Source organism: Arvicola amphibius, chromosome 17 (genome assembly GCF_903992535.2).
Source record: "Arvicola amphibius chromosome 17, mArvAmp1.2, whole genome shotgun sequence".
Taxonomy (NCBI): domain Eukaryota; kingdom Metazoa; phylum Chordata; class Mammalia; order Rodentia; family Cricetidae; genus Arvicola; species Arvicola amphibius.
In genome coordinates this window covers 32,159,677-32,229,484 of record NC_052063.2, presented here as the reverse complement: position 1 = coordinate 32,229,484, position 69,808 = coordinate 32,159,677, and the positions used below count along the sequence as shown (strand labels likewise).

General features: G+C 46.0%; 3 protein-coding genes across 5 annotated transcripts; all 3 read left to right on the top strand.

The window, feature by feature from the left end:
- Positions 1 to 18,204: 18,204 nt before the first annotated feature.
- Positions 18,205 to 26,526, top strand: LOC119803235 (retinol dehydrogenase 16). 2 transcript variants are annotated; one of them, XM_038314399.2, is made up of 5 exons: positions 18,205 to 18,263; positions 18,743 to 19,061; positions 21,106 to 21,364; positions 25,421 to 25,584; positions 26,201 to 26,526. In XM_038314399.2, exons 2-5 carry the CDS (start codon positions 18,749 to 18,751, stop codon positions 26,245 to 26,247), a joined length of 783 nt encoding a protein of 260 aa, XP_038170327.1. In that variant the 5' UTR covers positions 18,205 to 18,263; positions 18,743 to 18,748; the 3' UTR covers positions 26,248 to 26,526. The 2 variants fall into 2 exon arrangements, with proteins under 2 accessions (XP_038170327.1, XP_038170325.1); XM_038314397.2 differs by having other exon boundaries at positions 26,030 to 26,526.
- A 2,670-nt stretch (positions 26,527 to 29,196) lies between these two features.
- LOC119803378 (retinol dehydrogenase 7-like) lies at positions 29,197 to 37,970 on the top strand. The gene is made up of 4 exons (XM_038314651.2): positions 29,197 to 29,642; positions 32,098 to 32,353; positions 36,871 to 37,028; positions 37,554 to 37,970. Exons 1-4 carry the CDS (start codon positions 29,330 to 29,332, stop codon positions 37,769 to 37,771), a joined length of 945 nt encoding a protein of 314 aa, XP_038170579.1. The 5' UTR covers positions 29,197 to 29,329; the 3' UTR covers positions 37,772 to 37,970.
- A 13,814-nt stretch (positions 37,971 to 51,784) lies between these two features.
- Positions 51,785 to 68,771, top strand: Sdr9c7 (short chain dehydrogenase/reductase family 9C member 7). 2 transcript variants are annotated; one of them, XM_038314718.1, is made up of 10 exons: positions 51,785 to 51,924; positions 52,303 to 52,459; positions 52,583 to 52,654; positions 52,792 to 52,867; positions 55,151 to 55,217; positions 55,360 to 55,422; positions 55,532 to 55,937; positions 59,701 to 59,959; positions 60,679 to 60,842; positions 66,670 to 68,771. In XM_038314718.1, exons 7-10 carry the CDS (start codon positions 55,637 to 55,639, stop codon positions 66,885 to 66,887), a joined length of 942 nt encoding a protein of 313 aa, XP_038170646.1. In that variant the 5' UTR covers positions 51,785 to 51,924; positions 52,303 to 52,459; positions 52,583 to 52,654; positions 52,792 to 52,867; positions 55,151 to 55,217; positions 55,360 to 55,422; positions 55,532 to 55,636; the 3' UTR covers positions 66,888 to 68,771. The 2 variants fall into 2 exon arrangements, with proteins under 2 accessions (XP_038170646.1, XP_038170647.1); XM_038314719.1 differs by lacking the exons at positions 55,151 to 55,217; positions 55,360 to 55,422.
- The last annotated feature ends 1,037 nt before the right edge of the window (positions 68,772 to 69,808 follow it).

Sequence of the window (69,808 nt, the reverse complement as noted above, 5' to 3'; positions counted from 1 at the left end):
TGAGGAAGCTGATCAGGTATCTCTTCTAAAATTCCATCCATAGTAGAGAATCAATGTTTTTTTTTAATTTCTGAATAGTAATATTATTCACTATTGGCACAGAAGTTTACAAAATGTAAAAAGCAGATTATTCACCTCTCTCTCTATCTATCACCCATCTATCTCTCTATCTCTCTATCTCTCTATCTATCTATCTATCTATCTATCTATCTATCTATCTATCTATCTATTATATGGATGTCTTTACACTTTACATATATATAATATATATATATATATATATATGTCTTTACATTTTACATATATATAAAAAATATATATATGTAAAGTGTAAAGACATCCAATCATTTACTTCAGATGAATCTTTGGGAGATCGTCCTAGATGTTTTAGGCTCTTATTTAACCAGGCAAGTATGGACGGATGGTTTGAAGGGTGATTTTGTAATGTAATGACAGGGTTTGGCCAGCAGGTGCCTCAGGTGTAACGCCAAAGCAGGTCCTGGGCTGCCGGACCACTGCTCTGGCTTTGGGTTCCGAAGTCGAGCCACCTGTAAATTCTAAGCAGGATTGGAAGCAACTACACCGAACAGATTTTGGTTAGAGGGAAAAGAAAAGGAGCAGCCTGCAAGTGCAGCAGGTGCCGAGGGGCCGACAGTCGGTGGTAGGCAGGCAGAATGTAGCAGCCACTCTGCTCAGAGCAGCGGGGCAGCCATGGGCTGTGAGCACGCGGAATGGAACTCAAAGATGCAGTCCAATCTGTCGCAGGCAGCACTCCAAATTAGGAGCTCCGGCTACTGAAGGGCATTCAGCTGCATGCAGCTAGCTGCTGGCCTTTGTAGGCTCTGTTGCTTAAATGGAGCAGAGCAGAATGGCTGGCATCGTGCCAGACTGTAGAGCAGGCATGCTTGGCTGAGGAGCGGCTATCCATACTGGCCAGGAGTGCCAGGAGCCGGGGAATGGCCAAGATGGAAGCAGGAACTAAGCAGCTCGTGGGTGCCTACAGACTAAGGCTCTGGGTCCCCCTTGCGGAACACAGGAGGGGGCAGCTGAATTTCAAGGGGATCCTGCCTCTCGGGATTCTAGCAGGGGGTCGGCAAGGTGTGGGAAGCTGATACCATGCAGGTTAGCAGCAGGCCATGGGGTTCAGTTGGGCACTAAATGTAGGACAATCCACACGTGTTGACTGAGGTTTCTTTCCTGCCCTGTCCCCACAGCTGTTAAGTCCCAAACAAATCACGCGGAGTTCTACATTAGTTATAAACTGATTGGCCCGTTAGCTCCGGCTTCTTATTAACTCTTATAACTTATATTAGCCCATTATTCTTATCTGTGTTGGCCACATGGCTAGTACCTTTTTCAGTGAGGCAGTCACATCTTGCTTCTTCTGTGTCTGAACCAGGACTGCAGAAGAATGGGTTTTTCTCTTGCCAGAATTCTCCTGTTCTCATTGACCCGCCTCTATTTCCTGTCTGTTTGACCCACCTATATTTCCTGCATGGCTACTGGCCATTCAGCGTTTACTTAAAACATAATTGACAGAATACAGAGCATTGTCCCACACCACAGAAGAACCATTTAAAGGGATATCAAGGATTTATTAGAATACACTCACGGATATACAGCCAGGTAAATGGCTGCCATGGTCTTTCATTATGGGAATGAATGGAACCAGCAGTCTGAGCTCTGACCACCACTGAGGGAGGGAGAGAGGGAGAAAGGGAGCAGGAAAAAAAAAGAGAGTTCAGCCACCCCCTTCTTTCCTTTGAAGAGGTCACTTCGGTAGAAAAGATTCATCACCTCTAACCTCTATCGGGTCAAGTCACAGACATAGCAAACGCCCACTAGAGCACCCTGGTGTGGAACAGTCATTTTGTACACTGTAAATGTGTATTACTACCAGCGGCTAATGAAGAGCTGACTAGGATAGTCACAGTGGGCTGGACTATCTCATGCATTTCAAGGCAAGAAAAAGACCCACAGACATGCTCACAGGCAATCTGAGGAAGGCGACCCCTCAAGTGAGATTCCCAGTCTCCAGGTGACCTTGACTGTGTCATGTGGATAAAACCAAACCAGCACACAGGGGCAGGAGAGAAGCGGGAACAGAGCTGGAACCAAGGCAGTCACCCACTTGAAGGAAGGGTGGCCCAGCTCCAGGTCACAATTCACTCTCTGCTGAAAACCACGGCTTAGCCTTAGGGTAGAGCTGGAATGTACCCAGTGTTCTCCTCTTTATCATTGGCTTCTGTCCTTCCTTGAGCTTTGTATAAAGGCTTCCTACTCTTAGGGCATGACTGGTGCTTTAGAGAACGGATAAATGAAAGCCTTTGGAAGCTCTCAGAGCCATTGAAATGGCTTTTCTCCTCATCTCTATTCCTTTTGCCCTCTGTTATTATCCAGACCTTGTATGACATGAGACCCTCTACTTTACTGTACAGTCCTCTATGCTAAGTCTAAGAGATCCTGATTGGAACACTGACGTGGGACTCTTAGGGGAAATTGCTCAGTCAGTCATGTGATGTGAGACTCCCCTCTCTATGCTGTTGTAACATGAGGGCCTGCTCATTGGGATTTCTGTTCTGCCCAGTTCCCACAGCTGGTAAGCCCCAAAGAAATTATACAGAGGTCAATATTAATGATAAACTGATTGGCCCATTAGCTCAAGTTTCTTATTAACTCTTATAACTTATATTAACCCATTATTCTTATCTGTTAGCCACATGGCTCAGTACCTTCATCAGCGGGGCAGGTCACATCCTGCTTCTTTGGTGTCTGGACAGGACTGCAGAAAGAGCTTCCCTCTTCCCAGAATTCTCCTGTTCTCAATTTCCCACCTCTATTTCTGACTGGTTGTCCCACCTATCCTTCCTGCCTGGCTACTGGCCAATCAGTGTTTATTTAAAACATAATTAACAGAATACAGAATTGCCCCATACCATTTCCCCCTTTTTAAAAAAAAATTATTTTTTCCATTCAAAAATTTGCACTTCCTCCCCTCCTCCCATTCCCCTCTTGCTCCCCCACTCACCCTCCTCCCCCCTCCCTTCTTAAGAGAGGGCAGGGAACCCTGTCCTGTAGGAAGTCCAAGGCCCTCCCAGCTACATCCAGGCCTAGGAAGCTTTGCATTCAAATAGACTAGGGTCACAAAAAGCCAGTACGTGCAGTAGAAACAAGTCCCAGTGCCTTTATCAATGGCTTCTCAGTCAGCCCCCATTGTCAGCCACATTCAGAGAATCCAGTTAGATTGCATGCTCATTCAGTCCCGGTCCAGCTGGATTTGATGAGCTCTCATTTTTAGAACAGGCACACTGTCTCAGTGGGTGGACCAATCCCTTGCAGTCCAGACTTACTTGCTCATCTTCTCCCTCCTTTGTTCTTCAACTGGACCTTATGAGCTCAGTCAGTTGCTCTGATGAGGGTTTCTGTCTCTATCTCCATGCATGACCAGACGAAGATTCTATGGTGATATTCTAGATAATCATCAGTGTGATAATGGGGCAAGGCCAGTTCAGGCACCCTCCACTCTGCTGCCCAAGGACCTAGCCTGGGATATCCCCATGGACACCTGGGATCCCCTCTAGAGCCAAGTCTCTTGCCAACCCTAAAATGGCTCCCTTAATGTAGATATCTTCTTCCCTGCTCCTATATCCGCCCTTCCTCCATCTCCACATTCCCACTCCCCCAAGCTCTCTCCAGTCTTTCCTTTCTCCCTTCTCTCTCCCCCTCTCCCTTTCCCCCAACCCCACCCCTACCTCTACCCCACCCTCATGCTCCCAACTTTTGCCCAGCAATCTTCTTTGCTTCCAATTTCCAGGAAGATCTATATATGTTTTTCTTTGGGTTCACCTTGTTATTTGGCTTCTCTAGGCTTGTGAACTGTAGGCTTAATGTCCTTTGTTTATGGCTAGAGTCCACTAATGAGTGAGTACATACCATATCCATCTTTTTGGGTCTGGGTTATTTCACCCAGGATAGTATTTTCTATTTCCATCCATTTGCCTGCAAAATTCAAAATGTCATTATTTTTTACTGCTGAGTAGTACTCTAATATATATATATATATATATATATATGTATATATATATATATATATATTCCACACTTTCTTTATCCATTCTTCCATTGAGGGCCATAGCAGCATTATTTGTAATAGCCAGAACCTGGAAGCAACCTAGATGCTCCTCTTTTTTTAAAAAACAAAGATAAATATCCATAGTTCATTATTTGGGAATGTTGGCGTAGTATTCCAGGCTACTTCCTGCTGGTTGGGGGTGCTGATAATATTATGGGGACCTAGAAAATTTTGAATTATGATCAAATCCTGACTGGAGTATTCTATGAGTCTTGATCATCTCAGGCAGCAGTCTTGAATCTGTTCTGGATATAGAACTCAGACATCCAGGCCATGTGTTCCTACCAGAGACTTCTCAGTCGGTCTTGCTTGATCAAACCTGATTTTTCTTAACTCAGAATGAATCCACAGTCTCTCATTTCCTGTGGAAACAAAAGCAAAATATATTCTCCAAAGTATCATACCTTTTGACTTCAATTTTGAAGTCAAGGTATTTTCAAAATACCTATCTTGGATTAATTCAGCAGCATTTTAAAGCAAAATCTTTTAGCAGCTGTTGCTCCTTCCTCAGCATTCAAACAATTCAAAGAGAGCATAATAACATACAGTATCCAGATTCTCTGTGAATTTTTCATCTTTATGTGACTTTACTTTAACCTCTATTTCTTTTGTTTTTACTTTTACTTTTTGAGACAGGGTCTCTGTACATCTTTGGCTGTCCTGGAATTCCCTCTGTAGACAAGGCTGTCTTTGAACTCACAGAGATCCACTTGCCTCTGCCTCCTAAGTGCTGGGATTAAAGGTGTGAGCTACCACACCTTGAACTCACAGAGATCTGTCTGCCTCTGCCTCCCAGGCATTGGGATTAAAGGCATGTGCCACCACACCTTGAACTCACAGAGGTCTGCCTGCCTCTTTCTCCCAAGTGTTGGGATTAAAGGTATATGCCACCACACCTAACTACTCTCTTTTTTTCCTTTTTTATTTTAAGGACTTTAAACCTTTAGCCTGCATATATTTTTAACACACTATAAATCATTTAGAGGTTTTTTGTCTTTAAATCTCTCTTTACTGTATCTCTCTCTCTTTTTCTGACCACATGAGTCCTTAATTTGTTAAGCAATATGAAGGGTATTAAAACTGTGGCTTTGATGGCTGGATCCAGCCCATTTCTTAGCTTTCTGAAATTCAAGGTTCATGGTGGGGGTACTGGCGGGAGCCATTGCCACAACTCTATGGCATATCATAGTTCCTGCCGCCACCAGAAAGCATGCAGTCAGCTTTTTATCAACACCATTTAAGTATTTCGTGGCAGGACCTCTTAAAAAAGCTGCAAGGTTTTGTAGCTAAAGCTGATTCAGGAAGCCTCTCTTAAATGAGAAGCAATTGCCTCTAGCAAACAGAGCAGACCCAAGAAATTGCTGCTACCAATAAGCCATGCTTTATTCTTTTCTGTCTAGAATTACTTCGCAAGCTCACTCAGGCTTTATGTGGATGCAGTTATCCATGTGGGTGCCATTCTGTAACATGAGGGCCTGCTTCTTGGGGTTTCTGTTCTGCCAGTTCCCACAGCTGGTAAGCCCCAAAGAAATTAAACAGAGGTCTATATTAATGATAAATTGATTGGCCCATTAGCTCAGGCTTCATATTAACTCTTATATTACCCATTATTCTTATCTATGTTAGCCACATGGCTCAGTACCTTCATCAGCAGGGTAGGTCACATCCTGCTTCTTTGGTGTCTGGACAGAACTGTAGAAAGAGCTTCCCTCTTCCCAGAATTCTCCTGTTCTCTTTGCCCTGCCTCTACTTCCTGTCTGGTTATCTTGCCTATCCTTCCTGCCTGGCTACTGGCCAATCAGCATTTATTTAAAACACAATTAACAGAAAACAGAATTGTCCTTACCATGCTGTGATTATCATTAATGAATAAAGAAGATGCTTTGGATCTATAGCATGGCAGAACAGAGGTAGGCAGGGAAAACTATACTGAATGCTGGGAGAAAAGAGGCAAAGTCAAGGAGAAGCCATGTAGCCCTGCTGGAGACAGACGCTAGAAGTTTAGCCGGTAAGCCACAGTCACATGGTGATACACAGATAATAGAAAGGGGTTAAATTAGTATGTAAGAGCTAGTCAATAAGAAGCTGGAGCTAATGGGCCAAGCAGTGGTTTAATTAATAGTTTCTGTGTGATTATTTTGGGTCTGAGCTGCTGGGCGGCCACAAAAGAAACAAGTGTCCTTCCTCCAACAAATTACAGATATGCAAAAAAGACAAATCCAGATGGAAAAGACCTCTAAATGGGTCACAATGTTGGATTAGTGTACATAGGCTTGGGAGAGAGAAGAAAACAAATATAGACAGTTATAAAAAGAAGTAAATGTGGCCGGGTGGTGGTGGCGCACGCCTTTAATCCCAGCACTCGGGAGGCAGAGGCAGGCGGATCTCTGAGTTCGAGGCCAGCCTGGTCTACAAGAGCTAGTTCCAGGACAGGCTCTAGAAACTACAGGGAAACCCTGTCTCGAAAAACCAAAAAAAAAAAAAAAAGAAGTAATTTGTTTTTAAAAGTAATGTCTTTAAGAATACAGAGTATAGACAGTCATAGATTAAAGGAATAAAGATAATAAAATTACTATTAAAAGGTAATAGAGCAAAAACAAGCCACGTAAAGATGAAATATGCACAGAGAGTCTGGATTATGTATACTATTCTGGTTTCTTTGAATTTTTTTGAGTGCAGAGAGACATTTGATTTTGGGGATTGCTAAGCTAAACCAACATATACACTTTAAAGGTATCTTGATTTCAAAATATGGATCTAGGGATTCATTACTTTAGAAAAGAGGTTCTTCTTTTGTTTCCACAGAGAATGAAAACCTGTGGATTCATTCCAGGCTAATGTGATTTGATGGACTAAGGCCTCCCTAAAAGGTCACCTTGAATACCCCTCAAAAATTACTTTACCCAATAAACAGCAGAAAGCAGTTTGAAGAATAACTATGCCCAAATCCCCAAATATTATTTATAAATATTTTTTACATTTAAAGAGGGATATTATATAGAGATTTGCATTGGTATGGATCTTGCTTTATTGATACAAATTTAAGGCTAGTTTTGTTATATGTATATTTCTGATCTTGATTAAGGTATTGTGTTTGTCCAGCTCATTTAAAATGTAATGTATAATTAAAAAATAGGCTAATAGATAGTCATCTATAATAGTCAAGTTGTAGTCATGATAGTTAGGTTTTTCTAGATGTATAGAGATATATTTCAGATAGATAGGTATTCTTGAAACCTTTCAAAGACTATAGAATATGCCATTTAAAATGTTTTCTGAACTCAGAACTTTGCATGACAATGAGACACATCTTCTCCTGGCAGCACCAATTGCTTCAAGAAGAAAATGGGCATCAAAGAGACTCCTTATGGAGTTTGCTAGCCAATTGGGCAAGAAACTGCTCTTGCCTGTACTGCTTTTTGGTATGTTGTATGAACTGGATATGCAGGACCCAAAGAGAGATGCCTGCTGAACTTGCCTAAAAATGAAACCATCCTTCAGGGTTCTTGCTTCATGAAAGAGTCTCCTAGACATTCTACAGGACACAGAAGAAAGTGACTGACTCACTGCCAATATATATGGAACTGTCTCTGAAACTTTCTGCTTCATGGAAAAGTCTGCTGGATACTATGGGCCTAGAGGCTGAGTATGGATGCCCCAATGTTACAGGAGAACTTTGGGTGTCTGCCTAGGTAGTAAGATGTCTCTGTCAGTTCTAGAGTTTTGGAAGTTGCTTATGATGAACTTAATTGGTTACTTAGGTAATATTATACCCTTCTAGAGTCTTCGATGGACTTGAAGAATTTATAGTTATACTTATAGTTTTCCTTAGTTATGATAAAAGAAAAATTAGATATAAATATTGTGACTGTCATTCTTGCTTAATACCTGTTTTGTATATGTAATTTTACCATGTTAAAGTTAAAACCTTCCTTTTCATTTAAATAGAAAAAGGAACTCCCCTCTATATGCTGTAAATACCACTGGTTAATAAAGAAATTACTTTGGACCTATGTCAGGGCAGAACAGACGTAGGCAGGGAAAACTACACTGAATGCTGGGAGATAGGAGCTGGAGTCAGGGAGAAGCCATGTAGCCCTGCCGGAGATAGATGCTATAACTTTAGCCAGTAAGCCACAGCCAAATGGTGATACACAGATTACCAAAAATGGGTTAAATTAATATGTAAGAGTTAGCCAATAAGAAGCTGGAGCTAATGGGCCAAGCAGTGATTTAACTAATACAGTTTCTGTGTGGTTATTTTGGGTCTGAGCTGCTGGGTGGCTGGGAAACAAACAAATGGCCTTTCTTCAACACTCGTGTGATACTTACATAACTAACACTCCTATTGTCTGTAGCATTCAAGCCTTCTGTTCCTAGCTGGTCTCAGGAAAAGCTACTGACTTGGTGGTGTTTGTTCCCCTGAGGTTGCACTGTTTTTAGAAGCTCCACTGACTGAAGGGTCTGGACTATGTGCACACGACTGTGCTGGCTAATTATCTGTGCTTGATACAAGCCTGAGCCATTTGGGAAGAGGGAACCTCAGTTGAGATTGCTTCTACTAGATCAGCCTATGGGAAAGCCTGATTGGTGGGAATGTGGGAGTGCTCAGCTCAGGGTGGATTGGGCCGGGCTGGTGGTCCTGGGTATTTATAGAAACCAAGCTGAGAAAGCTTGGGGCACCAGCCAGTAAGCAGCATTCCTCTGTGGTCTCTGCATGAGCTCCTGGCCTGCCCTCCACAGTGATGAACTGTATCGTGGGGTGTATACCACAACAAATTCCTTCCTCCTCAAGGTTCTTTTTATGTTATTCCAAGAGTAGAAACTCTAACGAAGACGCTGACTAGACAGGGATGGTCCAGGTTTGGAGACTAGAGAGCAATGTGATGGCATCAGAGCTGATTACCAGGGATAGTGGAGACTAGTGTTTAAGGACCAGACATGAGGTGCTGTGGTCCTCACAGAGAAAGGCATACAGATGCAGTAGCTCACAGAAGACTCTGTGTTGGAGGACTTGAGACAGAAGCAGCTCCTTCAGAGCAAAAGGCCAGTTTGAGACCTTAAAGGTCAGGCCAGAAAGTAGTAGAAGAAACAGATACAGGAAACATGGCTTCACATCTGGAAGAAGGTGCCTGGTTTATTTTGAGCTGGAAGTTTGCTAGCCAATTGGGCAGGCAAGAAACTGCTCTTGCCTATACTGCTTTTTGGTATATTGTGTGAACTGGATATGCAGGACCCACAGACAGATGCCTGCTGAACTTGCCTAAAGGTGAGACCATCCTTTAGGGTTCCTGCTTCATGAAAGAGTCTGCTAGATATTCTTCAGAAGGTGCCTGGTTTATTTTGAGCTGGAAGTAGTCAGTCGGACATATCTCTAGAGCCAGGAACCAGATGCAAACTCACACACTACTCTAGAGACTCTGAGTATGGCTTGCTGGGAAATTAAGCAATAAATCCTGTCTCTGTGCAGTCATAGAGGTTACAACTCAAGATGGTTGTGCTTGAATCTGTGCAGTCAGGAGAGAGGCCTTTTGAGGAAAAGTCATTTCCTCCCCCAATCATGCTGGGTCTTAGGTATCTGGGGTTTTAGGCACCATCACCTTGTTTTCCTGTGAGGTCAGCCTTCCTGTTTGTAGTTGGCCCTGCTTTTTCCCTGTCAGGTGCTGTAAATGAAGACACCAGCTCAGCCTGTCCTCTCCTCAGCCTCCCCTGCACTTCTAGAGACAAGGAGAGCAACTTTGTTTTCTGAAGAGAGATTCTAGCTGAGAACCCCGAGGACACCTGAGCTCAGATCCCCATTTCCTTGTAAATGTGACCTAAGTCCGTGTGATGATCGGCAACAAAACCTAAGTGTGTTCACAAAGCCTGCATTTGTGGACGTGAACTGCATAATGCAGAGGCCCAAGCTGCACCAGAGACTTGACTGTAGAGGGCATTGGTAAGGAAGTGTGATGTGGGATTCTTCCCTGCATGCTATGAATATGTTTTATTACCATTGGTTAATAAATAAGCTGTTTTGGCCTAGGACAGGATATAAGTAGGTGGGAACACTGAACTGAATGCAGGGAGAAAGCAGGCAGTGTCATGCCTATGCCATGTTGCTGCTGAATAAGGAAGATGCCAGAACATTGCTAATAATCTACAGCCTCGTGGGGATACTTAGATTAATAGAAATGGGTTAATTTAAGATGTAAGAGCTAGCTAGGAATATGTCTGAACCATTGGTGAAACAGTGTGTTGCGGGAGCTCCTTCTGCTCCTTTAGCCAATAGCCGCTGAGATACCAGCCCATTGGGGCATGGTCTCTCTTTTTAAAAATGCGGCCACTTCCCTCCGCTCGCTCTCTGGCTTCCGGCTCCCCTTCGGACGACTAGGCTCCCTTCCTGATTGCGCAGAGGGCTGTTGTCTGGGACGGTGATCTGTAAGTTTTTTCCCCTTTAAATAAATAACCATTCTATTAATCATAATTCCAAACTGGTGTGGGATTGTTTGTGATTTACGCCATCATCTGGCGCCCAACGTTTGGTTTTAGGACCCCTCCTTTCCCCGCTCGGCTGCCTGCCACCAGCGCGGCTTGGCGCGAGCCCTCCCTCCCTCAGCGGCGGCCTGTGCCTTGTGAGTGGAGACAGTGTTTAATGTAAATTACACACAGTGGCTTTTCTTGCTGAAATTCTTTATATTTTCTCTTTACACGCCTCAGATTGACTCCAAGTCCCCACGCACCCTATCGTTTGCCTCCCCACGTGGATTTAAACTCCACAGTCCCGCACAGTCTCTGCCCGCCTGGCCTACTCTTTTCTGAGACGCTTTTAAATCTCCCTTGCAAGCGCAGCGCTTAGGTGGCGCAAACCAGCGTGCAGGCGGTTGCTGAAAAACTGCAACCCCTCAGGGCGACTCTGTCACGTGGAGGCCATACACAGCTGCGGCTTCCAGGTTACTCTTCTTTTCCCTTGGATTCTGGGTTTCTAGTTCTGTGTATGGAATTGATTTAATTACATTTTCTTTGTTGAGCAACTCGCATTTCCCAGTTTTTAACAAATACTAAGGCGGTCACTGAAACAGGACCCCGTTTTAATCAACTTTGCAGCGGTTCTAGTCGCGACTCTGCAACAGCACCACCGGCTGGATAATAGGTAATATGGCAGTTTTCGTTTCCAATGCAAATTTTACTGTTTTGTTTATTAATACATTGGACTATATCATGCAAGGTTTATATGATTATGGGGATACCTTAATTTGCTTGTTACTAGGTTGCAGTTTTATTTTCCATATTCTATCATTAAGGAAGAATAAGGCACTCGTAAGAACCATACAATCTCTACGGACTAATAATGAACAACTAGTAGAAAGGATTAAAATTATTGAAAATCAGAGGTTATCTGAACAAGTGGATACTATGATAGACAAAATTGACTCCATATCCAAGGGTACTAGGAAGTTACCTGAAAGGGTTCAGGCTGTTGAATTTGATGTTCAGACGTTATCACAAAGTTTTGATAAGGTAACAGACAGAATGTACCTCCAAGATGGGAATCTACATGATATACAAGAAAAGTTTAAAGAGGACATATTATCTTTGAAGGAAAAAATTAAAACTTTGGAAACACAAGTACAGAATAGAGACCAAAAATTTGATACCTTAGTGAAATCACTAGAAACACATACAGGTCAGGAGATTCAGGATTTAAGAGAGATGATGATAAAAAGATTTGAAAAGATTGAAGAACTTATTGGAGCTGGTGAACAGAGTAAGGAGGCACAAGGACAGGCTACAATGCCACCACCAGCTATTAGAACTGGCTTACCCAGGGTTTTAGCGACATACCCTGTAATTAATTCTGACAAAGCATCAACTTCCAAAGGCTCAAAGGGAGTCAAAGATGCTAGATGGAAGCCAATAGAACTGAATGATCTAAAAGAAATTAAGCAGGCTGTTGTTAATTATGGCTTGCACTCTGCATTTGTTAAGGAAATGATAAAGACTTGGGCCTCTAATGTCAGAGCTACCCCCCATGATTTCTCTCAGTTAGTGTCTGCAGTTTTAGATGATGGACCTTCCTTGATGTTTGGAATTTATTTCAGAGAAGAATCCAAACATATGGAACAGCAAGGAAGAGCAAAAGGTGTGGAGGTTTCCCAAGATCAAATTCTTGGTGTAGGAGCATATGCTGATCCACAGGTCCAAGCTCTTTACGACGAAGAAGTATTATGTCTATGTCACCAAGCAGCCTTAAATGCTTGGAATAGGATACAAGATCCAGGGAAAAGGGTTGAATCATATACCAGGATTAGGCAGGGACAGAGAGAACCCTTTATTGACTTTTTGCAAAGATTAATTAAGGCTCTGGACATAGGGGTAACAGACCCAGAAGCTAGACGAATACTTCTTGAATCTCTAGCTTTTGAAAATGCAAATGTAGATTGCAAAAAGATAATTGGGCCTTTAAAGTCTAGATCAGCACCTATGGATGAATGGATTCAGCATACGATGAATGTTGAGACATTTAGCTATAATGATGAATCTTGGGTAGGAGAAGCAATTTCCAAAGCAATGAGGAGACATCAAACTGCCAGGTGTTTTAATTGTGGTGAATTAGGGCATCTGCAAAGGGATTGCAGACAAAGAACTTCTAGGAATAATATCTCCTCTGGGAATGACAAAAATAGGAGACCTCGGCCTTCAGGTATATGTAGGAGATGCGGTAAAGGCCGACATTTGTCCAACGAATGCAGGTCAACAACAGACAGACAAGGAAACCCGATACCATCGGGAAACCCCTTGAGGGGCCTCTCGCAGGCCCCCAAGCCAACAGCGGCCCAGTCATTCCCAGTCACAGTGGAGAACGTGCCTCACCAAGAAAACTAAAAGCTCCAATTTCTGCTGTAAAAAGTAATACTGGTCTAAAGGATGAATTACATGTGGAGGACGAGTCAAAAAATCCAGTAGGACAGAGTAAACGTATATTTTGGCAGACTTCTATTAATGATCAAAGACCAAAGCTAAGAGTCTGTATAAATGGCATTTTTATTGAAGGCTTATTAGACACAGGTGCGGATGTAAGTATCATTACTCCAGAATCTTGGCATCCGAATTGGCCTCTTCAAGAGGTAGATGTTCAGTTCCTGGGAATTGGAACCCTGTCTCGTGTAAAACAAAGCACAAGATGGGTCGAATGCATAGGGCCTGAAGGGCAAATAGGAAGACTAAGGCCATATATAGCCAATATTGCAATAAATTTATGGGGCCGTGACCTGCTACAACAATGGAATACCCAGATTAACATTCCTGCAGTCTCAGGAACTCATAATTCTGGGAAGGATGTAATAAAGTACCATGCACAAAGGTCACCAGCCATTCAGGCTGTACAAGAACATAAAACAACTAACAAACCTTTAGAGGTACCAACAGCCCTACCTTTAAAATGGTTAACTGAGAAGCCAATATGGGTTAAACAATGGCCTTTAGCTGAAGATAAATTACAGGCATTGGAACAGCTGGTACAAGAGCAACTAGATGCTCACCATATTGAGGAATCAACCAGCCCTTGGAATTCTCCTGTGTTTGTTGTAAAAAAGAAATCTGGTAAATGGAGAATGGTGACAGATCTAAGAGCTGTCAACAAGGTAATTCAACCTATGGGCCCACTACAATCTGGAATTCCTTTGCCTTCTCTATTACCAAAAGGATGGCCTCTTATAGTTATTGATTTGAAAGATTGTTTTTTCACTATACCTTTACAAGAAAAGGATAGAGAAAAATTTGCCTTCACAGTGCCTACTTATAATAATTCTCAGCCTACTAAGAGATATCAATGGACTGTCCTCCCACAGGGGATGCTCAATAGTCCCACATTGTGCCAATATTTTGTAAGTAAGCCATTGGAAATAATTCGTAAACAATTTCCCAAGTCAATAATTTATCATTATATGGATGACATTTTGTTATCTGATTCAAATAAAGATACTTTAGAAAGGATGTTTGAAGAAGTAAAGAAAGTCTTGCCTAAATGGGGATTACAAATTGCCCCTGAAAAAATTCAAAGAGGAAATTCTATTAATTACCTAGGTTATAGAATAGGGTTAGAGAAAATTAAAACGCAAAAGGCACAAATTAGGAGAGACAGGTTACAGACTCTTAATGACTTCCAAAGATTGTTAGGAGACATTTCCAGTCTATGACCAGCTGTTGGGATAACACCTGATCTAATAGTTCATTTAAACAAAACCTTAGATGGTGATAAAGATTTGAATAGTCCCAGAAAACTGACAGCTGAAGCAGAAAAGGAACTGACAATGATTGAGGAAAAATTACAGGAGGCACATGTGGATAGGGTGAACCCAAATCTTAGCTGCATCCTAGTCATATTGCCTTCCAGAATTTCTCCTACAGGGATTTTAATGCAGAGGGAAGATACTATTTTAGAGTGGGTATATATGCCTAATAAACCAAGTAAAAAATTAAAAACTTATGTGGAAAAAGTCTCTGAATTAATTATAAAAGGTAAGCTGAGACTTCGTCAACTAGCAGGTATAGACCCAGCAGAAATTATAGTGCCTTTTACTACTGAGGAAATAAAAAAGTTATGGGAAGACAATGAACCATGGCAAAGAGCTTGTGCTAATTTTTTGGGAGAAATTAACAGCAACTATCCCAAAAGTGATAGACTTAACCTCATAAAGAGAACTTCTTGGATTCTTCCTAGAATTGTACGTGATGCTCCAATAACTGGAGCCCGTACGTTTTATACTGATGCAAATAAATCAGGAAAAGCTGGTTACAAGTCAGATGAATTGAGTAAGGTGGAACAAAGCCCTTATAATTCTGTCCAAAAGGCAGAATTATATGCCATTCTTATGGTGCTAAGGGACTTTAAAGAACCTCTTAATATAGTTACAGATTCACAATATGCAGAAAGAGTTATCTTGCATATTGAAACTGCTGAATTTATTCCAGATGACACAGAGTTGACTTCATTGTTTATCCGGGTACAAGATATAATTAGGAATAGGCTTTGTCCAATGTACATAACACACATCCGGTCCCACACGGGTCTGCCTGGTCCTCTAGCACAAGGTAATGCAGAGATTGATCAATTATTGATTGGAAGTGTGTTGAAGGCCTCAGAATTTCATAAAAAGCATCATGTCAATAGTAAAGGCCTAAAGAAAGAATTTTCCATTACATGGCAACAAGCTAAGGACATTATAAAGAGATGTCCTACTTGTTCTTTCTATAATCAAACACCGTTGCCTGCAGGGAGTAACCCAAAGGGTACTCAAAGGAATGAAATCTGGCAGATGGATGTGTTTCACTTTATGGAATTTGGTAAATTAAAATATGTACACCACACCATAGATACATATTCAGGTTTTCAATGGGCTACTGCCCTGAGCTCAGAAAAGGCCGATTCAGTAATCACACATTTATTAGAAGTTATGGCCATCATGGGTATACCTGCACAAATAAAGACAGACAATGGTCCAGCATATGTATCTAAGAAAATGAAACGCTTTTTTGATTATTATAATATAAAACACATTACAGGTATACCAAATAATCCTACAGGTCAGGCAGTTATAGAAAGATCAAATCATACTATAAAGGATATGCTGAACAAACAAAAAGGGATGGAAAATACCCCCAGAAATAGATTGCATAATGCTTTATTAACCTTGAATTTTCTTAACACTAATGAGAAAGGAACAACAGCGGCAGAAAGACATTGGATAATGGAAAAGTCTGCTGAACTAAATCAACCAATTTATTTCAAAGATGTGCTGACCTCTCAATGGAAGCCAGGAGATGTGCTGTGTTGGGGAAGGCGTTTTGCTCTTGTCTCCACAGGAGAGGAAAAATTGTGGATACCATCAAAATTAATAAAGGTTCGGTTTGAAGAGGAGAAGCCCCTTGGAAAAGAAAAATAATTCATTCACAAGGATGATGATCATACTGATGGTAAGAAAAGCATATATGTTGGGGGCAGGGTTCTTTTCTTATCTCCACAGGAAACCACTCATCTTCAAAGAACTTAAGGGACCCTGGATATTTAAATACTGATGGATGGACACTAGTTACAACCTAATATGGATCAACACAGAACCTGAATAGGTTTAGTAAGTATAAAACATTTTTTAAATATATATATATACATTACTGTGCTTTTATTTATATGTATATAGAGCTGGTTTTGGAGTTGGACTATGGCTCAGTCCCTCTTCAATTCCAAGCCTGTTGATAAGAGATATCTCAGAGATTCAGTCTCAGGTCAGGAGCCATGAAATGGGACAGAATAATAATAGTAATAATGATGATGATGATGATGATGATACTTGATAAACTTTCTTTGCCTTTCCTCATATCTGTGTCTGTCTTTATTATACCTTCCATCGAATATATATGTCTGTATATGTCTTTGTAGATAATGTTTACCTTTCCTGTAACAAACAACAAATTTTCCTTCAGTAATCTTTGAAGTTTCCAGGATGAAGATGGGGCCCCACAACATCAATTTCACCTGGTTACTATGACGTCATGTTTTTAATAGCGCTAAAATTAGACCTTTTTTTTTTTTTTTGGTTTTTTTTGGTACCAACTACACAAGACAGTTTCAAATGGTGTACAATTTTGACAACACTCTGGCCGGACCTCCTCAAAACACTCAGAGGCTAGTTACAATTTCCTTGACCAAATGTTATTCTGGGAATTTTACCATCATTTGCTTTCATGGGACCCCCTGAGAAGAACGTCGCCCCCATGTCAGCTAGAAGCAATCTTAGAGGACGACACCCCCTCTCCCAACAGAGTTTGCCCTCTGGTTTAGGGACATCATTTAGTAGTTGGTATCGGGTTGAGGGGATGGGGGAGGTATTATATGGACTCAGGGGTGTTTATGAAAAAAAAGGGGGGGAATTACCTGGTTTGATGGGATGATTGGTATTTGTGAATTATTGTTATTAGAAAATTGCATTGGTGTTGATTCTTGTATATTGAACATTGTATGTGAGTATGCTTCTACCTCTATTGTATGAGAGTATGCTTCTAACTCTGTTTAAAACAATTGTCATATTGAGATATTTATCATATTGCAATGTACATTTCTACCTCTGATATTATTTGTATAATGACATTGTTTACGTTTGGGGATATTGTCCTCATTTATTGCACAGTTGTTTATTGTCTTAGTCTTTAAGTTAGATAGGTATTGAGAATTATATAGATCAGTAGTCATCTATGTTTGTCATTTATAATTAGACTAATCAGGTTCGTTAGATAAATAGAGATTATACTCAGAATAGATAGATAATCTTCAACCTCTTCAAAGAGCTGTAGAAAATGGCCTTTAATTTAACTCAGAGTTCCATGGTAGACAAATAATTTGGTAGTGAGACACAATTGCTCCTGGCAACACCAATCTATTCCCGAGAGAATGTTGAGCACCAAAGACACTCCACGTGGAGCCTTTCTTCTTGGCAGAACTGGCCTTTGGGCAAAGAAATGCCCATACCTCAACCACTGACAGATACAGAGCATCCATAAATGGATAAAACAGGACTGTCATATCCTGCCAAGACAGGGTAAGATAGTTCTGAAAAGTTTCTTGCCTTTGAAAATGGTATGTCAGTTACGTTAGGCCTTAGCCAAAGTTGGTTGCTTCAACGCTGCAAACGTGACTTTGGGTGATTGTCCAGGTAGCTAGTTGTCTCTGTGATTTGTTACATGTTTTAGAAGTTGTTTGAATGCACTTCCTAATTACTCAGGTAACTTTATTTTCCTTCTCAGATCTTCGATGGGGTTGAAGACTATATAAATGTAGTTACTTTCCTCTCATGACTTGGCCAAGTTATTTATTATACAAGACTTAAGCTAGTTGGAATAGGATATCTGTGCTTATTGTATATAATTTCATAGTAGGTTTAGAACTCTCTTACTTAAACAAAAGGGGGAGGTGTTGCGGGAGCTCCTTCTGCTCCTTTAGCCAATAGCCGCTGAGATACCAGCCCATTGGGGCGTGGTCTCTCTTTTTAAAAATGCGGCCACTTCCCTCCGCTCGCTCTCTGGCTTCCGGCTCCCCTTCGGACGACTAGGCTCCCTTCCTGATTGCGCAGAGGGCTGTTGTCTGGGACGGTGATCTGTAAGTTTTTTCCCCTTTAAATAAATAACCATTCTATTAATCATAATTCCAAACTGGTGTGGGATTGTTTGTGATTTACGCCATCAACAGTGTTGTAATTAATACAGTTCTGGTGTGATTATTCAGGTCAGGGTGGCTGGCAATGAAAGGGCAGTCTCCATTTACAGAAATGTGCACATATTCCCATATGAGTAAAAGGTGCAAAATTCGTAAGTGAGAGGAGGTGGGTTACTGAGTCGACAGTGGTGGTTTCCTTGGCAGCAAGTTAGGGAATGTCAAAGGTCGTTATATTTCACATGAATAAACAGGTGAAAGAGCAGAGAAGTGGGGCGTGAATAAATATCAACAAAGAACGAAGTGAGGACTTCCTGTTAGAAGCCTCCCTCCCTCTGTGTTCCCTGAGTCCTGTGTGCCTACTTTGTCCTTTGTGAATAGAAGCCAGGTTCACTCTGTCCCAGACTGTCTTTGCCTGTCCATAGAAAGCCATGTGGCTCTACCTGGTGGCTCTAGTGGGCCTGTGGACCCTTCTGCGCTTGATCAGGGAGAGGCAGGTGGTGAGCCATCTCCAAGACAAGCATGTCTTCATCACGGGCTGTGACTCGGGCTTCGGGAACCTGCTGGCCAGACAGCTGGACAGGAGAGGCATGAGGGTGCTGGCTGCATGTCTGACGGAGAAGGGAGCCGAGGAGCTGAGGAACAAGACATCGGACAGGCTGGAGACAGTGATCCTTGACGTCACCAAGACAGAGAGTATTGTGGCAGCCACTCAGTGGGTGAAGGAGCGTGTTGGGAACAGAGGTAACATTGAGATCCCTGTCTCTGTCTGGTGGTTGTAGGCTGCGTGAAGGGAATGTCTGCTTTTCCCGCAATCATTCCCGATGTGGGTGGGGGTGGAAGTGAAGCAGCTGCAGACTCTGGCCCTCCCCAGCATGTCAGCCCTTCCTCTTACTCCTACACCCAGTCCTTCAAGCTCTCTACTCTTGGTCAGCTGGTGCCCTGTGTGATTCCATGTCCGCACTCCTGTCTGTCCTCTTCTGCCATTGTATGGAGGAAGACTGGACTCTTGGCTGCTGAGAGCCACATTAGAGAGAGTGAGAGAGAGGAGGGCTGCTCCCTGGTCTGTGTGAAGCTGGTTGGTCATATGCCAGATGCTTCGCCTTTCTCAGTACTGGAACCTAGTCTCCCTTTTGACCTGGGATTCCTTGTGGGAAGTCAAAGTCACTGCCATGATTAAGTGCACACCCACACTGGAGGATTCCTTAGGAAAGAAAACCTAGGAAGAGGCCTCTCTCTCTCTCTCTCTCTCTCTCTCTCTCTCTCTCTCTCTCTCTCTCAGTTTTCAGAAGGGAAAGACATGCTTTTGAGCCAAGGAGGGATATGACTGACATATTGAGCAAGTTTTGAAATCAGCAAATGCCGTACTTAGTCTCAGTCAAGCAGTCTCCAATGCACCCTGCACAGACAGTGACAGTGGAAATGTCATCTCTAGCTGTAAGTCTTTCTGACTAGTTACTTGAATATCCAGGACCTAAAGACCAGAGGGGATGAGGAAGGGCAGCCTACAGAGTGCCATATTTTGAGGTTGAGAGAACAGGCTCAGTGCTCTTGGTGATCAGCAAGCACTGTCACCTCCCTCATCCTCTCCCTGGGTTTTGCAAGCATCTGAGGAGAGCTCATCAATATCAATACTGGACCCTGCAAGGCCCAGCTTCCTTCATCTGAGCCCTAAACATAACACTGTTTTCCAAAATCCCCCCAATCACATTTGTTTGTTTCTGAACCTCTTTCACCCAGATGTTGGTTTTCCCTTTACTATTTTTCTGTGTTTTATTTTCCTCTGTACCTCTCTCCCTAAACTTCCTTATCATTGTCTTCCTTTGCCATTTGAAAGACAAAGACAGTATTGTGCAGTGTGTCTTACTATTCTATTTATGAAGAGGAATATCATTACCATGGTAATTTTTTTTCCATGACAGGTTTCTCCGTGTAACAGCCCTAGTTATTCTGGAAGTGACTTTATAGACCAGGCTGACCTTGAACTCACAGAGATCCACCTGCCTCTCCCTCCTGAGTGCTGGGATTAAAGCAACACTTTCTTAACACTGCCCTGTGACCATGGTAACTCTTATAAAGGAAGACTTTTTTGCGACTGGTTTAGAGTTTCAAAGGCTTAGTCCATTATCAGAAGGGCAAGAAACTTGGTGGCACACAGGCAAATCATGATGCAGGAAAGGAGCTGAAAATTCTACATCTAAATCAGTTACACATCCATTCATCCAGACAGAAGGAAGAGAGGGACTTGTTTCTGGCTTGGGACTTTGAAGTCCCATACTTCATCCCAGTGACACACTTTATCCAACCAGGCACAGTCAGTCCTACAAGGCCACACCTCCGAATTCCTCCCAAGCAGTGCTATTCCACAATGACCAAACTTTCAAATCTATGAAACAAAGGCTCACATTCCTGTTGAAACCACCACCACAATTAAAAGAATAAAATATCTTCAAGAATGGAAATAATATGTAAAATATAAACATAGTTTCATGATCTCCAATAAATGCAGGCACACTATGTCTGCAACATCTGTAAAATAAGAGAGTAAAAAATGAGTTCTTCTTGCTTCCCAGTCAGGGACCTGGGTCATGGATACTTAGAGGATGGTATCCTCCCTGTGAGCCTAGAGCCTCAGGGATGGTTCTCAGGCCTGATGACAGCTTGCTGTTTTTCATTGTGTCCTCGTCTCTAGTAAACACATGTCTAAGCTGTCTTATCTTGTTGAGTGTGCATTTCATCTATAACTATACCTGTGCTGGGTGACTCTCTCTCTTCCCACTGTCCTCAGGACTCTGGGGCCTGGTCAACAATGCTGGTATCTCCATCCCCTCGGGGCCCAATGAGTGGATGAACAAAGAGGATTTTGCAAAGATCCTGGATGTGAACCTGTTGGGCATGATCGAGGTGACTCTGAGCATGCTGCCCTTAGTGAGGAAGGCAAGGGGCCGAGTGGTCAACGTCTCCAGCATCATGGGTCGAGTGTCTTTCTCTGGTGGAGGTTACTGCATCTCCAAGTATGGTGTGGAGGCCTTCTCAGACTCCCTCAGGTATTGACAGGGATGTGGGCTCCTGAGTGAAGCTTTGACTTGGGTTTTATTCCTTCAAGGCCATTGGGAAGCCATCATGGAGAGAGTAAACTCTAGTGTGGGGCCCTTTCAACTCATCCTCTCTGAATCAGTCACTGGGAAGCACATTTCTATGTCTCCAGGAGAGGGCAGGACTGAGAGCTGAGTTCAGTTCATCTTGTCCTGTCTTGGAGGAGGGAGGGCACTGTGGAACATTACTGACATAGAATTGGTCCTGAGAGTCAAGAATACAGACCCCTGATCTCAATGATGCCGTTTTTGAGTTGGGCTTTGTAAACTAAGACTGTTTGTTCATATCCCAGCCACCCAGCCCTGAATTATCACACAGAAACTATATTAGTTACAACACTGTTTGGCTATGGCGATAACATATACCTGGATAACTCTTATATCTTAAATTAACCCATTTTTATTAATCTGTCTATCTCTACAAGGCTGTGGCCTACTAATAAGGTTCCAGTATCTGCCTCTTCAGCAGCTACATGACATATCCTTGACTTTGCCTATTTTCTCTATATATCTCTGTCCATGCTTCCCACCTGGCTTTACTCTGCTTAGCCATTAGCTGAAGAAACCTTATTCATCAATCAATATAAGGAACACATATACAGAAGGAAATCCCACATCATCTCCCCTTTTCTGTCTAATAAAAAGGAAGGTTTTAACTTTAACATAGTAAGATTACATATAACAAAACATAGAGCAGAATTATAGTTACAATACTTATCCTATTTACATTTAGCAAATTAAGAAAAATACTCCATCATCAATCCTATATTTGTGAGTTCAAAATTTTATATCCTTTTTATCTTTTATCATAATGAAGGAAAGCTATAATTATAACTCTCTATTCTTCTACTCAATTGAAGACCCCAGAAGTATATAATATTACCTAAGGAAACAGGAAGTGTATTGTAAGCAACTTCCAAAGTTTGATAGCTGACAGAAATATCCTGCTGCCTGAACTGACACCCAAAGCTCTTCTGTAGCATTGGGGCATCCATCTTTAGTCTACAGGCCCATAATATGCGGCAGACTTTACAGTGAGTCAGGAAATTTGAAATACTGTTTTGTTTCTATTGGCAGTTGGTCAGTCACTTTATTTCTGTGTTCTAAAAATGTCTGGCAGATTCTTTCATGAAACAGGAATCCTGAAGGACTGTCTCACTTTTTATAGGCAAGTTCAGCAGTCATTTTTCTATGGGTCCAACTCATATAGCATACCATCAAGTAGTCAAAAAAAAGTGCTCTTGCCCAAATGGCTAGCTTTGTCACATTGAAGGCATATTCCATAACTAGTTTCTTCAATGCCCATCAACCTTTCTGAAATAATTAGTTATGCCAGAATCAGACATGTCTCATTGTTGAGAAAAGTCTAAGTTCTTAAAACATTTTAAATGCCATTTTCTGTTTGTCTTTGAAGTGTTGAAGAGTATCTATCTACCTGAAAGATATCTCTGTATATCTAGAAAACCTAACTAATATGACTACAACTTTGACTATTACAGATGACTATTAATCCATAATTTTTAATTATACATTACATTTTTAAATGAGCTGCACAAACATAATACCTTAAACAAGAGTAGAATTGTACATATAACAACATTGACCTTAAATCTATTGCAATAAACCAAGATCTATACCAATGTAAAGTATTCATGTTTATATCTTATGTCCATCCTTGTTTTTTTCGATAAGATATTTGCTGTGACCATTAAACTTTTATAATGAACCCCCTTTAAATGATAACCAACATTGATAAGCAATAATTTTGCAAATTTGAGCATTATTTTTCTCCATACTGCTTCCTGCTCTTTGATGGGTGAAGTATTTTAGGATTCACAGAGACCTTTCAGGGGGTCTTGTTCCATCAAACCACATTAGCCTGGAAAGAATCTACAGGTTCTCATCCTCTGTGGAAACAAATGCAGAACCTCTTTTTCAAAGTAACATATCCTGAGATTCCAATTATGATGTCAAGATACCTTTATGCTGGTTTAACTTAGCATCCCCCTGCAGTCTAAAAATTCAAAGAACACAATAACATACACAAGCCAGGCTCTCGGTATATTTCCCATCTTTATCTGACTTATTTTTCTGCACTCCTTTAATCTATAACTGTCTGTACTCTTTCACTTTTACTGTCTCTTTAAGGATTTGTTTTATTTTAAAAACCATTTATTTCCTTTTATAACTGTCTATACTCTTTTTTTCTCTTTCTCTCTCAGAAACCTATGTACTTTTTTTTAGAATACACTATGATGCATTCGGAGGTTTGTTTCTATTTGAATCTGTCTTTACTGAGTATCTGTAAACATTTTCTGAGCAGGAGTGCCCCTTTTTAACAAAAACAATGCTAAGTGGTCATGCTTAGGACTAAGGCTGCTTTGCCCTTTGTCTTTGCCCCGTCCAAAATGGCAGAGGTATGTTCACCACCAGTTCTGTGAGTCATGCTTAAGCCCCACCTCCAGGGAAAGAGAGGGTCTATGTCACCATGAAGCAACTTGTAGCAATCTACTCACAAACACTATTTAAATGCTCCATTACAGGTTCTTCTGAAAAAAAAAAAAAACAAAACAGAGCCATTTAAGCGGCCAGCATGAACCAGGAAGTCAGCTCTTAAAGAAGCCACACAGTTTTTGAGGCTATTGTTGAGTCAGGAAGCTTTCTCTTAAAGAAACCACATCTCTGTTTGCCTCTAGCAAACGCAGCCCACCTGAGAAAATGCTGGTACTAAGAAGCTGTGCTTAAGGCTATTCTTTTGTGTCTAGAATTCCTTCCAAAGCACTCTCAGGTTTTACGTGGTGTCATTATGTGATTGGAGACTGCTCATTCATTTCCCGACTGCCCTGACATGAATAATCACACAGAAACTATATTAATTAAAACACTGGTAGGTCGATAGCTTAAATGTATTCCTAGATAGCTCTTACATCTTAAATTAGCTAGTTTCTATTAATCTGTGCATCAACACGAGACTATGGACCACCGGTAATGTTCCAGTGGCATCTTTCTCCTTCAGCAGCTACATGGCATCTCCTTGACTCCACCTACTCTCTCTCTGTCTATCATATATATATTCAGATTTCCCTCCTGTCATTGACAGAAAAAGCTTTATTCATCAACTAATAAAAGCAACACATATACAGAAGGACATCCTAAATAAGGGCTGTACATTTCATTGTATCTACAGACCGGTATTAGGCCCCTGTGGAATCCACAATCAACATATTTCAGATAACAGAAATGTTTTAAGCCTGAACTAAAGACTACAGCAACTGAGAGAGGAGACACAAATGATGTGGGTCCTTCCCTAGGAGGTGTTGGCCATGGTGGTCATCTCTTTGTCAGGGTCCTGTAGCAGGACTGGGCAGCAGCAGAGCAAGGTTGAACATGGAAACCTGGAACCTGTTTGTAGGAGGATTCTCCTTGGGGAAAGGACAGGTGGGATATGGAGGAGGATGGTCACCAGGTGGGCTGAGGTAGACCTGAGGAGAGCCATAGGGTGCTGGACAGTTATGTACAGCGCATCAAAGGTATTGCAAGAGGGGAGCCATTTGGGGCAGGTACATCCCTGGCTGCAGGGTACATGGAGGTTGTGGATGGGAGGAAGTGGTAGTCAGGGTCTTGCTCTCTGAAGATTCCTGCAGGAAGCAAGGGGGAGATGTCCTGGGACGGATGAGGGCAGACGGAGACTTAGGGCTGAGACAGAGGTGACCCAGGCAAGGATGGTGATCTTTTCATCAGCTGAACATGGAGAGAGCTCACACATGCTGTCGTAGAACAGAGTGCCTGGTTTTAGGCAGGTGAGCGTCATACTCCAAATACTTAGGGTGACATTTAAAGTGCAGAGGATTGTCCTCACCGTGAGTTTCATCCCCATCTGCTACACAACACCTGATGAAGCTGTGGCCTCTCCTCACCACAGGTTCACATTGTCATGTGACTGTACTCTGATTCTGAGTGACCTCACAGAAAGTCCTCTGAAGTGCTTAATGTCTGTTTGTCTTGCAGGAGGGAGCTCTCCTATTTTGGAGTGAAGGTGGCTATTGTAGAGCCTGGTTTCTTCCGGACTGGTATTACCAGTAGTGACCGGCATTTTTGTAGTGCTAAGATGCTGTGGGACCGGGCCAGCTCAGAAGTCAAAGAGGTGTATGGAGAGAAGTTCCTGGCATCCCGTACGTGATCTATGAGGGCCCAAGTCAAACTAGTCTAAATCCCTAAGCTCCTATTCATTTTACCAGAAGTAACCACAGGATCTTTCTCTTCAAAAGAAGGGCATTTAGACTCATGAGTAGGTGGGTATCTTCCCTGAAAGCATTCTTGACCTTCAGAGCTTGGATCTCTGATCCATCTGAACCTCTCATCCTCTTCAGCTGAGAGTGAAGTCAGCAATGGGAGCAGGGATGGACAGCAGTTTCCATGAGCTGACACCCAGGTGGAGTGTGTGCATGTTTGCTCCTTGAAGCCGGGCTGTGTCCTCCTGATGATGAGGGACAGGCTAGGCTTGGGCATGGTTTCTGACGTGGGAGGCATGGGCTCTAGCGAGGTTTTCCTCCATGTTGGTCTAGAGCAGGAGTGGTAGAGGTAAACACCCCCTGAATCATTTCTCCTTCTGTGTAGATCTGACAATGCTAAAGTCACTGGACCAAAGGTGCATAGAGGACCTCTCCTTGGTGACAGACTGCATGGAGCATGCGCTGACTTCCTGTCATCCTCGGACTCGATACTCAGCTGGTTGGGATGCCAAGCTCTTCTTCATCCCTGTGAGCTATCTGCCCACCTGTCTTGCAGATGCCTTCTTCTACTGGACCTCCCTGAAGCCTGACAAAGCTCTGTGAAGCCTGTATCTGCTTCTGTAGCTGGGGGTATAAGAGTGCAGTGTGAGGGAGAGGATCCTCGGGAGAAGGCAGATGCTGGGCTCGGGACAAACTTGTCACTGGGAGGGAGATCCACAGGTGCCTGACTTGTCTTCCTTCCATGTGAGCATGGAGAACATCGAGCCACACGAGAAACTGCTGTCTGTACAATGATTCCAATTTTAGAAAAAATAGAAATGATCTTCCATGTATCATCATCCATTTTACTTATTTTAATTAAAAAATTTTTATTTGTCTGTCTGCATGTGTGTCTATATTCCATGCATGTAGGAATACCCATAGAGTCCCGATGATTGATTTCCCTGGGCCTGCACTTACAGGCTCTTGTGAATTACCTAACTGTGGAGTTGGGAACACAGTTTTGGCTCTGGTCTACCACCTGTCCCTATGGCTAAACACCTTATTTATATCTTTAGTTAATTATCTATTTTGAGACAGGATCTCACTATGTCACCCAGGTACGTCATGACCTTCTCAATCTCTAGCCTTGCTTTAGCACATCTCTTAGGTCTGACCCCACAGGGCCCTTGAGGGGCAGTGAGGGAATGAAGAAAGGACAGACACACAGACACGTGGACAGAAACGCTGGCATCAGTGGCTCGTGTGTGCTCTGATGGAGCCTCAGCTGCTCCACTGTAAGCTGCAGCCTCAGCTTGGTTATTGTGACAGGGAAGGGGAAGAGGCTTTCTCGGCTCTGTAGGAGGTCTGAAGGCAGCTGTCTCAGGCTAGAACCTCCAGGGAGCTTCAGTTGCCAGTTTTCTTCAGAATGATCAGGCATCCATAAACACTGGAACTTGAAGTAGAGGAAGTAGACTTTGCCAATTCTGAGCCTGAGCCATATGGAAAGGTTGTTCCAATTTTCTTTGGGTCTGAAGCCTTGGTCCTTGTCATTTTGATGTCCTGGTCTACAGCACACCTTCACTTAGGGCTTCCTTGTCTTTATATTGCTCCGGTGTCTCCAGTGCTGGGATTATGAAAGCACACCCTAGACATGCTGCTATTTTATGTTTCATTAATACATACAAACAGGAATATTACCCATGATAATAGTCTAGCATGTAATATTTCAAGCAATTATTCATCAAACTCACAATGAGTGTTGGTTCCAGCATCAGAGCAGTAAAGGAACAGGATGACCAGGATGTAAAGGAGCTAAGAGCCTCCAAATGCTCCTGTGTGGTTCATTCTGGTCAGCCCAGGTTGTCCTTGTAGGGAGAGGAAGCCCAGGGCCTGGTAGGTCACTCCTGCAATGTTAGCATTCTGCAAAGCTGAGCCAGGAGGATCGCTGTGAGTGGAAAACAAATGTGAATATGAAGTCTCCTGGAATTACAGCTCTCTCTCTACATACATGTGAACATATATGTATATACACAAGCACAAACACCTTCACATACAAATCACATGTTTTAAAAACAGTAGCTTTTCTCCACTGTGTAGGCTGTGTGGAAGCTGATCGATAGGATTGGACCAATCTCAAACATCAGAAATGGAGGAGAGAGGGCAGATGATGGGCACCCACATCCTGCTTTCTAGAACTACGGCGTCCTAGGGAATGAGGAGCAGACATGCAGTACTAGGAGACCTGACGAAGAAAGGCAGGAAGACGGAGTTTGTGTATACAAGCACTGGGAGACTCCGTGACAGATCTCATCCTTGTGAATGACAAGCCTATTTTGATTCGTGAAATCTGAATTAAAAATCAGTGAAAACCATGGGTAAGGACGAATGCAACTGTATCTGTGCTGCAAGTTACCCTGTTTATTTTGAGCTTGAATCAGAGATTCCGTTAGGCATGACCCTAGAGCCAGGAGCCACATGCAAGGCTTCAAGTATCTCTAGACATTTTGTGTAAGTAAGGATTGGTGGGAAATCATGCAAGAAATCCTGGCTCAGGTTGGCCTGGGGCATTCATGGTGGTTACAACTCAAGATTGCTCCACTTATGTCTGGGTGATTCTGCGTGGTCAAGAAGGACATGTGCCCTCAGCAGCCTTCTATTGCTGTGCTGAAACACCATGGCCCAAAGCGACGTGGGGAGGAAAGGGTTCATTTCACCTCTGAGTGACAGGCATCGTGAAGGGAAGTCAAGGCAGGAACCCGGAGTCGTGAACTGAAGCAGAGAGCTTGGGAGATGTTGTGTCCTGCTTTGCTCCTAACCTAGCCAAAATTTTTATACTGCTCTGAACCACCTTTCCGGGAAGGACCCTGTCCATTGGAGAGTAGACCCTCCTTAATCAATGAACGATCAAGAAAAGGCCACCAAAGTCTTGCCTATAGCAATCTCCTGGGAGCCTCTTCTCAGTTAAGGTCCTTCTAATTTGATTCTGGCTTGTGTCAGTTGACAAAAAAAAAAAAAAAGACAGAAAACCAAAGAAGCAAAGAAGAGAAGGAACAAGGAAAGGTTTGTAGTTGGTACCTCCTTCATCACAGGCAGATGCTGTACCAGAAAGACACCAGCTCTCCCTGTCTTTCTTTAGCCTCCCCTGAAGCTCTACAGACAAGGAGAGGAACTTTATTTACTGAGGAAAGAATCTGGCTGAGGAGCCCGAGGAAGATGACCTGAACTAAGGTAAGGATTTCCTTGTAAAGAGTGTCCTGAGTCTAAGTGAATGCTGGCAACAGCACCTAAATTATGTTCACATAGCTCTGGGTTTACGGAGCTGTGTGCGAGATGCTGAGACACAAGGTGACCCTAGGACTTGAATCAAGTGGGCATGTGCAAGGAAACATGCACGTATTCCCACGTGAGTAAAAGAAACAAAATCGTAAGGGCATGGAGGTGTCCTGCTTAACAAGAAGTTGTATTTTCTTTGGCAGCAAGGAAGGGCATGCCACAGGGCACTGGATATCAGAAGACCAAACACAGTTCAAAGAGCAGAGGTCAGGCATGAAATAAATGTTGCATAAATACCGTGGTTTGAGAGGAAAGTGTGGATTCTAAGGTAGAAATCACAGTCTAGCATTCCTAGCTTGTCCTGTGTGCACTTAAGTCAGGCTCATTCTGAATAGGAGTTTTCTTGCTCTCAGCTTGTCTTCTGCAAGCCATGTGGCTCTACCTGGTGGCTCTAGTGGGCCTGTGGACCCTCCTGCGCTTGATCAGGGAGAGGCAGGTGGTGAGCCATCTCCAAGACAAGCATGTCTTCATCACAGGCTGTGACTCGGGCTTTGGGAACCTGCTGGCCAGACAGCTGGACAGGAGGGGCATGAGGGTGCTGGCTGCATGTCTGACAGAGAAGGGAGCCGAGGAGCTGAGGAACAAGACATCGGACAGGCTGGAGACAGTGATCCTTGACGTCACCAAGACAGAGAGTATTGTGGCAGCCACCCAGTGGGTGAAGGAGCGTGTTGGGAACAGAGGTAACATTGAGATCCCTGTCTGTGTCTGTTGGTTTGTCTCCCTGCTTGAAGGGGTCTCATGGTCACACTCCCTGGCAAGATGCCTTATGTGAGTTAGGGCACTTGAAGTTCCAGCAGCCTCCTGCTCTCCCCTGAACATCACCTGAGCACTTTCTCTCTCTCCAGCCCCTACCTGCTGTCTCTCAGTCTCTCTGGTCTTGGTAAGAAGGTGCCCTGTGGAGGATTCGCCTTCTCAGCTTCCTGACTGTGCTCTGTCCCCTTCTCTATGCAGACAATCTAGACTGCTGGGTGCTTAGAGCAGGGTCCCTTCTGGAGCAGAGGATGGGATTTGTCCCTGGGCTATGTGTGCAGGATATCTGAGCCACACTCAAGTGGATCTCCTGGGTCAGCACGGTCCTTGCTCTTACTTGTCACCTGCCATCCTCTGTAGAGGGAGACAAGACTGCTCCTGTGTAGAGCGGCCATGACAAGATTAAGGAGTAAGCTGGCAAACTACGTACTTATATGGAGTTTGCTTTGTTGTGGGTTGTTTTGCTGTTCGAGACAGGGTTTCTCTGTGCATCCTTGTCGGGCCTGGACCTCACTCTATAGACCATGCTGGACTCACACTCTCAGAGATCCCCCTGCCTCTGTCTCTGGAGTGCTGGGATGGTCACACTCCCAAGGCATGCAAGGCTCTTCTTTTATTATACCAATAGCAAGAAAGGAAGAGATATTTAAAGAAATCTAAGAATATATTGAAAATATAATTCTTCATTAAAACACTGGGGAATGTAGTTAAAATAAAATTAACTTATATTCTGATTCCCATGACATAAAATCTGTAAACAAGCCGGGCGGTGGTGGCGCACGCCTTTAATCCCAGCACTCGGGAGGCAGAGGCAGATGGATCTCTGAGTTCGAGGCCAGCCTGGTCTACAAGAGCTAGTTCCAGGACAGGCTCTAGAAACTACAGGGAAACCCTGTCTCAAAAAAACAAAAAATAAAAATAAAAAATAAAAATAAAAAAAAACTGTAAACATTTTGACCTACACAGGATTAAAATATATGAATCCTTTTTGCTTGAAACTATGGTCAGTTTTATACCTCAAGAACACCTCTTCAAACACTGATTTAGAGCCAGCCTTTAGAAAATCTCTAAGAACTTAAATGTATCTTGGGGCTGAATACTAGAATCCTTGGCTTGTATATCTTTCTTTTCTTTTATTGTTATTATTATTGCTATTATTATTATTTTTATTCGTAAAAGGATCTTGCTTTCATGTCCCATCATGCCCAGCTGTTTCCTACTTAGGAAATTACTTAATTTTTTTGTTATAAACACTATCTTGGCAAGCTAATTATTTCATTTATCGGCAAGCATGAATATATTGAGATCCTAGAAGTAAATTTCCTTGGTTAAACATGTTCACCTCAAGAAGGACAGGCATGAAACTGAGTTGAGGGGGCATCTAATTTATTGAGCCGGATCTAAAGTGACCTTCTCTTCTTAAATCAGCCAGTCCCCTGTTCTCTATGCATGGAGGTTAGCAGGGTCCAGTGCTGATCGTTGTGTAGCTGATGGTAGATTTTGCAGGGGGGGGCTCCCTGAAGATCCACTGCCTAGAGACTGGCAGAATGGGTGAGAGTGGCCTGTGGGTGACTGTGCAGAGAGGGCCCCATTTTCTGGGACAGAGGGTGGAGCACATGTCCTGTTGTTTGCAGGAAGTGTCACCTCCCCTTCTTGCTGGCCATGTATGGCAAGCATCCCAGGAACATGGCTCAATAGATTTTTAAGACTGTTTACTCATTGTTTGGTAATTTCATGGAGTCATTCAGTGAATTTGTATCATATCAATCCAACGCCTCTCTCTCCTTTAGTCCCCCCCCCCACCCTGCTTTATATCTTCCTCCACAACGTCACATCTTCTTTTTAAAATAGAACACACCAAATGTGATAAGTCGTTCAGTAGTGATGCTGGACCTGCCAAAGCCAGCTTTCTTCAAAGCACGAACGCAGCATGGTTTTCCATGGTCTCCTCCAGCCAAGACGTTCAGTCCATATTTCTCAAACTCCACTAGGGTATTAGCTCTGCCTTCTGCCCTGTCCCTTTCCTGTCTTGTCTTTTCCTCTGCTCCCTCACCTGCAGGTGTTATTAACCTGTAAGATGCAAACACAGTTCCACGCGTCCAGATTAACAGGGGCGCCATATGTCTTCAACATCTGTTGTGGTTATTAGCAAATGTGAAGTCGCTGGTTGTGGATTCTCAGGGAGGGAGCTGTCAGGAGTCAAAGGAAGAGGAAGGTATCCTGCTGTGAGCCATGACTACCAGGATGGGTAGCTCCAGCCCACAGACACCATGCTGTTACTTCTATTTAACTCTCCATCCAATGCCTGTCCATGTGGCCATACCCACTGTAATGTGATTTTAGTTATGATTATACCTGTATAATGTGATTCTTTCTTCTTCCCAGGACTCTGGGGCCTGGTCAACAATGCTGGCTATACATTCTTTGCTATTAATGAGTGGCTGAAGAAAGAGGACTTTGTCAAAATCCTGGATGTGAACCTGTTGGGCATGATCGAGGTGACTCTAAGCTTGCTGCCCTTAGTGAGGAAGGCAAGGGGCAGAGTGGTCAACGTTTCTAGCGTCATGGGTCGAATGTGTTTCTTTGGTGGTGGTTACAGCATCTCCAAGTATGGTGTAGAGGCCTTCTCGGACTCCCTCAGGTAATGGAGAGTTTTGGCGTCCTGTGGAAAACCTTCAGAGGGGTTTTGATTTGATCACAGCTTTTCAGAAACCCTCATGAAGAGCTTTCCAATCCTGTTTGTGGCACTCTCTTACATTTGCCTCCCTGGAATAAGGTGATCATTTCTTGTGAACCCCTTGCCATACCCCTGGTAGATGACCAACCCCTGGGTTCATTTACCCTTGTCCTGTCCTGAATGTTTGCCCCGTGTACAACCGGGAATCGTTGAGGTGGCACTGGCCTTGGCCAAGAGTCCAGATGTTCACCCTCTCTGGTGCTCAGTAGGGAATTGACCTTGGGGTGCCTGAGCATCGTATTCAATGCGACCGCTCTTCTCAAGCTATATCAAAGTCCACAATTCTCGTGTCCTAGCATGCCAAGATGTTAGACCCTGATAAACAAACAGCTCAACAACCACACCCAAAACCCCAGCAACTGAGAGAGAAAGAGAGAGAACACGGGCAGGACAGACAGGGTATTAGCAGTAGTGACCGCGTTAATCACCAGATGAGTGGAGGGCCCTGTAGCATGGGTCTGAGGTGAGGATGAACTAGGAGTTCCAGGATAAGAAAAATGTGAACAGTGCAGGCCCAGTGTGACATTTGCAGAGTGCCTTCAGTGCTGCGTCATCCTGGAGCAAAAGGCAGGTCAGCCCTGGCAGCGGTGGATCTGTGCAGACTCACGAGGTGGCTGTGCAGAGGCTGAGAGCTGTATATACACAATATGTATACTATATATTCAGCCATCTGAAGCTGTGGTATCACTGTAGCAAAGGGGGTTAGACTTTCTGCTAGCTTCTGGACAAGAAGATCTCAAGTTTGAGTTCTACAAACACTTATACAGAATAGCTCCCTGAACGCATGTGAGGGAGCCAGGCAAGAAATGGTCTGAGATTTCCTGAGCCAGTAGTAGGTGAAGGCAGGGGCCAGGAATGAGGGGGAGTTGATTTAGGCAAGCCTGGTGAGTCATATGACTCTTTATGGACAGAAGTCCTCCTTGGTGTCATAGCAGAGAAATATCTAGATTTAGAGCAGTGAGCTGCATACAATAAATAATAGGAGTGACACTCCACAGCCCAGCAGCAGTGTACTCGCCTGTGACAGGGTCCTAACGGCTCCCTCAGGGGAGGGGTTGAGCAGGCGTGATGTCAATGGCATAGATACTGGGAGTCAGGTAAAAGTCTGTTTAACAGACTCATTTATTCAGCAATGGGGACAGCTGTATATACCCTCCTCCCAGCTCCTAGGCTGTATTTTGATCTGTTGAATATTCATGGTCACCTGTGATAGACTAGGCACAATCAGGACATCTGACAGTTATAGTGCTATTTAATTTGTGTTTTAATAAATAAAGTTTTCCTGAGGAGCAGAATGCAGAGCTAAGACACTAGAGTCCATGTAGAGGTGCCACCCACCTTTAACCCCAGGACCCAAGCCCACCCTGGGCAACACGAGATTGAATCTGTCTAAAAAGAGAAATAGAACTCACACAAAGATGCTCTCAGCCCTTGGGTTTCATGTGCCTTTAATCCCAGCATGAGTGAGGTAGAGACGGGAGGGATATGGCCGGGTGGAGAGAGGTATATGCAGTAGGAAGAGATGAGAGCTCATTACAGTCTGAGGCTGGTGGAGAGCATTGCAGTCCACAGTCACTCTGAAGACAGGATCGACCCTTTGATGGTTTGAGCCTTGGTAGAGGTAAGAACTCTCTCGTGGCTTGGCTGCTTTGCTTTGCTGATCTTCAGCTTGAACCCCAATATCTGTCTCTGGACTTTTGTTATTCAGTCTACAGACAGCACCCTTTGCTAGGCCCCCAGGAAGCATCACTTGGTCCATCCATTGGTCAGGCACAATCAGGACCTCCCATGGTGCCTGTGCTAGACTCTCAGGCAGACTCCAGGGTGGCTCATCTCTCAGCCTTGTATGCCTTTACTTTCTATGTATCCACCTTTTTTTTTTTAATTACATGATCACTCAGCGGGAGCCAGAGTTCTTTGCTCAGGCCTTGTTGATCCTGCCTCAGGTGGGCTCAGCAACTGGACTTTGCCTTGCCTGTCTTAGACTGCCCTGCTAAGAAGCTGTTATCCTTCATTGACCTCCATTCCTCAAAAAGCATTCATTCCTGGAAAGCTTCCAGGGTGGGGAGACAAGGCTGCAGCCTTTTGGATTTCAGATAACCAGGCATGCATAACCTCCTGCAGAGGACTGAGAAAAGGGTGCCTGAGAGTCCCCTTGGTTGGTTGCTGCCACTACTCTTGAATATGCTGCAGGAAATATTTAAAAAGAATAAAGATTAACAGTGTCACCCTGCCAATTAAGGCATATGTGAGTACCCAGGAGGGATCAAATAGCCTTTTTATATTACACCAAACTTTTTCAAAAAATGAAGAGTCCAAAGCTATAACCTCTGCCCTTTTCTGATTTAATAGGACAATTTCATGTGTCTGTTGAATAAGATTGCAGAAGTAAGCAGAATGGTCCGGCATGGTACAAGGCTTGACAGCCTTGAAGGCCACATCAGAAATCTGTTGGGAGTAGATTTGATGGCAAATCTGTGCCTGATAGACAGGACAGACAGAGTTACCTCACCAGTGATCAGTTCAAAGGTCAATGGAACACTAATTATGAGGTTTGTTCATGCTTGAGCCTGACCATAGTAAGCTGTTTTCCAACTACCAAAGGGGGCTGGCTCTGGCACAGCTTTGAGGGGACTACAGCAATCAAAGTAAGTCTGAGTGAGAATCTTTCTGAAGTAAGATGAGTCCGGGCATGACTCATTAGCCGCCTTCTGGATAGGTGAGAGTTCAACTGTGGGAGTGGGAATCCAGGGCTGGTTAATGGCATTTGTCCCAGATTGGGGAGAAAGTCTGCTGTCAGGGCCAGGTAGACACTGAGGCATCTCAATCCAAGGGTGGCTGGGCGAGGCATAGCCTCCACCAGCAGGAGGGAATCTGATGGGAGGTGGCACATGAGCTCTTAACTGTGCCTGTGCTCTCCTTAGTGTGTATTCCAGGTCTCTAACTGTCTGTCTCCTCATCATTGGATGTCATAGAGAGATCACACATGGAAAGGGTGGGGGTGATGGAGAGGTTACCCATTTTGTAGAGGGAGCTACCAGGTGAGCTACAGTCAAAAGAAAAGACAGTGGTCAACAGGAGTGGAAAATTGTGTCATGATTCATGATTATTGGGGCCTTCCGTGGTTTTTCTGGCCACGGCTCTAAGCCCACACCATGTCTCCAGATGAGAAGACAAGCCTTGGTTCCACCTTCTGTGGGGGACAGCACTTATGTGGAGGCATCGGGCAAATCAAAGCAGAAAAAATATGCCTTCCTAACCAGGTGGGCAGAAAGACAATACAGACTGGTGCGGGAGAATTGTCTGTAATCTGTCAATCGTGTTTTAAATAAAATGCTGATTGGCCAGGCAGAAAGTATAGGTGGGAAAACCAGACAGGAAGTAGAAATGATATAATGAGAACAGGAGAATTCTGGGAAGGAGGAAGTTGATTCCTCCCACTCCTGCCCAGATCACCGAAGCAGCAGGATGTGATCTGCAACCACTGAAAAAGGTACTGAGCCACATGGCTAAAATAGATGAGAAAAATGGGTTAATCAAGATGTGAGAGTTAGCCAGTGAGAGGCTAGAGCTAATGGGCCAATCAGCTTTATAACTTAAAGAGATCTCTGTATTATTTCTTTGGGGCTTGCCGGCTGTGGGGTACTGGGCAGGACAGAAACGCCAACAAACAAGCAGGCCTGGCCCCTTCATGTTACAACAGACAACACAATAAATAAATAAATAAATAAATAAATAAATAAATAAATAAATAAATAAAAGCCAGACAAGGAAAGAAAGTGGGTCCCAATGCTTTCCTCTGAGGGAACTGAAAACACAAACATCAAGGGGCCTTTTCACTAAAACACTCCACCTTGGGGGTGCTGTCCGGTGCCACAAATGAGGAGCAGGAGATGGCTGGCACCTGTTCTGGTGTCAGATTTTGTTGGATCCTCTTGGCTTCCATGGTGGAGGGGTGAGAGGCACAGCATCACTGGCATAGACTTTGGGAGTCAGGTAAAAGGCAGGCAGCACACTCCTTTACTCAGCAATGAGGAGAGCCTGGGGCTGCATTCTGATCTATTGACATTGCGTAGTAGGCTCATTGGCTAAGAACCACTGGGACCTCTGATAGCACCTATTGCTAGGGCCTTAGGCACCATCACATGGTTGCCCTTCATTGTAATGCTAGGCACGATCAGGACCTCCCAGAGAGCCTACATGTAGGCCTCCAGGCAGACTGCAGGTTGGCTCCCCTCTCTGCTTTGCGATCCTTATTTTCCTACACTTCCCAAAAGTTTTGTCCCGAATTGCTGCACTTACCAGACCCAAACCTTCTTGAACTTTCCTCAGCACAGGCTCCTGTTGTTGCGTTGTGTTGTTAACTGTTTTCTTTTCCTCCAAACATCTAAAGTCATTGACATTTGTCTGCTCTCTTACAGGAGGGAGCTGTCCTATTTTGGGGTGAAGGTGGCTATTGTAGAGCCCGGGGGCTTCAAGACTGCTCTGAATGACAGGCACTCGTCAATTATCAAGATGCTGTGGGACCAGGCCAGCTCAGAGGTCAAAGAGATCTATGGAGAGAAATTTTTGCAGTCCTGTGAGTGACCTTTAGGAACCGAGAAAAAGTCTTGTCCTAAGTCCTGAGTCTCTGCTTTCTGTCACTGCTCCATGGCCTCATCCAGATTGTCTTTCCCACTGTGGAGAAGTTTAGTCCCCTTTCCTTGGGGGCGTATGGGATTCTGCTCACACAAAGACATTCTGGCTTCTAGAACATGAGGCTCTGTTTTATATGAACCCCCCATTATCTCACAGATAAAAATGAAGCCAGGGATGGGAGGTGGCATCAGACCACTGCTTTCCATAAGCTTGGGTTAGTGTCTGGAGTTGGGTGAGATCTTCCAGCCATTCAGCCAGAGAGTTCTCTGAACAGGGATACCGGGGACTGAGTGTGCACGGTTCTTTCTTAAAACTTGCTTGTGTCCTCCTGAGCACTTGGGACAGGCTAGGCTTGGGTGTGGCTTCTCAACTGGACACCGGGTTCTAGACAGGCTTTCTTCAGTCGGTCACTGAGCAGGGGTAGTCAGATGTGGAGGTGACCAGAATAACGTCTTGTTCTCTGCAGACCTGCAAACAATAACATCATTGGTGGAAACATGCTCAGAGGACCTTACTTTGGTGACTGACTGCATGGAACATGCATTGACTTCCTGTCATCCTCGTACCCGGTACTCAGCTGGCTGGGACGCTAAGTTCTTGTACCTCCCCTTGAGCTACCTGCCCACCTTCCTCTCAGATGCCTTCTTCTACTGGAGCTCAGTAAAGCCCGCCCAGGCCCTGTGAAATCTGCCCTTGTGCAGGGAAGTGGGAGGGCCACCGCCAGCACCCCATGTCCTAATGCCGCATGAGCAACCTGTGGCTGGGAGACGGTGACGCTGGTGGTATGGAATCTCACCAAGACTGAGAAACAATTGTTGATTTGTATTGAAACCATGGCCTTCTTCGGCTTCCTTTCATTTTAGAATAAATGTTGGAAAGATTACTTGTGTCCTGTGCCTTGCTCTAGAGGAGCAGCGAGGTGTGGACCACAGGGAGACAGAGTTAAAGGAGGGGGCTCTCCTGAGGAGCGCCAGCAACTGTCACCTCTGCTCTTGCTCAGCTCCTCCCACCATGGAGCACAGTGACCATTGCTTCCCTTTCAGGGCTGTTAAGCAACCTGATTCCCAGGATAAGGCAAAGAGTTTTCATCAAGGAGATCTGGGGGGGAGGTACTGGGAGCCCCCAGGCCCTTCCTTTCTCCCCCCTTTCCCTTCTGTCACCCGCACCTGCCCTGCAGACCCAGTCACTGACCCCCTCGGTTCACCGTGTTCTGTTCTGTGGCATCTGCCACCTCGGTCCCCTCCTCTGCCCTTTGGTGAATGGAGTGAGCGTCGTTTCTGGGTTCTGGTATTTTGTTTTCTGTCAACATTTGCTGCTCCAGGTCAGAGATGCTCCTGCACTTTCCCGGCTCCCACATCCTGGCTCTGGAGGTCAGGAGGGTTGTGAGGATCCGTTCAGTGAGGCATGAGCAGAGAAACAATGCAGGGAGTGGCAGAGCCCTGGGTTCAGCCCTACACTGCCAATGAAGGAGCCTGTCCAGATGCCCTGGTGCCACCCTTCTGTCATAGAAATAGTGGTAACTGTGTCTTCAGTGAATCACTGAGCAATGACTACAGTCTCAGGAGAAAACAGAGATTGGCCTCCCATGTTGCAGGCCTATTCATTTTGTTCTTTCCTAACATATTCTTGGTTTTGATTCTGACACAGAATCTGGGCACAGGACTTCATATCAATATACAAAAATTCACATCAGTGTAAAATATTTGAGATCAGTGGTTGTTCACAAGTCGCCCATAATCCACCCTTTTATTCCATCATTTCTTTATTACCTTTCTCCTTTCCCCATTCAGAAAGAGATCCTTGAGTCTAATCTCCTTTGCTTAGCCTTCTTTCTGACCTAATCAATAACGACTTGTAACCAAGTCCCCTAAACAATGGCATATATCCATAACCCACTGAATGACCAGAACCACACATCCCACCTCTTTGGAATATGGGCTTTGTAGTCTCTAGATTGTATCCTGTTGTCTGTGGTCACTTGTATTTTTTAGAGGACCCTGAAAAAACTGGGATAATATTCAATACCTGGGAGAGTTTGCTGTTGTCTAGTCTCAGCATGCTGGGAAAGCTTAGGGTTTATCTGACGTCTGGCTGGAGTAGTTTGTGAGGCTGCAGCATCTCAACCCACAGCCTTGAAGCTGGTCTGGGTGTGGAACTCTGAGGAAACCGCTTCAGAGGCTGGATTACCTGGCCACCTGTTTCCATTGGTGTCTGGTTCTCTGCTCTGAAAACACACAAATTTTCAAAGGTAACATGCATATCTGCATTCCCACACATATGAACCGTGCATCATACACAGCCAGCCAAAGATGAATTTTATGTTTGTAACCAGGATGTTCAGGGGTCTTCCTTAACCAAATCTGATCTCTTGCAACCTTGAATGAATTCACAGTTTCCCCAAAGCAATACTTTTTTGAGTTCCAATTTAAAGTTAAGGCATTCTGGAAGTTTTTAGGCTGGTTTATTTCAGCAGTCCCTTTCCTAATCCCATGTCTATCAGCAGCTGTCCTTTGCTTATCAGTAATCAAAAATTCAAAGACACACGATAACATACATGATCCAGACCCCCTGTGTACTTCTCATCTCTGTGTAGGTTACCCTATTTAAACTATTTTATTTTCTCTTTAAGAACTTCATCTTATTATTTATTAACTATTTTTTCTATAACTGTCTATATCCATTTTCTTTTGTGTTTAAGCCTACACACATTTTTCAACACACTCTAACCTGTCTGGAGTTTTTCTTGCCTTTACTGAATACCTGCAGCATTCTCTGATCACGAGAAAAACCTTAAACTGTCACCATGCAGCTAGCGCATGGCACTGGCACGTGGCCGTGGCACATGGCACTGGTGGCTCCAGCCCACAGGCAGCAGCTGGTAGCCATGCCTCTGTGTGCTGCCAAGCACCAGCCTGCCTGAAAGACTGCATTACTAGGAAGCCACATCTGGCTCCTTGTCCAGACTTTCTTAGCTTTCTCAGGCCAGTCAGCCAAATATTGGGAGCCTTTTTCTGTCCACCAGCCACCTCCCAAATAACCACATGGAGAGTTATTTTAATTATGAAAGCTACCCTATAACTAGACTTGTTTCTAACCAGTTCTTATAACTTAAATTAACTCATTTCTATTCATCTACATGCTGCCATGTGGCTAATGGTGCTTACCTCTCTTCCTGCATGTCTTGCTTCCTCTGTGTCTGGTGGCTATTTCTCCTCCTCCTCCTCTTCCTTCTCCTCCTCCTCCTTCTCCTTCTTCCCAGCATTCTCTCTGCCCAGAAAATCCTGCCTAGCTGTTGGCTGTTTAATTTCTTAATTAAGCCTACAACAGTGACATAGCTTCACACAGTGTAAAAGAACCTTCTACATCATGACCTAGGCTGAGCTTGAGTTTCTTACCCTCCTGCCTCTGCCTCTGGGTGGCTGGCATTATTGGTATTAATCAGGACCCCTACCTTAGCTTATTGTTAGTTGTTAGGTCTTTAAACTTTCCTTTCTTTCTTCTTCCTTCTCATGTGTATATGTGCATATTTGTGCATGTGTCTAAGTGTGTGTGTGTGTGTGTGTGTGTGTGGGAACGGTTATGCACATGTGTGTGCCAGCATGTGAACCCCAGAGGACAACCTCTACCGTTGTTGCTCTGATATCATTTCCCTGTTTTTTGAGACAGTGTCTCTCACTAGATTAGCACTCACCAGCAGAATAAGCTGCCTGGCTAGTGAGTCCCAGAGGTTAGCAAGCCTCTACCTTGCCAGCATGAGATCAAAATCAGGAAAAACACACTTACTTTTCTACGTGGGTTGGGGGAAATTGAACTCAGGTTTTATGCTTGGGCAGCAAGTAGTTTACTTACTCTGCCATCTCCCTGCCTTCCTCCTCCTTTGTCTTGCCCCCTTCTACCTCCTCCTCCTCCTCTTCGACTGCTATAAAAAGCCACCTTGTTTATTCCCCTGTTTTTGTGGCCATCTGTCAGATGCCCACCTAATTAAGCTCAACTTCAGCCTGTGGGTGGTGACTCCTTTGGGTGTCAAACAAGCCTTTCACAGGGGTCACCTAAGACCCTAAGAAAAAGATACTCATTATTGTTCACCACAGGAGCAAAGCTGTAGTTATGAAGTAGCAGTGGTAATGATTGTATGGTGGTGTCGCTGCAAGGTGAGCGGCTGTATTATAGGGTCGAGCATTAGGAATGTTGAGATCGCTGCTGTAGACCTTCAGGCCTTAGAGCACAACTGGTTCTTCATTTCTGGGTCCCCAGTTAGGAATGAGAAGGGGCTCCCTGTGGCAGGACTGGGTACAGGCTTGCACAGTGGGCCTGTTTCCCATGCTTTACATCACATATTCCAGGCCCCGTCCCTCCCCTTCCTGCATGAAGGAGAAAGAGTGGGGTGGGTGGGGAGACCCCTCTGGAGTGTTGATCCCCGTAGGTGGCTCTGCTCAGATTCTACCTCAGCACCGCAGCTGGAGCTCAGAAGAGCTGGAGACTTTAGACCCTCACACGTTCAGTCCTGGAATGGGACCAGGCACCCGCTACCCAGGACAGAGAGGAGAGCCAGCTGGGCACTGTCTAGTGGTTTGTGCAGGGATCTCAGTGGAGGGATGGATGGGCTGAGGGAAGCCCCACAGGACAGGTCAGTGTCTCTGAGGATGTCTCAGCCCTATGGCCTCATGGGAGGGAGTCACACACAGACTCCCATTCCCACTGACTCTATCCGGAATTTCCAGAGACTGACTAGACCCTGCTGTGTTCTAGAAGCCCTGGACAGCAGCCCAAGGGCTGCTCACTGTCGGGATGAGGGAGAAAGTTGCAGTAGGTGTTCTGGCTTGTTTTGTGTGAACTTGACACAAGCTAGAGTCTTCTAAGAAGAAGGAGCCTCAGCTGAGGAACTGCCTCCGTGAGATCCAGCTGCAAGACATTTTCTCAATTAGTGATCAGTGTGGGTGGGCCCAACCCTTGGTGGGTGGTGCTTTATCTCTGGGTTGGTGGTCATGGGTTCTACAAAAAAAGCCGACTGAGCAAGCCAGGGGAAGTAAGGCAGTAAACAGCATTCTTCCATGGCCTCTGCCTCAGCTCCTGCCTCCAAGTCCCTGTCCTGTGTGTGTTCCTGTGCTGACTTCCTTCAGTGATGAATGGTGATAGGGAAGTGTAAGCCAAATAAACCCCGTGCTCCCCAACTTGCTTTTTGGTCATGGTGATTCATCACAGCAATAGAAACCCTTAGGCTGTAGGTTTGAGGTGTCAGAAATAACACTGAGTGGATGGACCTAGGGAATTCATAGGCGAACAAGCAGTTACTGAGGAAATGAAGTCTGCCAGTTGTCCCAGCTCAGGAGCCCGTAGGTCTTCTGCTAGCTGGATGTGAGCACAGATGAGCCTTCACAGGTCCTAACTGGCCGCTGCAAATTTTCTACCCTCTTCTCCATCACTGAAAGGAGGCAATGAAAGAGAGTCCCAGTAACTACTGCAGAAGCAGGAGCCTGAATGGCAGCAAGAGGTTAAGGTAGAGAGGAGCAGGAGGCAGAAGAGCAGCAGAAGGTTGGTGAGGAGCTAAAACTGGAGGAAGGGCAAGGCCAGGCACAGACCTGGAGAAGGAGAAGCGGGAGCAAGGGGTAGATAAGGTATAAGAGGAGAAGGAGGAGGAGCAGGAGCAGCAGCAGGAGGAGGAGGAGCATGAGGAGTGGGAGCAGAAGGAGGGGCAGGAGGAGGAGGAGCATGAGGAGTGGGAGCAGGAAGAGGAGCAAGGGGGCAGCAGCAGGAGGAGGAGCAGCAGGAGGAGGAGCAGCAGGAGGAGGAGCAGCAGGAGGAGGAGCAGCAGGAGGAGCAACAGGAGGAGGAGGAGCAGGAGGAGGAGCAGCAGGAGGAGCAGCAGCAGGAGGAGGAGCAGCAGCAGGAGCAGCAGCAGGAGGAGGAGCAGAGGAGCAGCAGCAGGAGGAGCAGCAGCAGGAGGAGCAACAGGAGGAGGAGCAGGAGGAGGAGCAGCAGGAGGAGGAGGAGCAGGAGGAGCAGCAGCAGGAGGAGCAACAGGAGGAGGAGCAGGAGGAGGAGCAGCAGGAGGAGGAGGAGCAGGAGGAGGAGCAGCAGGAGGAGGAGGAGCAGGAGGAGGAGCAGCAGGAGGAGCAGCAGCAGGAGGAGGAGGAGCAGAGGAAGATAAGCAGGAGGAGCAGCAGGAGGAGGAGCAACAGGAGTAGGGGGCATGGGCCCTACCCACCTTAGGGATTGAACACTCCAGCTCCAGGTGGACTCAGTTCCTTGCTGCTACCCAATGCTCAGTGCTCTCCATAAGCTACTCTTCCCCTCCTTCTCATTGGTCAAGTGTACGGTTAAGTCTGCTTTCTGCTTTCACGGAGTCCATCTCTTCTCTGAGCATCTTTTTACCCATCAGAAATAACAAATGTGAAAGAAAAAAGAAGCTGCACAGACCTATAGCTCCCTGACTGATTCTGTGCTTTCTCTCTATCAACTGCATGTGCCTCTTCCTCCTCCACCCCTGACTGCTGTGGGCAGTGACTGTACTCACCCTAGAGCGAGTAAGGACAGTCATGGAGGGACAGACTTTGGCTCCTTTTTAGTGTCTATCCAGAATGTACTCTAAACTGACACCTTTCCAGTAGGCAGGGCTGAGGGCCCTCCCTGTCCAACTGAGGTCCAAAACACCCCCTATCTTTGCAGTCCTTACAAAATGGCGTCTCTGAGGGGCCTAGGGTCTAGGTGTGTACACAGGAGAGAAGCAGGCTATCCCAGCACTGGTGCTTTGGATCAACTTGGTGCAACCGTAAGAGTGTCAACCCCAAGGTGCTGCAATCTTGAGTAGCGATAAAACCAGTTGGATCCCTGCAATCTGGATCAGGAAGAGGGCTGTATACAAAAGTGACTTCATCAGCTCAACACCATTCCATCACTGGGGTGAGGGTGTGAGCTCATAAGGGCACACCCCTCCCTGAGGAGCTATAGGCAGCTCACGGTTGTTGAAGGAGGGGGAGTCTTATTCCTCAATGGTGTAGTTACTGATAAATTATCCAGCTCTAGTAAACAGCTCCCCACCCATGCTCATTCAGGCAATCAGTCCTAAGTAATGCAGGGAGACACAAGGACACCCATAAAGGCAAGAACCAGGACAGGGCCTTGTTTGGAAGGCAATGGTGTCTGGTGGAAATGAGAGGAGGATGATAAAAGTATATATTTTATATATACATATATGTATGTATACATGCACACATATATAATTGTAGAAAAATAAATCTTTAAAATTTCATTATAGCTGTTATGGTTTTTGTCCCTTTAAGAGGCAAGCCACGCCCACTCCCAGCAGCCCCTGCTCTCACCCCGCCATCTTAGATTTCTCACTGTCCCCTCTTGGCACCTGCGCACATGTCTCTCTTGGGCCCTTCTCTATCTCTCTCCTCTCCTTCCTCTTCTCCTTCCCCCCCACTCTCTCTCTCCTCTCAGTAAAAAATATCCAATTCTATTTTGTACGATGTGTCTATGTGCCTTCTACCCGCCGCCTGCTCACACCTTTGGGTGGCTCTCCCAGGACCCGCGGTCATCTCTGCCTGGTACTGGCTGTTCTGGGGGCCTGCCTACTGAAACCGGAGACCTCCAGCATTTTTAAAAATCATAAAATTGGTGCCGTGTGACAACGGATAGGCGCTTCTACAAGAAACTCCCAGGGTCAGGATCCTGAATTGGGTTCTTTTTCCACTCCCACCACGGGCTTCCCCACATCAATCTATGAGTCTCCCCGTTCTGCTACAGTTGCTTTCCTTTACCGGAATCGTGTTTGGACTGACCCGGGGGTCAGCCAGACCGTGTGTTAGCACTGCACACTCCCCGTACAGTGCATTTGACTAGGGACTCCCAGCTTCTTTATCCTTTTTTCATTTCTCCTCTTTCCTTCTTTTCTTCTCTCACCATAACCGCCGCTCAGAGCAGCCCGGCCTCTCTGGATTCTGAGTCACCAGACCAGATCCAGCTAGGCCATAACACCCCACCCGTGGACAGGGGATGCTCTTCCACATGGTCTTGGGTGTTCACGCTGATCTGCATCTCGCCTAAACAGGGAGACATTCTCGTTGTAGGCCTTGAGGTGCTGCTGTTTCACGGGTTTTCACAATTTTGGCTCTGGATAGCAACCAGCTCCCCGGCTCTTTTAAATTCCAGCAGGCCTTTTCAATTCCAGCCATGGCATGGTACAGTTTTTTCGGTTCCAGCCTTTTGACCCCCTTCTACAGCTTATAGTATGGCATGGCAGCTCAGCAACAGGACAGATCACACCTTTAGGTCCCTCTCATTAAGCTTAAAATCCTTACAGCTCAAAAATTGTGACTTTTTTCATACATGTGGCTGCCGCCATGTTGACTGAGGTCAGATAACTTTATCGCCATCTTGACTGAGGGCCAGGTCAGGTGACCAAGTTCCACCATCTTTACAGAGGTATTACCTGCCAGGTTCCCCAGTGTTAACTTTATTACATGGGTGACCTTACCACCATTTTGGCTGAGAGCCAGGTCATGTGACCAAGCTCTCCCATTCTTACTTAAGTATACCCTGCCTTGTCCCTTGGTTTTCAACAAAATCCTCTTGTTAACTCTGTTACATGTGTTTTGTGCAATGGCATGCCTTTGATAGGGCCCATCAAAAACACCCACGTTGCCCAATTCCTGTTCACTCTGTATATAATAATTGTTACATCTCATTTCAGATTACAAAATCATAAGTCTCATGTTTTAAACTGGTATGTACTTTTAAGTCTCTTACAAAAATGCCTTATATTTAATCCAACCCTCATTTAAAATATATTAAACTGTTCTCTCCCATTGTCAGTTCTGCCATTAACCCTCTATTGCAAGCAGTTTCTTCTTTCTGTCTTTTTATGAGTATAAATCTTACCTGTTAAGTTAAGAGCCAGTACAATCAAGCTCAGACCCAACCTTCCAGGCAGATTCTAGCCCTCAACTGCTCAGAGATCTGGGGAATGTGATATTTAAATATTTAATTTAAAAAAAATCTTTTCATAACAAAGAAAGACAGGTTGGCTCCTAGCAGCAGCACTCTATTTCCTCCAAAGAAGACAGAAGACAGATGGGTGCAGAACAACGTCCAACTGCCAAGCACTAAGCATTGGGAAAAACTGCCTTTCACCTAAAGACCTTCAGACGTGGACAGAATCGCTGGAATCGATGGCCTAGCTGCTCAGGTCAAGGTAGGCTTGTCTTCCTACAGATTTCTTAGCTCACAGGGTCTTTTGGAGCCTGGCAGACCCTGTGCTAAACATCAAAGGTCAAGTGCAACCTTCAGCGACCATGGAGGAACCAAAAAGAGTAGCTCTGGGTGCCAACCAAGTAAGTTCTCTGTCATTTTTTAATCAGTAACTCAAGTAAAATCTTATCCTTCTCAAAGATCTCTGATACAGTCTGATAACTGAGAGGTTTTTCCAGGTTACCTCACCAAACAAATTTCAAAGCAAATTTCTCTCTTATGCTGCCTTCCATAGTCTTAAAAAATACTTTTCGTTGTACAAAAATATGCCACAGTCATTATGTGTCTAAAACTTCTGTTTTCACAAACCCAAGGAATTCTTGTGAGTTCCAGGGAGCTGATCCACCTTAAACAGGTCAGATACATCCCCCTCAATTCCCTAGTCCTAACAGGTCAGATACATCCCCCTCAATTCCCTAGTCCTAACAGGTCAGATACATCCCTCTCAATTCCTTGGTCCTAAAATTTTTTTCCTTAATTTAACTTTGTTCTTTGTTCTGCCAATACCTTAAACAGGATAAGAGACACCAGACATTTCCATACCACAGACACTGGTTGGGAGCAAAGAGACCAGCTATGCCAGGATGTGGCCAGCACCCAGCCTTCTCAGGTTCCCCCCCCAAGACGACACCCACAAATCAGCAGGAAGCAGTTTTGAGAATTCGCCGCCCCAATTCCATCAAACTGTGGTGTCTAATCTCCTGCTTTTTGTCTCTTTAAGAGGCAAGCCACGCCCACTCCCAGGGACCCTTGCTCTCCCCCCCCCCCCATCTTAGATTTCTCACTGTCCCCTCTTGGCACACACGCGCGGGTCTCTCTCCTCTCCTTCCTCTTCTCCTTCTTCCCCCACACTCTCTCTTTCCTCTAAGTAATAAATATCCAATTCTATTTTGTATGATGTGTCTATGTGCCTTCTACCCAATGCCTGCTCACACCTGCCCGCTTGGGTGGCTCTCCCGGACCCGCCGCGAGCTGTCTCTGCCTGGTACTGGCTGCTCTGTGGGCCTGCCTGCCTACTGCCACTGGGGACCCGCCAGCATTTCCTACCGCCAGCTGCTAGGGACCCGCCAACATTTTTTTTAAAAATCATAAAAATAGCTAGAAATCACCTTGTTTATTTTAAACTGGTATCGAAGAGTCAAACTTGCCCAAGAAGCCAGGGAACTTGAGAGAGCAGAGGGAGCCCCTAGTCAATAAAGTCCTGGGTGAGTGTGTACTGCCGACATGGGCACCGATATGGGAGCCGCCATGACAAGGACCCAGGCCTCAGACCCATGGTGACTGGCAAAGCCGTTCCCTGTACGGGTCAGGCTCAGAACTGGCAACGTCTTCTTCCTCTGGTCCATGTTTGGGTGTTTGTGGGTGATGGAGCAGTGTGAGCCTAAAGGAGCAGCTGCAGCTTTCCGGATGTTCCCGCCTGAGATTGCTGCCGTCAGACCCCCTGCAGAGACTAGTCGGCCCTTTGCTGAGGCTGCAGGCTGCAGTGGTTGAGGCTCCATCAGGGCATGCTCAAGCCAACGAGTGCCAGCTTTTTCGTATCTGCGTCTGTCCTTTCTTCGGCCCCTCGTCACCCAATCAGCTTCAAGATGTCAAGGCACTTGGGTCACGGCAGGGAACAGTTCGCCAAACTCCATTTAATAATTTGATATCTGGGAATCTGTGTAAGAAAATCTGACTTCGGGGGGCTGGAGAGATGGCTCAGAGGTTAAGAGCATTGCCTGCTCTTCCAAAGGTCCTGAGTTCAATTCTCAGCAAACACATGGTGGCTCACAACCATCTGTAATTAGGTCTGGTGCCCTCTTCTGGCCTGCAGGCAGACACACAGACAGAATATTGTATACATAATAAATAAATAAATATTTTTTTAAAGATTTTTAAAAAAAGAAAATCTGACTGCGGCTAGCCTGGACACTGGAAATCACAATACCCCCATGCTGGCTTGTCCTCTATGCCAAGCCGTGGAGGTCCGGCTTCATCACCATCGGCATGTGAAACTGTGCCAGCCTTCAAACATCTCAGCCTTGCAGAGGATTGACGCTGCCCAGACTTGTTATATCCCGTAACCCTCTCCTAGCCTAGGGTCATGCTACAAGTGGCGGGTAAGTCCATTACTTTTATCTCACTCAGGCCTTAAGTTTCCCTCACCAATTTCAGCTATGGGGGTAGTCGGGACCCGTTCCTCCCCACTTAAAACTTTGCCACTGCCCTACATTCTTGCAGAACATTTTTTCTCTCATTCTTTCTTAGCGATACCGGCTTGCCCAGCACATTTACTGGGTGGAGATATCCTTAGCCACTTCCCCAAAGCTTTCTTCCACTTCCTTTTAACCCCACCCATCTCCAAGATTCTATTTTACAGGTTCACTCTTCTGCCAGACGTGTGCCCAGGCTAACCCACAAGGAGCTCTCCATATACACCAGCTTTGTGGACACCAACCGGGCAAAGATTGACAGGTTAATTTTACCCATATGCCTACTCAAAAAAAGAAAAAAAAAAACTCTGTTATCTCTTAACACTTGTGGACACTTTTACAGGATGGATAGAAACCTTTCCAGTCTCCAGGGAAACAGCAGATGTGGTGGCTCAGGGTCATGGAGCTGATGTCAGAAGCTTTCAACATCTGGACAATGGGACTCATTGAACAACTAACCAAGCTCTCCACTGAACTCAGGTTATCTTGGCCCTCACCTCAGGGCCACCCCATGTTCCCCTATGGGCCTGAGCCCTTTTGAGCTGCTTTATGGCAGGCCCTTTCTCTTTAACCATCACCTCCCAGTTCAAACTCCTCCACTGGCTGGGTACCTTCCCTACCTTTCCGTTTTAAGGTCCCTTCTCCATTCACATGCTCACAGTTGTCTCCCTGCCACCACACCAGTGGACCCTAATGCCCCTAAGCCTGCCCTGCTCTCCTCAGGGGACAGAGTACTCCTCAAACAGTTAACTCCTAGGTCTCTCAAACCTCGATGGACAGGACCTCACACGGTAATCCTCACCACACCCTCGGCTGCCAAGCTTTTGGAACACCCATGCTGGTACCATCTCTCCAGGCTCAAGCGGGCACCTACTCAGGACACTTGGTCTGTCCAGCAGACAGGACCTTCCACCCTCCAGTATTCCAAGATGCCACAATGAAGGGCCTACCTGCTCCTCATTCTGGCACACTCATCTTTAGCGATAACAATTTTTTTTTCCCTAGACACCTGCCTTCTCATCTCCCCCAAGGAACAGATGCCTGCCTTCTCCGGGATGCCTTTCCAGCCACACCTCTCGCTAAATGTGGACACCTGGCTCTCCCCTTCTCCATGCCTCCCCATGCCTGCAGGAAGTAACCAGATTTGAGTCTATGCCCTTTGCTCCCAAAGAGAGACTAAGTGTTTGTCATAATTACCATTCCAATTTTCTGTCACCCCTATATCCAAAGAGTCTGGAATGTCAAGTTGGGAGCATAGGCCACAGTCCCTCGCATCTATCCCAGCCCCCAGGTCTGGTCTGGACTCCAAATCCCAGCAGGCCAGATCCTGACCCCTCCCTGGGGATGGGGTCAGGACCACACCCCAGGGTACTTAAGTGATCTCCTGAAAGAGGAACACTTCGTCTCCCTTTCTTCCTCTGGGAGGTCACCTTCCCACGATTTCCCGGTTCCCCCTCGGGGCCACCCAGGAACACAGAACTCCCATTGAATCTGGATATTTCTTAACTTGGCTTGTTTTGATTTGGCTTGATTGGAAATTTTTGCATCAGCAGGGAGCTGATATTAAGAAATACTCCTAACGAGGGGAAAGGGCATCTTGCTGCGGCGGAGTCTTCCTAGACTTCTCTCCCATGAGTTCTGGAAGTTCCACTCCAGTTCCTACTCCTCTCCCTTTCTTCTTTCTCTGCTCACGGCATCACACTTCCTGTTTGGAGACCGCACTTCCTGTTTCCATACAGTTCTGCTTGCAGCCACCACAGCTCTCCTGCTCTCTCCTCTGGCCTCTACTGCGGGTGCAGGGGAATGACTTAGATTTCTGAATAAGGATCCTAAGCCTGATGAGAAAACCCAGATTCAGAGAAGATTTTTTTCTATGAAGGGAGGTTTTGGGGAAGGGTCAGGGAGAGGAACTGTGGCTTGAACCCAGGGTATCAGCAAAACCTCTACCAGTGAGATATATCAGCAGGCTTCTAAAAAAAAAAAAAAAACCTTATTATGAAACAGGGTCCTGTCACCCTGCCTAGACTGGCCTTGACCTTGTAATGCTCCTGGATCCACCTCTGGGGTGGTTCAGATTGCAGGTGTCCCCAACACAGGTGTCTGTAAATGTGTTTTGATGTCAAGTCCAGGGTATTAACAGCAACTATCCATGTTCAGAAAGACCCTGGCTCAAGGGGCTTGCCAGCCTCTGAGACAGTAAGAATAATCTGAACCTGGAACTTGACTAGTGCGGAGCATGCATTGTGAAAAATGCATGGGTTCACACATGGGTGTATGGGGTGAGGGAAATCAGGGACTAGCGAGGTTTTGCTGAATACTGAGTCATGGTTTCTTTCAGAAATATCTAAGGCTATTCACCAATTAGGATAGCAAAAGGAATTCACAGAGCCGAGGTCGGACAGGAACAAAATGTACCAGAAAGCCAATAATGGGGAAGAAACTGAGGACTCAGTGCCAAAAGCCTGCAGGCCGCCCTTGCTGCCTACCACAGCCCTCTTGTTCCCACCCCTTCGGGTCTGAACAGAGGCCAGGCTCATTTTGACTCAGAATTCAGTGTTCTCTGCAAAGTCCTGCAGCTGTACCTAGTGGCCATAGTGGGCCTGTGGAACTCATACAGCGAGAAGCAGGTGGTGAGCCATCTCCAAGACAACCATGTCTTCATCACGGGCTGTGACTCCAGCCCCGGACAGAATCCTGCTGGCCAGACAGCTGGACACATGAAGCACGAGCGTGCTGGGTGAATAACTGTTGGGGAGGGAAGCTGAGCAGCTGAGGAGCAAGACATCAGACGTGTTGGAGACCACGACCCTGAGATTTACTGTAGTCTCTAAAGGGTGAAGGAATGTGTGTAGGGAGTTGGGGGTGTGCAAATGTACTAGCCAGATTCCTCTTGTCTTGTCTCTGTGTCAAGGGGACATCTCTTTTGTGCTCAAGGGCAAGATTCCTCAAAAGTCTGAGAGACTTGGAAAATAAAACAAAATAAAAAATAAAACCAACTGCTAGCTTCCTTTTTTTTCTCACACATGCGCCATCATGAGCCTAAGAGGTGGGAGGTGGGCAGATGGGCACAGGTTGTGGCCCAGCTGAAGGCTGATAGGAATTTCATGCGGAGGAAAGAGCTGAGGACGAGGGGGTAGCATTACTGGGGCACCAGGAGCTCTTACAAACGTCTCAATTCAGAATTGAAAGTAGACGTGGAGAGAATGCATTAAAGATTTGTTGATTCTGAGCAGATTTCAAAGGCCATGGCAGTGTTTGGACAGGTCGAATCTGCTCTGGGTGGCAGATCTCATACACAGAGAGCGTACTAACCACTCATGCATCATATGTGGTACTCACGTGGCTGCGACTCCAAGGTTGCTCTTCCTCATGAACTGTACATCTACCTTTCTGGTGAGTTCCATGGACTCCCCAAGGTATGGAACCAAGATCAAAGAACGTGGTAGAATCTAGTGGGTTGCTGGTGACAGTAATATGTCATGGGGTTGGGAACAGAGAGGTAAGGGGAACATCTCAGGACCCCAAGATCATGCAGGCTCCCCTAGTCCTTATGCCTGCCCCAGGCTTTTCCTGAGATATTAATCAGGATTCTGGGGAAATACAAGGAAGAGTGAACGCTGTTTCAGCTGAGGAATTGTGTATATGTGTGCAGTCAGCAGTCTCTCAAGGCTCTGAAGCTCCGCAGCTCAGTTGCCCCCTGAGTACTTTGCTTTGGGGGATGAAGCAGGAGAACAGGACTCAGTTTGTCCTGTCTCCTGCCTACCTCCTTAGGGCAAGTTTTGGTGTGGCCAGTCCCTGCCCTCCCACAGGATGGGAATGATCTGGAGGGAATGAGGCCCTTCTTCTTCTTCTGAGAGTTCCTGTGGCTACTGCGTGATCTTGAAAAGGACAAAGCAGGCTGAACTCTCAGGCCGCAAATGCCAGCGAGGTGAGGCGAGCTGGGATTTGAAAGTAGGAGGCACTCCCAGCCTTGTATGTGGACCTACCACTCTCAGTCTACCGTTCTGGGTTGTTTTTTTTTTTCTTTTTTTTTTTTTTTCTTTGAGTCCAGGCAGCCACTACCTTAGCCAGAGTCCGTAGAGAGGCCTAGAAGGTGTCTGGATCCAGGATAGGTCTGCTCCAGGTCAGTTCTGAATTATTCTACTCTGGGGTCAAACACCTGTCTTACCCTGTCCCCAAGAACTTGTTGCCCCTCAGCCTGCTCAGCCCTTGAGGGACACTGACATCTCCCGGGCATAACTTCTTTGATCTCTCACCCAGGAGGCCAACCCAGACTGGAGGGGGCTTACGAAGCCAGTACAGGATGTGCCACAGCCTTGAGGAAGACATGAAATACGTAGGTTTGTCATCTACTGTTGCCCACGGGTCTGCCCTTCAGAGACGGCCAGTGACCTGGTTCTCACCCCCAAATCTTTGGTACAGAATGACCCAGCCTTGTTGTACGAGGCCTACAGTTATGTTTGAAGTTTAAATTATTGTGCTTAAGAGACCTAGAAAACAAAAAAATGCCTGTAAGCCCCACTTGCCCAAAGACAGACAATTTGCTGGAATGCTGGGGCTGTTGCTCACGTAAGATAACAAACCACGCGTTTTCACATCTGTATACAGGGTTGGTTGCCCCATCTGCACGGGATATGCTTGATAACATGCAGGCAGGAGGTCCGTCAGGATGTATGCTTGTCCCCAATCAGACAAAGGCAGGAAGTAGGTAGCCTTGTGGGGTTTGCCTCTATAAGCACCTGACATAATTTGCAGCCATTCTATGGGAATCACAGGTATGGACCTGGCCAGTGTCTGTACCAGTATTTAATAAAGCTTGCTTCATATTTGGCTCAAAAATTATGGTAGCGGTCTTATTCTTGCCCAGTGGGATCAACAGTTGTTGTGACTTGCATAGCTGCCAGCATCAGTAAATAGCGGGACACAGAGATGCACCCATTGCTCCCCTCTCTAGGGAGCCCTTGCACCTGATTTCTGTACAGACCTTCTAAACAGGGACGAGGTCACTCGTGACCAAGAAGGCACCCAGCCTTGCTCCGTCCCTGCAGCTTATGCAGTGCTGGGTGTGGTCCCTCAAGACTAATACCCAGCTTGCTTCCTCCTCCCCTCCGATTTTCTGTAAGCTCTCTGTTGCCTGGAATAGCTTTCTCTGCAAGCTCTGCCGCTGGCCTTTTCCACAGCTTAAGCCTGCTCTCCCTACAATCATCTCCCTGGGATCCGAGATTCTGCCCAAGCTCCTTCCGCCTTCCCAGCGGGTTTCTTGTGGTCCAGCCTCATCTTGTCTGACTGTCTGTCGGTCTCAGTATGCCTCCAGCCGGAGCTGTCCACTCCCTAACCTCCCTGTTGCTGCTGTCTTGCATCCCGACTTTTCTCGCCATCTGCTGTTGTCTGTCCTTGGCCCCACACCTTCTAATCGTCTTGACATCTGCCCTCTTTTCCTTCTGGAGATCGAATTAGCCACAGTGACAAATGGCCTGATAGCCTGGTCCCTGCACTGCCACCTTCCCTGTCCTCAGTTCATCAATCCACCTAGCATGTGCCAGGGTCTTGGGGCAGAAGGGAAGACACCCTTCACCCCGACAGCCTTTGTCTCCTCCATATTGGACTCCTGTGACTGCCTGGCTGATGGAGGAGAGTTATCTGTCTATGTTTCTTTCATTGGTTAATTAATAAAGAAAACTGCCTTGGCCCTTTAAGAGAACAGAAAATTAGGTAGGTGGAGTAGACAGAACAGAATTGTGGGAACAAGGAAGTAGAGTTGGAGAGACCCTTCAGGCAGTCACCATAGTGAGTCTCCATGCTGCTCCTCTCCGAGATGGACGCAGGTTAAGATCTCTCCTGGTAAGCCACACCTCGTGGTGCTACCCAGATTACTAAATATGGGTTAAAGCAAGATATGAGAATTAGCCAATAAGAGGCTGAAACTATGGGCCAGGCAGTGTTTTAAAAGAATACAGTTTCCGTGTAATTATTTCGGGTGTAAAGCTAGCCGGCAGCCGGGTGGCCGGACGCAGCCCCGCCGCTTCCCACTACACCTGGCCACCAGGTGGTAGGGTGGGCAGAATCCTGGGTTGGTTTCTGGTAGATGATTTTCATGTTTTATTTGTTTGAGACAGAGTGCCACGTAGCCCAGATTGGCTAGCTATTATAGCTGAGGATGACCTTTGAACTCTTGATCCTGCCAAGTGCTAAGATTACAAGCATGTGCCACCCACCCAGCTGTTTAGAGTCTTCCTACTTTTTAGAAGTTGAAACTCCTATCTCCAGCCTCCCTCCCCTACAGAGACGCCTCACAGCCTCTGGAGTCAGCAGCGAGTCACACCCAGCCTGGGAAAACCCTGTGTGTTTTATCCTCTCTCGTGATGGAGGCTCACTCAACACCTCCAAAGAAGATAGATGGTCGTGGTGGCACCCAGCAGTGGCAGGAGGGGTGTCACAGCTTGGCAAGTTTAGGCTAGGCCAGCCAGCGCTACTAGTGAGACTCTGTCACAAAACTAACCTAAATTAATTCAAGATCTCAAAGAGCTGATGCCCTGGAGTTCATTTCTCCTGGGACTTGGCGACTCAATTCAGCTTTTGTTTGCTTTATATTAGTGACTTTGTCTTTTTTTATTTTCAGATAATAGAAATTAAATTTATTGACATGCCTGAATGCATTGTAGATGGTTTTGATCCCTCGACAGGAGGTAAAACTGGGGTGGGGTTTCCTTAAGAGAGCTCAGATCAGGGCTAAGCTCTCTCTCCTTTGCCCTCTCACGCCCCTTCCCAGAATGCACTTGAACTCACACTACTATGAATTTCTCAATTTTTGGTTCCCATCCCTGAAAGGTCAAGTAGAGAGATGGAAGTAGTCACCCGGGCAGTCATTTTGTCAGAGGTGACACGATTCAGGTTGGACTTGAATTTCTTGCTAATTGCTCCGTCTTGCTAATTGCTGTGTTATTGCATCCACCTATAAAATTACAGAGCAGCTCACCCAGAGGCTCTGTGTCTATTGCAGGTCCCAGAGCTCTCTCTCCCTGTGGGCTCTGGCAGGCTGCCTGCTGAGTTCTAGGGACCAGACTATCCTACCAATTCCTGGGCCCATCCTTGAACGTTAGCTCCAATGGCAGCCCTCACGGACCTCTCTTTTATGTACCGCTGGTTCAAAAATTGCAACCTGGTTCGAAACCTCTCAGAGAAGTACGTCTTCATCACGGGCTGCGACTCTGGCTTTGGGAACCTGCTGGCCAGACAATTGGTTGATCGGGGCATGAGAGTGCTTGCTGCTTGCCTCACAGAGGAGGGGGCCCAGAAACTCCAGCAGGACACCTCCTACCAGCTGCAGACCATCCTCCTAGATGTCACCAAGACTGAGAGCATCAAGGCCGCAGCCCAGTGGGTGAGGGACCAAGTGGGCGAGCAAGGTGGGGTGAACTGCATTCCTTAACATTCTCTCTCTCTCTCTCTCTCTCTCTCTCTCTCTCTCTCTCTCTCTCTCTCTCTCTCTCTCTCTCTCTCTCTCTTCCTCCCTCCCTCCCTCCCTTTCTGGGACCTGATGTGCAAATGGAGTTGGAGAGATGATAGGAAGCAGGCCAAGAGCCTCTGGTGCGGTTGAATCTGGAACCGTGGCATGGTTTGGCCAGCTAACATGAGGTAGCAACATCCTGAGGACATTTTCTCCCTCAGAGGTTCAGGACAGAGGCAGCATCTGGAATGTTCCGAATGTTCAAACCTCTAAAGATGGAGGTGCCTTTTGGAGACTTCAGGAGTCCCAGATTGGCTCCCATAGAAGCGCGGTCACAGTTCTCAGAGGGCTGAGGCTAGGAGCAGCAAGGAAGGGGCAAGAGGTGGAATCCCACGGGTGGGGTGGGCCCATTTCTTCTGTACATCCTCCAGCAGGGGGTTTCTCCCTTTAGAAAATGAACCTGTGTTGGAGGCTGTAAAAAGAATACATGGGGACTTTCTTGCCTGGTGAACCCGTGGCATACAGGGTGTGGACACAGGATTGCTTAGTTACAGGAACGGAGACCATGGGGAAGTTTTTGCTTCCAAAAAAATCGCTAGGTCTCTGCCTAGAGTGCTAACATTTAGCCCTACTCAGTACATGATGCATTTCAGTTTTTAAAAAACTATGTTGTTATTATAATTAGTGTGTGTGTGTGTGTGTGTGTGTGTGTGTGAAATATGAGAAGAGGCCAAAAAAGGGCATTGGTTCTGTGGATTGGGAGTTAGAGAAAAAGAAAACAGAGTAAGAAAAAAACTGTGTGGAAATCAGAGAATAGGTTTTGGAAGTCAGTTCCCTCACCATGTGAGCCCTGGGTATTGAACTCAGGTCACCAGGCTTGTGTTGCAGACACTCTTATCTGCTGAGCCCATACTTCAGCCCCTTTTTTCTTTCTTTCTTTCTTTCTTTTCTTTCTTTTTTTTTTTTTTTTGGTTTTTCGAAACAGGGTTTCTCTGTGGTTTTGGAGCCTGTCCTGGAACTAGCTCTTGTAGACCAGGCTGGTCTCGAACTCACAGAGATCCGCCTGCCTCTGCCTCCCGAGTGCTGGGATTAAAGGCAGCCCCTTTTTTATCTTTATCATTTGTTCCCTCTGCGGGAATAAAGCCTCCTGAGAGTGGGCCTATGTCTCTCACTCATCCCATGTCCTTAGTACCTAGGACAATATCTGTCACCCAGAAAGGTGCTTGATAAATATTTGTCGACTGAGTTAGTTAATGAATAATTCAGCAGGGTGAGTCCCATCCGCCATGCTGCCTCAGCCTGTTCCCTGCACCCAGCCTGCAGCCATTTGTGACCATGACTCACTGGGTGTAGCAGTCTCCAGTTGCTGCAACAAATCCATGCAAGTGCAGTGGCTTAAACAGCACGCATTTATTACCCCATAATTCTGGAGGAAATAAGTCCAAAATGGTTCTCATTAGTCTATGTCTCAACAGAGCTGGCTCCTTTTGGGGGTCTGGGGCAGAACTCACTTCCAGGATTTTCCTCCCTGGGAGGCTGCCGGCATTCCTTAGCTCATGGTTCCCTCCCTCTTCCAATAAGCTTGAGCCACGTCTTCTCTATGCGTTTTCATTTCTCTGCTTCTCTGGCTCCTGCTATCTTCTTTCCAGTTTAGTGTCCTGTGGTCATGTGGCCTTACCTGGTGACCTTGGGATAATGTCACTTGATTAGCCACCGTCCTTCCACCTATAGCCTTAACCCTCCCTTTCCCCGTACACCCTAACAAACGCCCAGGTTCCTGGGGTGGTGACATCTTTGGAGGACTGATATTCTTCATGTGCCACTGGGCAGCATCTTCCGTGGAGGAAGCACTAGGGACTGGGTGAGGTGATGCATCCCTGCATCCCAGAGCTCCAGACACTGAGGCGGAGGGTAGACGGGCTCCTGTGGGCACAGCCCTGGAGCTGTGAGCCCTGGAGCTGTGAGCCCTGGAGCTGTGAGCCCTGCTCCAATCACCCTCTAGTTATTCTTTTATATGTGAGCACAGCCCTGGAGCTGTGAGCCCTGCTCCGATCACCCTCTAGTTATTCTTTTATATGTGAGCACAGCCCTGGAGCTGTGAGCCCTGGAGCTGTGAGCCCTGCTCCGATCACCCTCTAGTTGCTCCTGTGAGCACAGCCCTGGAGCTGTGAGCCCTGGAGCTGTGAGCCCTGCTCCGATCACCCTCTAGTTATTCTTTTATATATATTTTTTATTTATTTATTATGTATACAATATTCTGTCTGTGTGTATGCCTGCAGGCCAGAAGAGGACACCAGCCCTCATTATGTGGTTGCTGGGAATTGAACTCAGGACCTTTGGAAGAGCAGGCAATGCTCTTAACCACTGAGCCATCTCTCCAGCTCCCTCTAGTTATTCTTTATAGGAAAACAAACACTATCAGAGGCAGGGGTGGTCTGTGGCCCCCTCTAGAGCGATAGCACTCAAATGTCACAATCTTTGTGTCTCAGGAGCCTCATTTTCTCCTTCTGCTAAGAGAGGTCCCTTAGCTGGGAAGGCTCTGAGTCCTGCCAGTAAGTTCTGCTCCTGGAGCCTCTCCAGCCTGAAGAGGGGAGAAGATGGGGAGAGACATGGCTTAGGGGGGACTCCAGAGCCAGGGTCAGAATTGGTGGTCGCATCCAGATCTGCCCTTGTGAGAGGGAGTGCACCGTGGCACTCAGGAAGGGGTCTCGGGGCTTGTCTTAATCAAAATGGGACTGTACCAGAGAACCGAACAGAAGGGCCAGGGGTTGGGGCTCATGGAGTCCCTGGGGAAAGAAGAGGCTTGAACTGTTTTCATCACCTCCCTGGTGGCATTTCACTCAAAAGCTCAGCTCATAAAACAAATGAGAGAAGAACTTCTCCTACAGTCTCACCCTAGCAGCTTGTGGAAACAGCTGTCCTGGTGCTGTTTGATCAGGAACCCGAGGCCCAGGGAGGGAAGGGGCTTGTCCAAGGTCGGAATCACAGCCAGACCTGAGCCCTGGCTTTCTTTAACCCCAAGGCCCCGCAGAGCTGGATGACCACACCGTTTTTCTCTAGTCCTACCTTCCTGATCTGAGAGACCCTCACCCCATTGCCACAAGTACCGTAGTGTGTGTTCTTCTGTGCTTTTCTATAAATACTCCAAGCTCACTCTTCTCTCTGGTCTCTGGGCTTCTGGAGGTGTAAGATCCCAACTTGTTCATTTTAGGTCTCCTTTACTTAAGTGACAACACAGAGCAGACACTGGATGAATGAATGAAAGAGGTTTGCTAGGCGAATAGACGAATGGACTGACTGGGTCATCATGAACTGGAAACCTGGAAGAGTAGATAAAAGGGTGCGTGATTGAGAAGCCAAGCACTGATCCATTTTCATGAAAATGGCATCTCTTACCCATACCTCACGGTATCAGGGCCACTGGCTGCACATAAGTCTTTTTTATAGCAGGTACAGAGCCCAGTTTAGTTGGCAGACCACAGGAATCAGAGAAATAAAAAGCATCCCACCGGGAACATTGAACACTTTGGCCTTCGGTTTGCTCTAGCTTTCCCTGCTCTCCCAAGCCACACCATTCTTGAGTGTCTGCCCACTGTCCTTAGGCATTGTCCACCGGCTAAGCCACCCATGGACAGCGAGCTGTTGGCTGGTGTCCCACGGAGCTCTTCCAGAGAACTTGCTGATTCCTGTATGGTTCTCTCTTCCTTTGTCTCTCCCTGCAGGCCTCTGGGCCCTAGTGAACAACGCTGGTGTGGGCCTGCCTAGTGGCCCCAATGAATGGCTGACCAAAGAAGACTTCGTGAAAGTGATCAACGTGAACCTGGTGGGACTGATTGAAGTCACCCTGAACATGCTGCCTATGGTCAAGAAAGCCCGGGGCAGGGTGGTCAACATGTCCAGCTCCGGGGGGCGCGTGGCCCTCATCGGTGGTGGCTACTGTGTCTCCAAGTTTGGTGTTGAAGCCTTCTCTGATAGCATCAGGTCAGTGGGTCCTGGAACCAAACCAGGTGGGGGTCTCCGGGCTTTACCACAGTAATAGAGGTCTGAGCGGGTCAGAGTGTAGGCAGGGGAGTTCTGGGAAGAAGACTCTCAAACAGGACCAAGGGAAGAAGTGAGGAGGCGGGAGTCCTGTGGAATGAGGACAGAAGACATCACATGGATCTTCCCTTGGGCGAACCCAGAGTGAGGCAAACCCTGTTAAGTCTCAGTGTTGCAGTGTTGGGGGGGGTAAGGGGGAGGAGAGAGGAGAGAGAAAGAGAGAGAGAGGGAGAAAGAGAGAGAGAGAGAGAGAGAGAGAGAGAGAGAGAGAGAGAGAGAGAGCACATAGGGGAGGCCCGGAGCAGAAGTGCCTCTGGAAGCCCCTCAGAAGATGCTGGCCTTTGTGCAGATTCCCTTATTCCTTTAGTCACTTGGTGACTGGGGTAGGGCTGGGTGGAAAGAACCTGGAGGAGGCAGGACCTTGGCCTAGATTCTCTACAAATTTCCTGTTGGTTTTGCCTAATGCAGATTGCTCCAGGCTACTGGATCATTTTGGAAAGGGCTGAGGCCTCAAGGAAATCCATTTGCATAAAGGTGGTGTTGAAATTAGCTCTGGCGGTGGGCCGAACACCTCCAAGTTTTGGGAGGGACAGGTCCCTCCAAAGGTGTCTCTGATGCCTGTCATTCTGAGGCTAGACCAAACGCAACTCTTGATCCCACAGGCGAGAGCTTCATTTCTTTGGGGTGAAGGTCAGCATTATTGAGCCGGGGAACTACCGGACATCCATCCTGGGCCAGGAAACTCTGCAATCACGCATGAAGAAGCTGTGGGATCGGCTGCCGCAGGAGACCCGGGATAGCTACGGAGAGGAGTATTTCCGTGTCTGTGAGTCTCCAGGAGGAAGCGGGCTCTCTGAGGAAGCTGTGGGGGTTTGGGGGGGTCACTGGCTGAATTTCAGTTTACAGAGGATGAGACAGAGCCCCAAAGATTATCTATACAGTTAGTAACAAAGCTGGAGTTTGAGATTAGAATCCAGGTCGCAGGGCCACAGCTGCGGGGAAGGTAGGGATGGGTGGACAGATGCTGTCTGCTCTGGCACGGCTCCTCCAAACATGGGTGCAGGTGGATCTTGTGAAAACACACTGAGAGGAGACTAGCAAAAGAGAGAGCGTGTTTGTGGGAGCCAGACCTCCTGCTGGGAGTCCAGGCTTTGTCTGCCACTTGTGAGCATGGACATTGTTTTTTGTTTGCTTGCTTGTTTGTCTGTTTTGCGGTGGCTTCATTGTTTTCTTTTTAAAAGTTTGTTGTTGTTTTGTTTTTCCTGAGCCAGGGTCTCTGGTAGCTAAGGCTGTCTTAAAACTTTCTATTAGCTGAGGATGACTTGAGCTCTGGACCTTCCTGCTTCTGTTTCTAGATTCTGTAATCCCGGGCATACACCTCCACGCCCAGCCTGACGGATCATTTTATGCCTCAGTTTCCTACCTGTATACGGAGCTTAAAAATAGCGCATAGGTCTTTAGGGGAACACGTAAAAGCCAAACTACAACAATATAAATCAGTCAAGCCTGTGGCAGGTCTGAACTGCCCGGGAATAGGAGTGTGTGTTTAGAGACAGTTTTCCTGTCCACAGCAATGCAAGGCAAGGCAGGGAAACCGAGAAAGCTCTCTCCACTGGGGACATCTTTCTCTGCGAGACTATCGCATGTCAGACACGAGGGTGGACAGAATAGCACACTTGCCCCTTGGTGTCTGTAGCTGATGACAAATATCACACACATTTAGTGACAACCGTGATTCAATGTCACTGCCGAGAAATAAGGCTATGAAGGAAGGACAAGAAGGGGCTGGAGTGTGAATTCAGATTCTGGTATAAAAGGAGCTTCTGCTATGGTAGCTTGAGGAGTCAGAGCTGGGTGCTGGTGGGTCGTGGAAAGGGAAGACGGGGAATTTATAATTATAAGCCTCAGAGGGCTCTGAGACAGGACATTTATTTTGAGGGCATTTAAGGAACCCAGCAGGTAGCAGCAGTGCGGGGCAGCTGAGGGACCATCAGACAGAGCCATCTGCTCTGTGGTCTCAAGTTTTCTCTGGTGTCTGCAGACAGGATCGTGTTTCCAACAGGACAGGAAGCAGAAGTGGGGAGAAGTCTCTGGATGCCTGGAATGTTTTAGGCCAGCAGTCGCTGTGTGAGGAAGAGCCATGTAGAATGAGGGCTGGGTTTATGTTGATGAACCCGGTGTGGGACAGCCTCGTTCTCTGTTGGTTAGGGGAAAGGTTTATCTGGTGGGGGCACAACCTCGTTCACTGTTGGTAAGGTTGATTTCGTTCCTTAAAGAAACCAGTCTTTCTGTTCTGCACATAACAGCAGCCTGTGTGGACAAGGGTGCCCTCAGGCAGAACATCAGATAGAACTTTGGGGCACCGAGTGAAGGAAAGTCTACCCAAAGCATTTAAGAAGAAAGGAATTTCTTGCAACAGTGTTCTCTGGGCACAATCTGATCAGCTACATAATGTTCTGGTTAGGGTATGGTCTTGTTCCTTCTCTCATCTCTGGTTGTTTTGTATCAACTCACGCCCACCGCTCATCTCCCCCAAGTGTAAGCTTCCAAACAGAGCTAAGAATCCTGCCCAGCACCTCTCCGAGAGTTAAGAAACTCATCCTGACCTGGAGGTCCCATTGAGGGATCACAGGCTCAAAGGAACATAAGGCTGGCTCTGATTGGCTCAGGCTAGGTCATGTGCCCACGGATCCCACAGAGGGAAATCTGCAGCTGTTGGAAGGACGGGATTAGGTGGTAGAGGGAATGAATAATGTAATCCTCTGTGGGATTCTTAAGCAAACAGCGGGCCAAATTATTTACAGATCTACTCTGAGGCTGGGGTGCAATGTAGGTTTAGTCAGTCTCTGGAAACTTCATAGGGGAATTTACCTATGCAGACAGGGACTGTGGAGTTTCCAAGAGGTCCTTGAAGGAAGATGCAGAGAGGCAAACTTCCCTGAAAGCCACTTGTCAGACAATGGGGCGGGGGCGGGGAGGGGTAATAACTGTGCTAAAGAACAGTAAGAGTTGGCTTGCTAAAAGCCCTAGGCTAATTTACCTATTATTCCACACTGTGATTTTTCAAGAACAGTTGATAAGTGCTTTTAGATAAACATTTTCAACTCTGCAGAGGAGATCTGAGAGCAAATCCCTCACACCCAGAACATAACGCTCTAATGGATAGGCACAGAACTCAAAGCCAATCTGGAGTGGCTACAGAGAGACCTGGTTCTGCTGTGACCAATGGCCCACAGAGGTGATAATGAATCCTTTAGTTTTGCTGGGTGAATAAGAGCTCACCGACAGGGACAAGATACTAGTCATTTCCCACAGATGCTCATGAGCAACATCTGGAGGTCTGGATGTAGGCAGATTCCAGGGCATGATCCCATAGCTCTCAGAAATGAAGGCTTATTCACCTAAGTATGATTCTCTTATGGATTTTTAGGAGAACTGAACAAAACTGGCATAGAATGAGCCAGGCAAACTTTCGGTGGAGTTCTTCCTACTAACCTGGCAGCAGTATGAATAGGGTAGAGGCAGGCAGGGCGGGAAAACCTCTGGAGATACCCACACCGAGGACCATGGGTCTTGTCCTAAGCTCAAATATCTGGGGATGATAAGGTGACCAGATGGGAGGCTCCACTGAAACTCAGAAAGCTGAAGGGGCAGGTCCTGGTAGTGCAGGGACAGGGTCAAGCACTGAGAGAGACTGGAGGAATATTAGGAGTGATGATCCAGTGCCAGGTGCTGTGGCTAATCCCACAGGTCCCTGGCTTTAAACCCCAGGATGGGCTCCAGATTTCCTGCATTACTTTTAACTATGTCTGGGGCAGAACCATGTTCAAGTGGCTCAGAGTCACCAGAGCAGGCATGAGAACAGAGGACAACAGTCTAGTGCTGATGGATCGCATGATAAAGTGGGGTCACGAGGGCTAAGGAGGAGCTGAGGAGGGACAGAAGAATATTAACTGGATTTCTTGTCTCATCTTCACCCGCTGGGAGTCCGTCAAACATTCTCCTTTAGCCACGCCCTTCGTAATGAGTGTCTGTATGACGGGACCAGACATCAAGTGTCAAGGACAAAGCAGCAAAGCCTGGCCTCGAATACTTCTTAGAGAGCTGTCTCAAGAATGCAAACGCTTTCTCAAGGGCCCACATCTAAACTGTGTGCTCTTCCCCACCATCCAGGGGAGTAAAGAGTTGGGTGGGAACTTCTGCTTCTCTTTCCATCCCATGCAAAATTAGAACTAACAAATATTTAAGAAAACAATGTAAGAACGTACCACCTCTTGTGGCCGGACACCTCCTTCCACCTCACTGTCTGTGGGGATGTTTGTTGCCTTTCAAGGCCGGGTGCCCTCGGCTTGACTCCATCTCCTCGGCTTGTACGGGTCCTGTGTCCTGAGGGGATGTGCAGAACCCTAAGCACACCCTCACATTCACCTTCCTGCCCAGGCATTGCTGGTGGGAGACTCCCAACAGGTACAACATTGGGAGTGTCCTAGCTCCATCTCTAAAAAGAAAGCCTTATTTAAGTGAGCGTGGCTCTTTGGAAGGCCCCAATATGTAGCTGAAATTCTCTACAGTTTTCTTCTCAGGAAATTCCTTAGAGGCTGCCACAAGGACTCTTGAATGCCATTGGCCAGTCCCCACCAATGATCTCTAAGCATCCTGACCCTGAGATAACAGATGACGTACCTACCTAGAGCAGGCCAAAGTCAGGACAACTTTGTTACTCTGTTCCCAGTTTTAACCATTGTTACTCTTTCCCTCCTTTGACTCCCTGCCAGGGAAGTCTGACTCAAGTCTACTTCCTCTGGAGCCCTTATTACTCTCTCTGAAGTTTGAATCCCACCCCCTATTCTGCACACCTACCTCTGCCCCAGAGTACAGGAGGAGAGGCATAGTGAGGTGCCAGAGGTCTGTCTGCCTCTTATGTCATGAGCCCCAACAGGCTTGAACTACTTAGACACCCATCTGTGTCTCCACGCCTGTTTGTAGAATTGCCATTTTTAAATTTATTTATTTTTATTTGATGTATATTGGTGTTTTGCCATGGGTGTCGAGTCCCCTGGAACTGGAGTTACAGACAGTTGTGAGTCACTATGTGGGTGCTGGGAATTGAATCCGGGTCCGCTGGAAGAACAGTCAGTGCTCTTAATCACTGAGCCATCTCTCCAGCCCCAGGATTACTCATTTTTAATACCTTCTTATTCCCCAGATGCTTTGGTAGAAAACGTGGAACGTTGTGCAGTAACTAGGCACCCACCAGCCAATAGTTTACTACTTCCAGGTTTCTGTGACTGTGAACCTTTCCACTCTGTCCTTCCACATCATCCACTCTGCCGTTAACTGGGAATGGTCTGGGCCAGAAAGGTCTTCCAAAGGCTATGTGTTAAAGGCTGGGTCCCCAAAACAAGTGGGGGCTTAAGAGGAGTGGCTGGATCACAGGGGCACTAATGTTATTAATGCGTCAACCCAACTGGGCTGCAGTTCAATGGTAGAGTACTTGCCTGGTGTGTCTGGGACTCTGTGCTCAATCCCCAGGACCACATACATCATACATACATACAACAGGAAAGATGGGGAGACCCGTGTGAAGTCTCACACTTGTAATTCCAGTACTTGAGAGACTAAGACAGGAGGATTACCATGTGTTGGGGGGGGGGGGCTATATAGCAAGTTCCAAGCCAGTTTAGGTTACAGGGTGAGACTTTGTCCTCAAAACAAAACAAACAAGCAAAGGATAATCTATTGGTGATTCATACTTCCTGGGCTATGAGAGATAATGCAGATTTATCTGGCCCTCCGTGAAAGAGTGGGTGTATGTTGTCCCTGCCCCCTCTTTCCTTTATCCCTCCTTTCCTCCCTTTCCACCTCTTTTCCATCCCTTGCTCCTTCATGGACACCATGAGGAGCAGCTTTGCCTGCCACCCACTGATGCTTGGCCTCTGGCAGGCCCAGAACAACAGAACCAAGTGGCCGTGGAGGACAGCCTCTGAAACCAGGAGCCAAAATAAGTCTTCCCTTTAGTTTTTTCCCTCAGGTATTTTGACACAGAATCAGAGAGATGACAGTCATCTGTGGTATGCTCTATGCTCTAGGATCTGTGTGATCGCCCCCATTTTGCAGATACCCAGACATATATGTTCCAGGTCAGACAGCACCTAAATGGTTTGTTGTTGAAGAACTGGGCTTGTTCTTTTTGTTGCTCATCTAATAAAACAGTGAGATTTCAGGACACAACTCCAGTGTTTAGAAAGAGAAATAAGATATTATAATGAGGGGCTGGAGAGATGGCTCAGAGGTTAAGAGCATTGCCTGCTCTTCCAAAGGTCCTGAGTTCAATTCCCAGCAACCACATGGTGACTCACAACCATCTGTAATGGGGTCTGGTGCCCTCTTCTGGCCTGCAGGCATACACACAGACAGAATATTGTATATATAATAAATAAATAAATAAATAAATAAATACAAAAAAGATATTATAATGATCCTATAAATAGGCGTTTGGTGAGGGACAATGTACCTAGTGTGGGTGACACACTTTAAATGCTGGATCAGACTTCTATGAGACAGGGAGCTTGGATGGAATTCAGGGGGGAATTTTTTTTAAAGAATAACAGGCTTTTGTTCTATCTTCCTTTCACCCCCAATGTCTCAAACAGATACTGAAAAGTTGGCTAACTATATGCAGATGGCACATCCAAAACTCAGCGATGTCACCAACAGCATGGAGCATGCTGTTGTCTCCAGGAGTCCCCGAATCCGCTACAACCCTGGCCTGGATGTCAAGCTTCTCTATATCCCCCTGGCTAAGTTGCCTACGTCTGTGACAGATTTCATCTTGAGCCGATACTTACCGAGGCCAGCAGACAGTGTTTGAGCTGGGGAGCTCAAGGGATGGCCAGTGGTGCATGGAGGAGGGGGCAAAGGACTGTGGGATCACAAGAGAGACACTCACTGCTGGCTTATGTCTCCCCACTTCCGCTGGGGCCTCCAGAACCTGACGTGGCCCCTGCTGATTTAGAGAGTTGCCGTATGGGCCCCAAGACACCTCTCACCAAGGCAGGTTTAAGCGGCCCTGGCCCTGGAAAACTCAAGAAGAAAGCTGGCTTCTGTTGAAGGACAAGCTGTGGCCTCCCTGTAGATACCACAGGATAACTTAGTCCATGGAAGACTCTCAGCCCCTCCCCACAGCTCTCCTCACAAGCACGGGTTTGTGCATATACAAACTGTAACTCGGCAGTCGGAACTGCCAGCGCAGATCCAGAGAATGTTTGAAGTCGTTTCCTTTCCTTTGCGTTTCTCTATCTGTAGGTGATTGGGATCCATATAACACGCACTTCTTTAATCACCATTGATTAATCTTTCAAGTATTTATTGATTGCTTAATACCTACCAGGCACTGAGGTTCTGAGGGTAGAGGAGGAGGAGGAAATCATGATCTTGGAATTTTTTTTTTTGTTTAGTTTGTGTTTTATTTTGTTACAATGGCTACAACAAAGGAAAGTAGCAACAATGTAATTGTTCCCAACCTGACGCTCATAATCACTCAGTTAAAGTCCACATGGCTGCTGAAGAGGCAGCTCAAAGATTAAGAGCACTTGCTGACCAGAGAATCTGCGATGGATCCATATGGTGTCCCACTACCTCCCATAATTCCAGTTCCGGGCATCTGAGGCCCTCTTCTGATCTCCACAAGCACAAAGCATGCACATAGTGTGATATGCAGACACAACACTGCTACACACAAAATAAGATATGGAAGCTGGGCATGGTGCCTCACGCCTGTAATCCCAACACTTGTGGGGGCTGAGACAGGAGGATTTTTGTGAGTTCAAGGGCAAATGATTTACAAAATAAGACCCTGTCTCAAGAAACAAATAAACCCCAGGGGGGAAGATACATATGAATGTTAATGCTAGACAATCTGATTCAATAGACCCAAGGCAGAGGCTAGGACTATGAACTGGTACCAAGGACCTAGATGAGTCGATGCAGCTGTGCACCTGGGAGCTATAGGTAGTGCCACAGGAGAATCAGCTAACACAGGAGAATCAGCTAACACAGGAGAATCAGCTAACACAGGAGAATCAGCTAACACAGGAGAATCAGCTAACACAGGAGAATCAGCTAACACAGGAGAATCAGCTAACACAGGAGAATCAGCTAACACAGGAGAATCAGCTAACACTGGAGAATCAGCTAACACAGGAGAATCAGCTAACACTGGAGAATCAACTAACACGCCCAGAGTGGGAAGCAACTTACCCAAGGGCCCCCAGCTCAGTATCCAAACAAAAACAGAGCTCCAGTATTCAGGTTCCTTTTTCTAGCTATAGGACAGCAACTGTAACATCTTCAAATATGTCATGGAACTGAATAATACATATTTCAAAAAACAGCCATGAACTTCTGGGTTATATGAGCTTCTGTTTAAAAAAAAATTCTTTACACTGAGTATCGAACCCAGAGTTTGAGCATTCTAGGCAAGCACTCCCCCACTAAGCTACATTCCCAACCCTCGGATTTTCAGTTAGGACTTTACCAAGCAGCTCAGGCTGAACGTGAACTCGCTATAATGTTCAATAGTCCCTCAAACTTGTGATTCTTCTGCCTCTGCTCGCAGAGTGCTGTGACTACTGACATGTGCCACCAGTCCCAACGATAGCAATTAATAAATTAAATAAATAAACAAATAAAAATGTTGAAAATCTTGATGACTGTTTATGCAATAAAGCTCAAATGTGATTCTTGAAAATCAAAATGTCTATGTGTCTCATCAACAACTGGGTGAGGTTAGAGAATAATGTGACTTCAGTTGCCTCTGCAAACCCCTCCCAAGTCAGGCAGCTATCGCAGGTTCTAGGAATTAGACTTCCCGTCCCTGGGAAGGGAGAGGACATATATACAATCCACTACAGTCTGTTACCTACTATTCCCAGCACCAGATTCTGGTTCAGACAGAAGGAACTGAGGAAGGAGTAACAGAAAGCCCACCCCCTTAAGTGATAGATAGTGAGAGCAGGACCCAGCTCCCAGGACCGTAGCTCTGCACTCACAATATAGAGGCGGGAATGCCAAGGGTTGTCGCTCTTTGCTTCTTCACTCCTAACTCACAGGGGAGACAGCTTGCTTTCACAGCCTTCCAGGAAGTGTTTTCTCAGAGCCCCATTGAGGTTTCTTTTAGAATCCCTGCTGTGGATTATTATTTTAACTAGGCAAAAATGTGTTACGTTTGTTTCTGCTGTGGAATAGTACTTTACCTGTAGAAAGGTGTGTTACATTTGTTTCTGCTGCGTCTGTTTAATGATTAAAGATGTGTTACATCTGTTTCATCCTGCCTGCCTAAGGCTCCTGATTGAACTAATAAAGAGCTGAACTGCCAATAGCTATGCAGGAGGGATAGGCGTGGCTGGTGGGCAGAGAGAATAAGTAGGAGGAGAAGAGGAGAATGGAGAGAAGGAGGGAGAAATTGAGGGACATGCTTGGGACCAGAAGCCAGGCAGCCACCAGATAGACACAGAAAGTAGTAAAAAGAAGACATACAGAAGGTAAGGAAGACATACAGAAAAGCCTGAGGTAAAACAAGAAACAGATTAAGTTATAAGTGGCTGGAGAGATGGCTCAGAGGTTAAGAGCATTGACTGCTCTTCCAAAGGTCTTGAGTTCAATTCCCAGCAACCACATGGTGGCTCACAACCATCTGTAATAAGGTCTGGTGCCCTCTTCTGGCCTGTAGGCATACACGCAGACAGAATATTGTATACATAATAAATAAATAGATTAAGTTATAAGAACTAG

Excerpts from the sequence above, each read along its gene's own strand:
- LOC119803235 (XM_038314397.2), top strand. The coding sequence starts at position 18,749 with ATGTGGCTCTACCTGGTGGCTCTAGTGGGCCTGTGGACCCTTCTGCGC. Across the intron at positions 19,062-21,105 it reads GGAGCGTGTTGGGAACAGAG|GACTCTGGGGCCTGGTCAAC; the intron begins GTAACATTGAGA and ends CACTGTCCTCAG. Across the intron at positions 21,365-25,420 it reads GCCTTCTCAGACTCCCTCAG|GAGGGAGCTCTCCTATTTTG; the intron begins GTATTGACAGGG and ends TTTGTCTTGCAG.
- Sdr9c7 (XM_038314719.1), top strand. The coding sequence starts at position 55,637 with ATGGCAGCCCTCACGGACCTCTCTTTTATGTACCGCTGGTTCAAAAAT. Across the intron at positions 55,938-59,700 it reads GGACCAAGTGGGCGAGCAAG|GCCTCTGGGCCCTAGTGAAC; the intron begins GTGGGGTGAACT and ends CTCTCCCTGCAG. Across the intron at positions 60,843-66,669 it reads AGAGGAGTATTTCCGTGTCT|ATACTGAAAAGTTGGCTAAC; the intron begins GTGAGTCTCCAG and ends TGTCTCAAACAG.
- LOC119803378 (XM_038314651.2), top strand. The coding sequence starts at position 29,330 with ATGTGGCTCTACCTGGTGGCTCTAGTGGGCCTGTGGACCCTCCTGCGC. Across the intron at positions 29,643-32,097 it reads GGAGCGTGTTGGGAACAGAG|GACTCTGGGGCCTGGTCAAC; the intron begins GTAACATTGAGA and ends TCTTCTTCCCAG. Across the intron at positions 32,354-36,870 it reads GCCTTCTCGGACTCCCTCAG|GAGGGAGCTGTCCTATTTTG; the intron begins GTAATGGAGAGT and ends GCTCTCTTACAG.